This window comes from Elgaria multicarinata, chromosome 1 (genome assembly GCF_023053635.1).
Source record: "Elgaria multicarinata webbii isolate HBS135686 ecotype San Diego chromosome 1, rElgMul1.1.pri, whole genome shotgun sequence".
Classification (NCBI taxonomy): domain Eukaryota; kingdom Metazoa; phylum Chordata; class Lepidosauria; order Squamata; family Anguidae; genus Elgaria; species Elgaria multicarinata.
Window position 1 is genome coordinate 1,125,155 of NC_086171.1, and position 69,228 is coordinate 1,194,382.

The following is a 69,228-nucleotide window of genomic DNA, read 5'->3' on the forward strand; positions in this document are numbered from 1 at the left end:
CTGCTGTGTGCAAGAGAAGCAGCGGGATCAAAACGGTCCACTGAATGGACCACGCACACGTGGTTTACTTCTTATTTCGAAAGAGGAAGTAATGAGGGACAAATGCGCGGATGGAGAAGCGACGGTAAGCAAATGTGATTTCACCTTGTGTGATGACGCCTTAAGAACAGCCAGAGCAGCGCAACAGTTTAGCGCCCGGTTATCTGAAGGGCCAGCTGCATTGAAAAGTGGCGCCTCACACCTTGCTCTCTGGCAGATAGAGTGACCACATGGAAAGGAGGGCCGGGCTCCTATATCTTTGACAGAGAGCTCCGGCTATTGGGCGGTATAGAAATGTAATAAATAAATAAATATTGAAAAGGGAATTTCAGCAGGTGTCAGTTTGTATGCATGCAGCACCTGGTGAAATTCCCTCTTCTTCCCAGAAGTTAAAGCTGCAGGAGCCCTGCCCTCTTTTGTATCTGGTCATGCTAGGCAGGGCTCCTGCAGCTTCAAATGTTGTGATGAAGAGGGAATTTCTCCAGGTGCAGCATGCATACAAACGACACCTGCTGAAATCCCCTTTTCTAAACAACTGTTAAAGATACAGGAACCCGGTCCTCCTTTTCATATAGGCCTTAGCTGGACTGGGCGAAATCCCGGGGTAATCCCCGGGATCGTCCCTGTGCATCCGCATGACACACAGGGGATCCTGGGATCAGGGAGGGATGATCCCTCCCTTGACCCAGGATCTCGCCCTCCTCTTTAGGCCCGGTTTTTCCACGGTCTTCACCCAAGACCAAGACCGTGGGACGTGTGGCCGGGCACCACGGTTTGTCCCAGCTCCTCATGGTTACTCGTGAGGAGCCAGGACCTGCGCATGGGGCACAGAGCTCCTCAGGAGCAATGTGCCCATTGGGATTGGGGTGCGGGGAGTGGGTTTTTTTTTAAAAAAAAACACTTACCTTTTGGGCGCAAGCGCTCGTGCGTTGCTGCCTCTTTAAGAAATTTTTTAAAATAGCGGGCGGGACGCCTCTCCATCTGAGGTCGTCACGCGCCACGTGTAAACAGAGGGGGGAATCTCGCAATAACACCATCGCGAGATCCTCAGCCCCCTATCGCGGACTAACAGGTAGGTCTACCTAAGGCCATAGTCATTCTACTCTGCTTCATCAGTAGAGGTATTTTGCTCGCAAATGACAGGGACAGGGCCTTTTTTTCCTTGTGCCCCACATATCTGCAGTACCCTCCCCAGGGAAATAAGAATGTTCCCCCCCTCCTTGCTGCCCTTCCAGTCAGCCTTTAGATGAATTGTGGTTCTTCAATTGTTTCTCTGCTACTAGTATTTAATTATTTTGATATGCTCTTGCTATTTGTATCTGATTTATCAGCTATTGTGGTGTTTTTCTCCATGTGATCCTATTATGTTTTAAGATTTTAATGTTTTTATGTGATCTTATTATGATTTTTTTTTCACTACTGTAAACTGCTTCAGTGGGCTAATCTGTCCTGAAAGGGGGGTTGAAATCCATTGAATAAGTAAATGGGTGTTCCTTTATTTTATTTTAGATCTAATTTCCTGAGCTGGATTAACATATTTTGGAGCTGAAGTACCGCAAAGCCCACACTATACTACCCCATATATCAATCAATAAAAACGGCCTTTTCAGTAGCCTGAAGTGAACTACACAACCATATATGCATATCATATAGCCACCACAACACAATAATTATAATGTTGCAAATAAAAAAAAGAGAAATATCAATATCATAGAATCATAGAAGAGTAGAGTTGGAAGGGGCCTATAAGGTCATCAACCCCTGCTCAATGGAGGAATCCACCTCAAAGCATCCCTGACAGATGGCTGTCCAGCTGCCTCTTGAAGGCCTCCTGGGTGGGAGAGCCCACCACCTCCCTAGGCAATTGGCTCCATTGTCGTACTGCTCTAACAGTCAGGAAGTTTTTCCTGATGTCCAGCCGGAATCTGGCTTCCTGTCACTTGAGCCTATTAGTTCGTGTCCTGCACTCTGAGATGATTGAGAAGAGATCCTGGCCCTCCTCTGTGCAACAAGTGAAGAGTGCTATCATATCTCCTCTTCCCCAGGCTAAACATGCCCAGTTCTTTCAGTCTCTCCTCATAGGGCTTTGCTTCCAGACTCCTGATCATCCTCATTGCCCTCTTCTAAACACACTCCAGCTTGTCTGTGTCATTCTTGAATTGTGGAGCCCAGAACTGGACGCAATACCCAAGCTGAGGCCTAACCAGGGCCAAATAGAGAGGAACCAGGACCTCAAGTGATTTGGAAGCTATACTTCTATTAATGCAGCCCAAAACAGCATTTGCCTTTCTTGCAGCCACATCGCACTGTTGGCTCATATTCAGCTTGCGATCTACAACAATTCCAAGATCCTTCTCGTTTGTAGTATTGCTGAGCCAAGTATCCCCCATCTTGTAACAGTGCATTTGGTTTCTTTTTCCTAGATGTAGAACTTATCTCTATTAAATTTCTTCCTGTTGTTTTCAGCCCAGCACTCCAGCCTATCAAGATCACTTTAAAGTTTGTTTCTGTCTCCCAGGGTATTAGCTATCCCACCCAATTCTGTGTCGTCTGCAAATTTGATAAGCGTTCCCTGCACCTCCTCATCCGTGCAATATCCAGCTAATGTCTACATGCCATTCATTTTTATTTATTTTTATTTATTGACAAAGCCAAGGGAACTCTTGTTTGACATTCCATTTATTTGTAATGCAATATCTTAAACACCAAGATATTGGAATGAAATTTGGTACATGTGTTCTCAACACAGCCTAGAGCCAAGCACCTTGACTGTGCTCCATACTCATTGGGTTGTTTGGGGATTTGGAGTAGTGTTTTCTTCCCACCCATTAGGTTTCCTCCCTCTTTGGGGGGGGGTCTTTTTTCTGTGCTTCCCCAAACCTGCTGATGCCCCCTTCTTTTGTGTATATCTTGCCAATTCACCTATGTCAGGATCCACAATCAGAAAATACGTTTGCTATTACTATATAGGACATGGGAACATGTGATAATATTTTTACCATATTTGCAGTATTCAAAAGAACAACATAACTTTTACATTTACAAGTGACAGTTTCCAGTATAAATTATCAGTATCTCACAGACAACGTGAAGGCATTTTCTAGAAAATGCCCACCACTTTCTTCTAATGAGTTGAAAGCTGTTGGATGCAAGAGAATTTGAAACTTGCTACTTAGCACTATTAGAGATTACAAATGGAGAAGGAAGTGGGCGGAAGCCGTGGTATGGCCTCTGTCTAGCATTGTACGTCCATCCTGTAGTTCATTAAATGTTTTTCAATGAGTTGAGAGTTGGCTATCATGATGTTGGGCACCTGCACAAAACCAGTCGGATCTCAACAATTAGTGGAGCAATCACTGGACAATGACCATATCAATGCTTAAATGGATAAGCGGATGAAAGAGTCGGGGTGGTGGTGGAAGGGAGTTCTAACAGGGGTCTTCTTGGGGAGTCTGGGAATGGAAAAGCCATTGAATGCTGGAGGGGACTTTGACACGCATTTCTCAAAGGCCTTTCTTCAAATGCCTGCAGACCCTTTCAAGGCTTGTACTGAACTAACAGAAATGACAGCACACAGTGTATCTTTCTCTCTACAGACTCATGAAAGTGTGTGGAACCCATAATTCCATCATCACAAGATATGTTTGCAATGTTTGATAGGGGGTGGAGAACCCAGCTTCCCAAGAACCTCAGGATATATGGGGTCAAAAGAAGAAGAAGAAGAAGAAAGACAGCTTCTTGGCCTTAGGATAGTGGCGTTAGCTATGAAGGTGTGTGAGAAAGCAGAGCAAGGCTTATTGGCGTTTCCAGCATTCATGGGATAGCTGGGATTTCATAGCCCTGCGTGCCTCTTTGCCCACCCTCACAAAGAGCAGGAACAGGAGTGGTTGCTTCTAGGGTATTTGGATTACTCACCTGCCTTTTCCTTCTACAGCAGGGAGATTGATTTACCTTGAGAGTGGTTAGACTTAAAGAATGGCTGTACATGAATCTAGAAATAGTCCCACAATATCCTGTGAAATTGGGGAGCATTTTAATGTGAACTTGCCCAATTTTTCACTTTCAAAACAGAATATGTGAATCAAAACCCAGTTAAGCTTCAAATTTCGGCCATCTCCAGATCATTCAATGGGGTTCTCAATTTTTCTTTTTAAAAAGTAAGGATTAAGATGTGAATTGGGGAAAGGGCACACTAAAAGGTGTATATTAGTGAAAATAACATCCAAAATACATTATGTTAGGCAAATAGTTTGAAAAATGTGTATATTAGAAAAAAATGTTTGTACAAAAATGCATGTATTTTCAATTGTTTTTATATTATGGTTTATATTGTATTTTAAAGGTTTTAATCTTTTGTAAACTGCCCAGAGAGCTTTGGCTATCAGGCAGTATAGAATTTTTAACAACAACGACAGTATTAAGAGAAATGCACACCAGAAATGCATGAATTTTCATGCAAAAATTCTCAAAATTTGGGACAAACAAACTTTGGAAAAATGAGATACCCAGAAAAACTAAAAGCAAGAGATTCATCCATTCTTTTTTGCTGGCTTCCCTGCCATGTTCTTTGGAGACTTTTTGGACTGTAAGTTCTCTAGATTCTCCTTCACCATCTCCTCAATCCGAGTCAGCAGCTCACCAACTTGGACGGCCTTTTCATTTCCTGTTGCTCTGTTGTTGAAAGCACAGCAGCGGTTGTTACAACTTCTGACTAAGTCCTGAAGGGCTCTGTTGCCTGAATGCTGTATATTTGCCTTCAGGCTTTCTGTGCCTAAGTCTTCTTTGTGGGTGAATAAGACAACCATCTTCTTTGTGGCCTCCTTGCCAAAGGTCTTCTCCACTCCCTTTACAGTTGAATGGTCCTCCTTGGTGAAACGGCCCACCTGAGTCACAAATACCAGAGCGTGGGGACCTGTTCCAGACAGTGACAGGCACTTCTGGGTCTCTTGGCAATTCTGCGCTCGCTCAAGGCTGGCGTCAAAAATACCAGGCGTGTCGATGACGACCACTTGCTTCTCATTCCACCTGTCTGCCCGAACCTGCCGGCAACAAGTCTTGGTCACCGGCTTTAACGCAAGCTTGGACTCAAACTTCTCTTCACCCAAAATAGTGTTCCCTGTAGCACTTTTCCCTGCTCCTGTCTTCCCAAGGAGTATAATCCGTAGTTCTTGTTTCTCGGGGAAACTGCGGAAATTGTCTGGCTCTGTTGGGGAGAAATCAGACACATTTACCACTGTTGTCAGTGAAGTTTTCTGGTATAATCCTTAAAATACACTTCAGTTCTAGAGGACGTTCCACTGTACTTGTTGGCATCAAGGCTTCTCCCAGTATTTTAACAGTCTATAAATTAATTTTAACTTTGCTGTTTTAAATTTGTATTTTAAATTTGTATTTTTGCATTGCTGCTGTTTTTATCTTAGTTGTGCTTTTATATTGTATTTTATATTATGGTTTTATACTGTTGTTTTGTTTTGAATTGTCTTGATTTTGTAAACCGCCCAGAGAGCTTTGGCTATTGGGCAGTATAGAAATGTAATAAATAAATAGGCGGCATGGCTCCCAATAATCTTAGTTCAGCTTAATTCATGGTTAAATGTATATTTGTTAGAGGTTGCTCCCCAAAGAAACTGGGCCCCAGGCTTTTTAGGAGTCAAAACAAGTACACTGAAATTTCCCAGCAACAAACTGGAAATCTGAAAAGTTACTTAAGCATAAAATTTCTATACCACCCAATAGCCAAAGCTCTGGTTGATACACAAGTCAAAACCTAAAACATAAAATACAGTAGCATAATAAAACATAATATAAAATATTACAGAATAAGTTTAAAACAGAATAGAACTAGAGTAAATGACTAAAGTAAAAGCTGGCAGCTGTGAAACTTCATTGGCTGCCAGTCCAGGTCTGGGCCTGATTCAAAGTGCTGGTATTGACATTTAAAGCCCTAAACGGTTTGGGGCCAGGTTATCTGAAGGAACGCCTCCTCCCATATGTACCTGCCTGGACCTTAAGATCATCTACAGGAGCCCTTCTCTGTGAGCCCATGCCAAAGGAAGTGAGGCAGGTGGCTACTAGAAGGAGGGTCTTCTCCGCTGTGGCACCCTGGCAGGTGGAATGAGCTCCCCAGAGAGGTCCGCCTGGCGCCTACACTGTACTGCTTTCGTCGCCAGCTGAAGACCTTTTTATTCTCTCAGTATTTTAACACTTAATTTTAACTTAAATTTAAATTTTACTGTTTTAACTCTGTATTTTAATCTTATATCAATTTTGCTGCATGGTTTTATCCTGGTTGTGCTTTTTATACTGTATTTTGTATTTGTGCTTTTAACCTGTTGGTTGTTTTATTGTGGTTTTAATTTTTGTGAACCGCCCAGAGAGCTTCGGCTATTGGGCGGTATAAAAATGTAATAAACAAACAAACAAACAAATAAATAAATAAATAAAGGACCCCAAAACTCACCAACACATATAAAACAAAAAACACCTGAAAAACTAAAAAGCCTGAGAAAATAAAAAGACCTTCACCTGACACAAGTGGGATGAAACGGCCCCCTCCTTAGTGGCCACCCGTCTTACCTCCTTGGTTGAAGGGACCTGGAGTGTCTCTGGACATGGGCTGGCATGTAGAAAAGGAGTCACTCATTCAGATAACCTGGCCCAAGCTATTTAGGGCTTTACAAGACCATACCAGCACTTTAAATTGGGTCCGGAAAGGAAGTAAAAGCAAGTGCAGGTCACAAAGCATTGGTTGAATATGGTCCTATTAGCCAGTCCGTTAATAATCTCACTGCTATATTTAAGACCAGTTGAAGTTTCCAGGCTGTCTTCAAAGTCAGAGCCACATATAAAGCACGACAGTAATCCAACTAGAGCATGGGTGACTGTAGCCGGGCTACCTTAGTCCAAAGAAGGATGCAGTTGGTATATCAGGCTAAGGTGATAAAAGGTGCTCCACACCTGACCAAGGATACACCTCTGCTTCCAAAGCCAGCAGATCCAAGAGCAACCCCAACTGTGAGCCTGATCTTTAGGTGGAGTGCAACCCCACTACTCAGCCAGGAAAATGAACCCCTCCTAACCCTTCCTATGAAGGCCCCAATAATTGGCCTTCATCCAGCCTAGCCTGGATGGTTGTGTTCTACCTCCAGTATCCGAGGCAATAAACCTATATGCACCAGTTGCTGGGGAACATGGGTGGGAGGGTGCTGTTGCACCATGTCCTGCTTTGTTGGTCCCTGGCTGACAGCTGCCTGGCCACTGTGTGAACGGAGTGCTGGGCTGGATGGACCCTTGGTCTGATCCAGCCTCAGGGCTCTTCTGATGTTCTATAACTACACCCAGGCATAGATTCAGAACATCCATTGCCTCACCTGGATTTGATGAAAATGAGAGATAGAGCTGGGTGTCATCTGCATATTGGTGCCACTTCAGTCTTTCCCTCTGTATTGCCTCCCCCTCCCAGTTTCATTGTCAGGGTATCGCTATTCCTACAATTATAACGGACTCCCAAGAGGGTCCCCAAAAATGCAAATTTGCTTGCATTTTTCTCAACTGGATTCATACTCACCTTTATTGGACCAAGCCTGTAATTTGGAAGGTTGCAGCTAACAGTATTCAGTCATCTGCACACGTTTGCTTTCCTTGCTCGCAATCCAGCTAGTTACCCTAGTTTTTCCTCACTGGGGCACTATAGGTTATTCTGTTACTTTGCTTCTCTGAAGGGCTCTGTGGTGGCAGGGAGGTTTGAATTAACTCTCCTCCCATGGTTACTCTTCTGGGGCTAGAACTGCCAGGTTTCAGCATCCCTGGACTGTGCATTTTCCTTCCCCACTAGTCACAAGGCAAGCCTAATGGCTGTAGAATAATTCCTTGTGGCTCGTCGCAGCCGGAACCTACAGCAAAAGGTGTCTCCGTGTTTGTGTGCTCATCCCAACGCCAAGGCAACTCAAAGGGATTGGGGCTACAGTCCTGTCCTTCCCTGCATTCCAGGCAAGCATGAAACTCTAAAGGGTTCTTTGTCACCTTTGACAAGAGTATTGTGTCTAGGGAGTCCCACATCTTCAACCAATGGGGATGGAGAAATCTATTGGGAAAACACCCTGGGTTCAAGACCAGTGGATGTTCCAGATCCCTGCGAGGATATCCCTCTAAGGCTGATCCAGCACAGTTCGGTGCACAATATCTGGTGCAGTATTTCGGTTAACCATGTGCCTTTCCTTCTAAAGCAAGGAGATGGATGTGCCTTCATAGTAGGTAGCCCTGTGGAATGGCTGTATGTAAACCTAGGCATAGACCACAATATCTGCAAATCTTAACAGGATTATACCTCCGATGCACATGGAGTGTTTACCTTCCCCGGATCTCTCTGCTTCTTTAGGATCCTTTACGTTGCTCCCTGAAGGTCCCCCTGGTTTCCTTTCTGCTGCCTTCCTTGTAGGGCTCCATGGACATTTCTTGGTTTGCGGGTTGTCCTGGTTCTCCTTCACCATCCTCACAATCTGAGACAGCAGCTCACCAACTTGGACAATCTTTTCATCTCCTGTTGCCTTGTTGTTGAAAGCACAGCAACGGTTCTTACACTTCCTGACCAAATCCTGAAGGAGGGCGTTGCCTGAGCGCTCCACATGTGAGCTCAGGCTTTCCGTGCCTAAGTCTTCTTTGTGGGTGAATAGGACAATCGTCTTCTGCGTAGCTTCCTTGCCAAAAGTCTTCTCCACCCTCTTCACAACCGAATTGTCCATCTCGGTGAAATGGCCCACCTGAGTCACAAATACCAGGGCGTGGGGACCTGTTCCACACAGTGAGAGGCACTTCTGGGTCTCTTGGCAATTCTGCGCTCGCTCAAGGCTGGCGTCAAAAATACCCGGAGTGTCGATGACCACCACTTGCTTCCCATTCCACCTGATTTCCCGAACTTCTCTGCTACAACTCTTGGTTACTGGCTTTAATGTAAGCTTGGACTCAAACTTCTCTTCACCCAAAATAGTGTTCCCTGTGGCACTTCTTCCTGCTCCCGTCTTCCCAACGAGGACGATCCGTAGTTCTTGTTCCTCAGAGAAACTGCTGACATTCTCTGGCTCTGTTAGGAATAAATCCGACACATCTATCACTCTTGTCACTGAAGGTTTCTCGGTTCAATCCTTTTGGACACATTGCCGTTTGCTCCCTCCAGATAATCACACCTAACAGTTTCATATAAATGTTGAATAGCAGAGGGGATAAAATAGAGCCCTCTGGCACCCTACAGCTTAACTGACAAAGCACAGAGCAATAGCCCTCCAGCACCGGGTTCTGGAATTGGCCATCCAAGAAGGAGTGGAGCCCTTGCGGCACAGCACCTCCAGCGCTGGCCCAGACAGCATCTCCAGAAGGGTAACACGGTTGATTGTACAACAGTGGCCAGAGATGGTCAGCGTTATTCGCTCATTGTACTCAGCTCCACAGTAGTGTGTTCTGGGGTAGTTTTTGCATTGTGTTCAAAGGCAGGCCCAATATATGTGTGTATATATATATATATATATATATATATATGTGTGTGTGTGTGTGTGTGTGTGTGTGTGTGTATATATATATATATATATATATATATATATATATATATGACAGTCAAGATCAGAGGAGTGTACTAGAGCATGCAACTTAGAGGCCAGGTCCTTACTCTCCAGAAAGGGCCTCATCAGCTGAAGCAGAATGAAAGTACTCCCAGCTAAAGAGAGGGATGGGAGAATCACCACCCTCTGAGCTGGTTGAGATTCTCCTACTTTCACCTGTGAACTTGATTTGTCTTGTTCCTGTTCTTGAACATAAGCCATCCCCCGCCCTTTTTGAACAGAAAAAGTGCACATTTATAAAGTTCAGGAACTTGCAAGCTTTTCCAGAAAAGCTTGCAAGTTCCTGTTCCTGTTTGTGGTTGCAAATAGGGCAAAATGAACCCTAACAAAATTCTCCTGCATCCTCACTACAGTCCCCACTTGGAGATCCATAGGGCTGCTTGGTCCAGGAGCGCCCCATAGATGTCTCTTGAAGGAGACCTAGCCATGCCACCTCCATCCTCCTGCATTAGATGCTAGGCAGATAACTGATTATCAAAAACTGTGAATCTATAACAATCACACACACACACACACACACACACACAGAGAGAGAGAGAGAGAGAGAGAGAGAGAGAGAGAGAGAGAGAGAGAGAGAGAGAAGAGAGTATTAGATGAATCAATGGGTGGATTTGCTCCCATACACAGGCTCTTTAATCACCATAATTAGAAAAGAAAAAGATTCCATCACCCACCCAGAGGCCTTGAATGTTTTTTGCCCTAAAACGTGTATCCGAGTTCTGTTGCCTGGACCACCTGCATTTCTCTCTCTGCATGGGACTTAATGGAGTCTGGACAATGTTTTGGGGTTTCTTCTGATGGCTTCAGGTCTGAGGAAAGGTGGACTTCTCTCTCTCAGCAACAGGTTAGACCTTTGGGTCCTTTATGACTCGGAGCATCTCTGAGTTGTGTTTGGTAGTCTTGTCAGCCTGCCTGATTACAGGTGCTGGAGCTCTGCTTTGACCCGAAACACATGCCTTTGCTTTTCTGCTTGGTCCATCTTAAAGGATGGACTCTGTAGCATCCCATCTGTCTTGCTCCTGCTCCCAGCTTGGGACATTCTGTGGCCTGCAAAGATTCTGATACTTGATCCCCCTCTTCCTTCTGGTAGTTGGGAGGTTCTGCCTTGGATTGTACATTTAGGTCCCCCTTGACTCTGCTATTCTGAGATCTCTGAATATGTCATGGCAATATCAAGGCAATGCTAAGGAGGACAACCAAACTGGAGATTTTCGCCATTAGAGTATCCAAAGTCAGGTGGTTTTATGCCTGCACTCTCCTATAACCCTGTGTGCCCCCAAATGTTTCATATGATATGGGGAGCACACTTGACCCAGGGGGATTTGGACATGCCTTTGCTCCCTGAATCAACCATGGATGGGGGAGAAATTGATTTAGTTCACATTTTAATGTGACTTTACCCAATTTCACTCTTCCAAACCACAATGTGAACTGAAGTTATCCTTGGAAATTCACACATGTCTGAATTTTGCAACGGAGTTCTCCACTTGAAAAATGCATTAAAATGCATGTATTTGGGGGGGGGGGACATCCAGAAATACTGCATGTTAAGAAAATTTCTTGCAAAAATGTGTATATTAGGCAAATATGCGTACAAAAATGCTTATGCACAAAACCCTTATGAATTTTCATGCCTACTTAAAAAAAGAAAGAAAAATCCCTCAACATTCAGGATGAATCAAACTTTAGCCTGGAAAATTCAGAAACGGAGAGAAACCAAAATGGACAGCTTCGCCCATCCTTACACCAAATACACACTTCTATACAAGCCAAGGGAGCTGGGATGCATTAGCTGCTGCTTCTTGACTTCATCTGGTGGCCTTCTGGTTGGCCGGCTCTCACTTCCAATGGAGCCGGGTCACCTGTGCCTTTGCCCACTTTTGCTTTCTGCAGCTCTGAAACTGGCAGCGGCCTGCTGCTCTTTTACAGCTGAGACAACTCTGCCTTGTATCTTTCAGCTCGTGCTGTCAGTCTGAAGAAATTGGGATATGGGGGGATGTGGAGGAAGCTTACCTTTTTTGTTGGTGGAGGAACATTTCTTTGTGAAGAAGGCCATTTCACAGTATTTCAACAACTTTCTGAACTTGGAAAAATGGGAAATGGAGTTAGTTACTGTACATACCACCTTACAAATTCAATTCTGTTCTATTTTTAATCATCATCATCATCATAATTTTATTTCTAATCCGTGTAACAGTAAGGTCAATAGAGAAAGTAATATTGAATTAATTACAAAAATATAAGTGAACAATGTAAACACAGAAGAGAGAAAATGATCATTAAATCTAAAGCTAATGAACGTAATCTAAAGATAAAATTTCATAATACTGGATCTTCATAGTCCAAACCTCAGATCCTGTTTGCAACCGAAGGCGCTGTGTCCGAGTGTGTCCGGATTTTGGAGATCTACCAAGTCAGTGGAAAGGCCTTAATGAAGCAAACAGCAGGAATAGTATGTGAGGGTTTATAGCTGCTATTATTATTATTATTATTATTATTATTATTATTATTATTACCCACCTTTCCTCCCAATATTGGGACTATGATGGCTCCATAAAATCAGGGATAGAAAAGGAGAACTGATATCCTTTATTGCACCTGTTGCTCAACAATTTTGAAAGACTCCATGTGCAGTAATTCTATATTTGCTAAAGGGGCCTGAAGAAGAAATGAAAGGAAGTTTTCCAAATGCACAGGAGTATAGCTAAGATATTAAAGGAGATGACAGCAGAAATTGGGAAGCATCACCTGAAGTTACTCAGTTAGGCGAAGTGTGTTTTGCACATGCCCAGAGGCACTTTGCAAGTTCCAGGAATGATTTCTGCCATCAACGCATGCTGAAGGGCTCGTGGCTATTTGATTTATCCCTTTTTAAGCCATTCCCCCTTCCCTGTTGTGTCCTCTGTCCAATGGACTGTATCAGCTGGCCTATTTTGTTTCTTTAGAGGGAAAGGCTGAGCTGAAGGGGTGGGGAGAAGGAGCCGATAATGACCCAGTGAGGAGGGAAAGAGGCTTCAACATGCCCAAGGCCCTGCCGGCAGAAAGAGGTTGCTGCTGTTTTTCAACAGCCTCAGAAGAATGACTTAGCCATCCTATGCTCCATGGGCTATAGGGTTTTTCGGATTCCCCTTTCCTAGGTTGGAGGCAGCACTCTGATCTTAAGAGCATCAGAAGTGCCCGGAGGCTGGATCAGACCAAGGAACCATCTAGTCCAGCACTCTGTTCACACAATGGCCAACCAGCCGTTGGCCAGGGATGAACAAGCAGGACATGGTGCAACAGCACCCTCCCGCCCATGTTCCCCAGCAACTGGTGCACACAGGCTCACTGCCTTGAATACTGGAGGTAGCACACAACCATCAGGGCTAGTAGCCATGGATAGCCTTTGCCTCCAGGAATTTATCCAACCCCCTTTTAAAGCCATCCAGATTGGTGGCCATCTTGGAAGGTGGAATTGAAGATCTGCCCCTCATCCCTCCCTCCTTGCAATCGGCGTGGAAAGAACAATGCTGGCCTGTGGTTGTAAAATCGACCTTGGTGGAGAAGGAAAAGGGGGCGTTCCAGTGGGCAGGGAAGGGAGGAGACCAGAGAGGCCAGGAGACATGTTATCCTGAGCCTCCTCCAGCCTTCTTCCTTCCTCCCCCCTCTGAAGCTCCCTCGCAAGATGGGATAAAAGGCCCATCGAGTGAGACCTTCAGGGTGGGAGGACAGGAGGCAGAGTCCAGCCCTGCCCATTTGCATTGGGTGATGGGTTGCTTCTGAGCTTTGGGGGCTTCCGATCACTAAAAACTTGCAAAGTGAATAGGGCCGCACCCTTAAGCCACTGAGCCTTTTCAAAGTCGTGCCAGGCTCCTGTTGGATGGGGGAGGGGCATTTTGCCTCTCTTCCTCTACAGTTTGTTTTTGGGGGGTTGTGGGGGTGGCAGGGGGGCAGTGATTTCCTTCCCAGTGCTTGCAGAAACAGGGTAATTAATGAGAGCCGCTCCAGGGCTGGTCTAGAGGTTCCCTTGTGTTGGGTACATGGGCCGGATCTACACTACTGCTTTAAAGCGCTTTATAACAGTTATAAAGTGTTTTAACTGCTTTAAAGTGCTATAAAACTGTTATAAAGTGCTTTAAAGCAGTAGTGTAGATCCGGCTATGGTCAAGGACTGGGAGGGCTTTGAATCTGCAAGGCCTCTGCTGGTCTGCTCAGCTCCTCCCAATCCTCCTCTTTTCATTAGAGCTGCAACATCAGAGAGGCAAAGGCCCCTCGAGTGGGGGGGGGGCTGAGTTTGGATCTCCCTCTTTGAGTCAGAGCATCTGTCTCTGCCCTGGGAGGTGGAGGAGGAGGAGGAGGAGGAGGGGATCTAGTCTTCCCTGTGGTCCCTGGAATGTGTTGCTTTCCATAAGTAACACTTAAGGCAAGTAGGCATTCATGCGGGGATGGGGGCTCTCCAGATGCAGCCTGCTGGAGGACCCTGGGGAAGGTCCCCATCCGGGCCCTGCCCGGATCGTCACTCTGAGGTTTCCCCTCCCTCCCAGGCTGCATGTGACGCTTTAAAAAAGCCCCCCCGCTTCTATGAGTGGTATTTGGGGGGGGATTGCTAACCCTAACCCCTCCTCAATGCTACCACAACACACACAGCTGCTGCTGCTGCAAAGAATCACCCCCTCCCTGCTCCATTTAGGATCTAAACGAGCATCCAAAGCTTAATTACAGCATGGGGGCATTTTTAGGGGGTCACTTCTGGGGAGGGAAGTGGTAACCTTGCCACCCCAATGCTGTGACACACACGCCCCCCCCCCCATAACCTTTCTCCTGCTGCAATCAACCCCCAGGTGCGACCCCCTGGGGTGATGTGGCAGCGAGGATGTGAGTGAGCATCTGTGTGTGCGTGTGCGTGAATTGGGTCTGGGCAAACAGGGTAGGGTTACGTGCCAGCCATGTGCGTGGGGGAGGGGGGAGAGGAGATGTGTCCAATTTAGAGTGCGCCCCCCCCCCCCGCCTCCTCCTGCTGTCGTGGCTTGCCCAGAACCAAGCGGGCCCTCGGGCTGAAAAAAGTTTCCCCCTCCCCTGCATGCAAGGCGTTGCCCGAGTGCGCGATAAAGCGCACGGACCCTTGTCCAGGAAGCAAAGAAGAGAGAGACCGTACCTTCCCGCGGGGTCCTGTAGTTTGGCCGCGCCTGGAGAGCGGAGTCGTGGCTGCTGATCTCTCTCTCTCTCTCTCTCTCCCTCTCCCTGCCTGCCTGCCTGCCTGGGCCGGCCCCCAGGGACACTGGGGCGAACCAGGGGAGGGGAGGCAGGATCGCTTTCACTTTTCTCGTTCCTCTTGTGTGTATGCGGGGGTCGGGGTTGGGGGGAGCCTTCGGAGGAGAACAGACAGCGGCTTTCTTGGAAGCGCTTTTGTCTTCCCCTGGAACACAGCTGCCAAGTGGCTCCAAGCCGAGGCCCCCGAAGGCAAATGCCGCCCAGCGCTGCTGCTGCTGCTTCCCCGCCCTGGATCGTGCGCGTGCCCCGAAATGTGTGGGAAGCAGCAGCGTTGAATGTCATGTAAATACAGCTGGGGTGACAAGGCTTGGATTTGCAATAGTGAATTGCGACCAGGTGTGTGAGGGAGGGAGGAAGAAAATTGCAAAAGATTCTAGACTGGCTTTTCGCTAGAGTTGCTGTATACCCGTTATGGGGTGCTTTGGGAAAGTGTGACGCCTCCGAGGAATCCAAAGCCCAGCAGGGCTGAAGAAGTGGAAGGGGAAGGTCTCCGGTTCTTGCTGGTATTCTCCCCCCTCCCCCTCTTAAACTGTTTTCCTACCATTGACATCAGTTGGAGGGAAATGAATTACCCCAACTCCAGGATAGGAATAGTTTCTCCCCCCCCACACACCATTCTGGAGGCATGTTAGAGGCATAATAGAGGTGTTGACCTGGGGGCTGCATCTACACACCAAAAGCCCCAGGGTGGCTGCGCAGTGGTGCTGCATTGATTATACAACACAGCAGCCATTGCAGCGCTTTTCCCGTGAAGCTGCAAAGCAAAAAAGTTGGGGGAGGGGCTATACTCACTGTGATCGAGCCCCTGATTGGCATGCAGAAGGTCTTAGGTTCAAGCCCCGGCTTCTCCAGGCAAGGCAAGGAAAAGAATACCCCCCCCCAAAAAAAACACCTGGAGAGCCATGGCTGCCAGTCAGTGTTGACAATACTGGGCTAGATGGACCAAGAGTGTGACTCAGTATAAGGCATGCTTCCGATGTTCCTAACGGTCTTCAAACAGAGACTGGGCAAACCATCTGTCAGGGACGCTTTAAAATGGACTCCTGCACTGAACAGGGGGTTGGACTCAGTGACCTAACTGGCCTCTTCCAGGTCTACGAGCTCCATCACACCAGTGTTTTATCACACCATCATCCTGCCTTGTTTATCCTTTTGCTTTGCAACACTCACACAAGATCATCCCTGTCCTACAGGTGGCTTGCCTCTTCCCCTCCATTTTCCGTGTTTTTCTAGGGCAGAGAAAGTGCAATATTTTTTCCCATGCAGTATAAAACCACCCTTCTGTGCCCATGCTTTGCTGTCCTCACACTATATTGCAGAACCTCCCTTCTTGGGGGTGTCTGCATTGAAGGGCGGTCTTGCCAAAACCCATCATGCACAAAATGGCAGCCCAACAACAAAATGGTGGATGGAGTGGGGTCCCAGGGGTGCAGGGAGACCTCCGGGAAGGGCCCCAGGGGCCCTAAACCCGTAAAAACCATTTTTCCCCCTTAGGCCCCTAAAAGGGGGGGGCACAAATGTAACCCACTGACCTGTCACTCTCATTTGATGAATAAAAAGTGGTATATTATACTACTTTTAATCTCCCCCTCATGACTGAGCCAAGGGGTAGATGAAAGGTAAGAAGGTATGGCTGGCCAAAGGAGCCATTCCTTCCGAGAACGTCCTCACTGACTGTAAAGTAGTGGTTCCCCATCACTGGCTCAACTCTTTCTCTGCTTGCCGTTTCCCTCCTCTGCGTGGCCTCTCAGCAGCTTTTCATTGTGCAGGGTTTCAAATGGCTGTTTACGAAGGCTAAGCATATCTTCCTCCAGATGCCTTGCAGGGGCGTGTCTGGAGACACGAGGCCTGTCTCTGTCATGTCTGCTCTGTCCTCAGAATGCTTAAGCTCCTGCAGTTAGACCCAGCGCCCTGGATAGTTGTTTATTAAGGAGCGTCTCACGCGTGACTCCAGGGACTGAGAAGGGCCTGTGGTTCGAAAACAAGGTTGAGAACTCAGCGTTTCCCTCCTCGTAACATCTGGTTGTTCCCTCTGCCTGCAATTTAGGATGCTTAGAGAAATACACAACTACTGCCATGGGACTGCACATGTTAGGCGCTGCGGAAAGGGAGTAGTTCTGTTTTAAAAGGACTTGCTGGATATTCGGGCAAGTGTGGAAGGGAAGCAAGGTGCTCATAGAATCCTAGATTCCTAGAAAAGCATCCCTCACAGATGGTTGTCCAGCTGCCTCTTGAAGGCCTCTAGTGTGGGAGAGCCCACAACCTCCCTAGGTAACTGATTCCATTGTCGTACTGCTCTAACAGTCAGGATTTTTTTCCGGATGTCCAGCCGGAAACTTCAGCCCGTTATTCCGTGCCCTGCACTCTGGGAGGATGGAGAAGAGATCCTGGCCCTCCTCTGTGTGACAACCTTTTAAGTCTTTGAAGAGTGCTATCATGTCTCCCCTCAATCTCCTCTTCTCCAGGCTAAACAAGCCCAGTTCTTTCAGTCTCTCTTCATAGGGCTTTGTTTCCAGACTCCTGGTCATCCTGTCAACACTTGAAACCTTGCTAAACCAACAATCTTGTCCCCTTTTCCCAACCTGTCATTAGCCTATATGCAGTCTTGTCTTGTCCATTTCCATGTATGTTTCATACTGCACTTCCCTCCTAGCTGAAACATACAAAGATACTGACAAGGTAAGGCTACACATATTGGACAGCCATTAGTGTGCCACTTGTGCTCCTGTGAAAGACTGGCAATAAATAAAATTATGAACACATCTGTGCAAATTCCTAGGAATGAAATTATGGCCCAATTTGAACCAATGTCTGGTTGTTCCATGAACAACCCAAACTGCGTAGCTTAATCACAGGGTGGGTTGCCGTGGCATGTGAACCCACCAAGAGTCTCCTCTCAATGATCAATCTTGGAAACTGACTCTTCCACTCTGCAGCAGACAAAGCTGTATAGGACTGGTTGGCTGGCTTCCTCTGGAGCTACGTGTGCGTCTCCTTCCGTCGTCCCCTGGGGAATTAAAAAACTTGAATTTCTGTTGTTTTCGTAAAATGAAGTGACAAAAGGGATTGTCACTTGAACTGTCAGACGTGCCGCCTTCCACCTCCCCAAAGAAGAACTGCCAGACTGAAGAAAGGGTTTTGACAACTGTTGGGGCCCAGGACACACTGCATATACAGTTCTCAAAACGTTTTCAAAGTGCTTTAAAGCATTTTAAAAGCAGTAGTGTAGATCTCCCCCAGGAGGCCTGCCAGAACCCCCCCCCCCCGCTGAATCAGGTTTTGATGGGCTGGTTTGGTTTGGAATGCTTCTCTCCAAAGCGCCATGGAAGTGGGGGAAACCTGGGCTCATCCTGTGGGATTAAAACCTCGTTTTTAAGATCCTCCTGTCCATACCTTTTGGATTCCTAAGGCTATCTCCACGGACACAGTTTTACAGCTGTCAAAAAACAAGAGCTAGGAAAGAAGCAGAGTAAACAGCAAAAACCAAATGGACCTGCCTGGTGGGAATTCAAGTGATTAGAAATAACTCTTGGCTTAGTACTGGAAAACATGTTTGTTCCAGCGTGATAAACAGGAGGTAGGATTTGACAGAGGCCACTACCATGACTATTTATGCTCTGCATGGACCGCTTCTATTCAGCCCACCCACCCCCTCCCGCTGAGGTACTGGGTTAGGACCATAAGAGTTAGTCACACTGACTAGCGCTGAAGGGACTTCTAGGCCAAAACATTTGGAGGGCTACAAGTCACCCACTCCTGCTGTAAAACCTGCTTTTTAATGTTATTTGGAGACAGGGAATGCTACAGTTGCTCAGCAGTGAGGGGAAAAACATTCTGCATAGGCTCAGAGGTGCTCTCTTTATTATTCCATCGCTGTTATTTCTGCTCGAGAACTTCATGCCATAGGTTCACTGACTGATTTGGGGCGAGTCACTGGTCGCTGTGTCCTGGTGGCGCTCAGCTACAACACAGGACCAATACCCCCCCCCCCAAATGGTACAAATGCATGGGAAGAGTTTTGCCAGCCAAAGCACTGAAATTCCAAAGTAAAACTCAACGGTGCTCTTAAACAAAGAAAAGTTTATTTATGGAAAGTAGGGGAGGAAACGCACACAGGATGAGGCACGTTTAAAACACACACAAAACATGACAGCAAATCATGATAGCTCCAGTTTATGTCTCACGGACTATAGATAAAGTTTATTTAGCTACCAAGAATAATTAGTCTATTTTACATACAGCTGTGAGAGTGGAGGGGGAGAAGAGGAATGTGCTAAAACTCATGAAAGATAGAGATGTTCTTTATTCGTTTGTTTCCCTTTTTAATATTTTTTTTTCACTTGAGAAATACCTTGAAGTAGATTTCTAGAACATAAGGTGTGGGTGGGGAGGGGTGAGGGAGAGGCCACAGCTGAGAGGGGATTTTGAGCAGAAAAATAGATGATAAAGGGTTAAGCACGTATCGCAACCACTCATTCACTTCCCCTGCAAAAAAAACCCTACCAAAAACCCCAAAAGCAACAATTTGCTCGCAAATGTTGGAATTAAGCAAAAATGAAAAAATCAAGAAAGGTGAACAAGTGAGTTCCCACAATTGGGCACATTCTCTTTTTGACCTCCTGAAACCTGCAAAACATTTGCACTTTCTGGTTGTTGTTCTTTTTTCCTTTGTCCCCGTTTCTCTCACTAAAAAATTGATTCTGTGTCGCCCGCTAATAGGTTGTGGGGTCAAAAACTGCAATGACAGTTTTCCTTTGTTTTGTAGGGAGTAACATATTTTTGCCTCTTATTGGGGTATATACAAGGTCTGTGAACATTCCCCAGACCAACTGGATGTAGGGTGGACCACACCTCGTATCATCTCCCTGTCAGGCCCATTTTCTCAACTTTATAAGAATGCATGTTTTCTGACTTTCTCACTCCCCATAATCCAGATAGATTTCTGTTGTGAACCACCCAGGGAACCATCTATTGGGCAAAATAGAAATGAAAAAAATAAAAGAATAAATTGCCTGTCCTCAAGAGAGGCAGGCCTGCTTTATAAACCAAGCCATAAGCCAGCCTCCGGTCTTGACCAACGTGTTTCCCCCATTCTATGCCACAGCCCCTCTGGGTCTCTGTCCCCAGTGTACGTGAGCCCCCACGTTTCCCCAGCCTGAAAATATGTTCAGATCTACATTCCCCCACTTGGAGTCTACTTTGGCTAGTCCCAAACTCCAATCTCACAACACTTTGACCAGGGGGAGGGACATCTATGGGGGGCATTTCACCCATGTATGTCATGGATCAATACAAATCCTACCTAAAACCTTGCTTACATGGCAAAAGATAAAGTGGGGATTCCAGAATTTTTGTGACTTCATCAAAACAAAACTTTAGAAAATGAGAAAGAAAAAGAAGGAAAGAGTAAAAGGAAAATAAATAAGGAGTCCAGCATGGTTAGAGCAAGCTAGTTTTCAATTTTAAACACATGTGGAGTTACAGTGAACTATTTCCTTGAAACCAAATTTTAAGAAACAACACAATTATAATTACATTAAATACATTAAATGATAGCTATGGAGGTGTTTCAGATGAATTCCCTGGGAAAATGTTCCAGCAGCGATGCACAGTCAATTACTGGGTGGGGTGAGGTGGGGTTGTTAAACTGAAAACTTGTAATGTCCATTCACGTTGTATCAGATCTTAAACTTTCTTGACTGGAGTTTTAGTGGCTAAGGAAGTATTGTAACAAGAGCTATTTCTCCTCTTTTTTAAATCAAATCCCCCAGTCCAATTAACCCAACATCAATATTCCTTGTCAGATTCCCCCCCACACCCCCCCCAATGTATCCATTGGTGTAGTTTTACTGCTTTTAAATTATATATTGTTTTAACTTGGTTTATGGTTTAATTTGTTTTTAGTTGTGTATATTTACTGTTTTATACTGTATGCTTTTATCTGTACGCCGCCCTGAGATCTTATTGATATAGGGCAGGATATAAATGTTTTAAATAAATAAATACATAAATTTCAAGGGTTGGAATCCCAAAAGAGGTAACAACCCTTAACCCTGCAATAACACAGCTGAATACTTAGGGATTCAAAGGCCTAAGCCAAAATCCTCTCTTTGTGTACCACCAAGAGAACTTTGGCCCTTGGGCGGCATAGAAATGAAATAAATAAATAAATAAGTAATTTCAAGAACAAAGCATTCAAAGCCCTGGTTCTTGATGGACAAATCTGGCAGTTTCCCACATTCAGTCTTTCTGTCTCAAATATAAATAAATTTTTAAATGTGGGTTAATTCTTATCAAAAACAAACTGAAACTAAATTCTCACTCATCCTCACATTAGACAAGGGAGCGTGTTCTCCCAGAGTCTTGGGGGGTGACTTTCTTGTTCAGGCACGGCTGCAGACGTCTCCAGATATTTTCCATCTGGCATTTCCCCGCATGTTTACCTGGAAGAATGAGAAGGGCACAATGGAACTCCGTGTCAACAACACCAGTTGCTGAGATCCGCAACTGGGAGGGTGCTGTTGCCCTCATGTGCTATTTGTGGTTTTCCCACAGGGAGCTGAGCGGCCACTGGGTGAACAGAATGCTGGACGAGATGGACCTTGGTCTGATCCAGCACAGCTTTTCTTAGGTTCTTCTTCTGTTTAGATGGAGGCACAAACAAGAAAATTGTATATTGATTGCAGTGAACATCTATCTCACAAAAGCAACATTTGTCATTACAAGCAGAAAGAGAGGCATGTCTTTATAGGCCAAAAGGAGAAAAACAAGATTAGTTGTCACGGTCAGGAATATGGTCATTGTGTGGGGTGAAAAAGAACTGTGAGAGGAGGAGGAAAGAGGAAGGCAGCCTTGCAGGATTTCATTTCTGAGGGAAGTCACGTTTGGTCCCTCAAATCAGAATAGGAATTCAGGTTCATTGGCAAACACATTTCCATCCTTGATTCCAAACCCTTCACTGCTGACATTACATTACAGTACAGCACGACCGGTCCTTTTTTAACAGTTCTTTAGAGTAACATGGCTTTGTACCATTCAGTGTCACCATGTCATCTATTTCTTTGATCAATTCCTTCACCTGATGTATCTTTTCTGCTGCTTCTTCAGCATTATTGTTGAAAGTAATGAATCGGTTTGCAGCCATGTCCATCATATCCTTCAGTTCTCCCTCTGCGCCTGCTAAGAAACCTCTTAGACTTGAACCCTCATGATCTAAATGATCTTTATGGGTGAATAAAAGGATCAGAAAACGTTTACCTTCAATGCTGAAAAGCTTTTTAACCTGCCGAATAGCGTTCTGCTCCTCTTCCGTCATCTTGCCGATTTTGATAACCACGAGAATCGCATGGGGCCCAGGGTGGAGAAGGTCAATGCACTTCTCAAGATCTTTCCAGGTATAAACTTGCTTCCTTTTAGTGTCAAAAAACCCAGGCGTGTCCACAACAATCATCTTTCTTCCCTCGAAGACGGCTTCCTTTCTTTCACAAAATTTGGTGACTGATCCAGCTGCAGCAGAGCTATCAAACTCTTTAGCTCCCAAGATGGTGTTTCCTGTGGAACTCTTCCCAGTTCCGGTTTTGCCGATGAGAAGCATCCTCAGCTCTTGCTCTCTTTGCCCTAAGCAAGATATAATTATACCATCTCAATAAAGTTCACATGGAGTACATTAGAAAAAAATCTGCCCACAAATGATTCATAGACTCTCACTGTAGAGCTTACGTAGGGGCTGAGTGCTCATTGCAGCATGTGTGGAACCAGCAATGGTCACATGAAGTGGCAAAGAAAGACGGAGGAGTGAATGCCAGTGGATCAGGAGGAGTTGGAAGTATAGAGGGCAGAGGGGAGGGGTTTGGGGAACCTGATGTTGTGCACAGGCTGCGCACTGAGGAACTTGGATTTCTGGACTGAGCAGTCTACTTCATGTCATTTAACATGCAAATCATAGAATCATAGAATCATAGAATAGCAGAGTTGGAAGGGGCCTACAAGACCATCGAGTCCAACCCCCTGCTCAATGCAGGAATCCACCCTAAAGCATCCCTGGCAGATGGTTGTCCAGCTGCCTCTTGAAGGCCTCTAGTGTGGGAGAGCCCACAACCTCCCTAAGTAACTGGTTCCAATGTCATACTGCTCTAACAGTCAGGAAGTTTTTCCTGATGTCCAGCTGGAATCTGGCTTCCTTTAACTTGAGCCCGTTATTCCAAATGAATACTCCAAGTCTCTAGTGCTAGAAGCAACGCATGGTTTTAGCCTTTACAGGTCCTCCTTAGTAGTTTTCTAAGGACACAAGGGCAATGGCTGGGAGGGGCAGGCGATTTCCTGGGTGGAGGTCCATTAGGGCACCATCACAGAAAAGGCCCCTAGTGCAGGGATATTGAGACGGAAGGCCATGGGCTGGATAAGGAGTTCAGGCCCGCAGACTTGGCCCTGGAACATATAGCCCACATCTACAAGTGATGGACCACTGATGATCGTAAAGCAGACATCTAGAGGATTCCACTGCATTGATAGAGCTGGAGCAAAAGCAGAGCCCTGCCTGGCTCTCATCCTCAGTAACAACCCTCATATAGAATCATAGAACCATAGAACAGCAGAGTTGGAAGGGCCCTACAAGGCCATTGAGTCCAACCCCCTGCTCAGTGCAGGAATCCACCCGAAAGCATCCCTGACAGAGGGTTGTCCAGCTGCCTCTTGAAGGCCTCTAGTGTGGGAGAGCCCACCACCTCCCTAGGTCACTGATACTTACAAGGCAATGGAGGTGGCTCCCTCTCCAGGGCCGCGTTTTAACAGAAGCAGCCCTTTTGTCGCAGCAACGTTTAGGGGGAACCTGACATCGCATATCTTGGTTCATGGCAGAGCAACAAGGGCAGGAAAGAAGGTTGGAGAAATGCTGATAGTATGGAGGCAGGTGAAAGCCAGGCCATGGGCAAGGGCCTCAAGGGCAGTGAGCAAGCGAGGCGATTCATGGACCAGGAGGGCAGCGAGTGCAGGCTGGGATGGGAGAGAATCAGCATCAGCAGCATATCTTCAGCTTCAGCAGCTCCCATGGGCAAAGGCTCACTAAAGAGACGCTGAGCGCTGCCCCAGGCCCAGGCAGGCTTTGCACATGGGGTCATCACCCACAGCTTACTCAAAGCCTGCATGGCTCAGCGTGCAACATGGCAAACACTAAAGAAGAAGAGGATGGCCTATGAGCATGGAGAGAATTGCTTTCCCCTCACCGATGAATACTTTTGGCCCAATTGGAGTCCCCCAGGAGAAGAGTCTTTAGTGTGGTGGCCCCTTCTCTGTGGAACTCCCTGCCACTGGAGGTCAGGCACTGGAGGTCAGGCAGGTGCCAATGCTAGGCTGCTTCCAGCACCTCCTGAAAACAACTCTGTTTCGAAAAGTCTTCCTCAACTGGCAAGCCACTGTTTCTACTGGTCCTTTGTTTTAAATTGAACAATTTTAATTTGCTTTTTAAAAAATCTTCTTTCTTTTCACTGTTTATCCCTATGTGCACCACTCTGGAATCTATTTTAAATATGGAGCAGTATATAAACATTGTTAATAATAATAATAATAATACCCACGTATTTATTTCTTTATTAAAACATTTGTATCCTGCCCTATATCGTTGGGATCTGAGGGTGGCACACGGATGAAAATCAACCAGTACAAAACAATAATGTACACAGCTAAAAAAATATTAAGCCATGAACAAGCTAAAACCAATATAAAATTTAAAATTTAAATTTTTTAAATTTAAAATTTAAAAACAATTAAAACCATGTGCAGCTTAGCCCTCAAAGGCTTTGATAAAAAGCTGTGTTTTAACTTGGTGCAGAAACAAAACCAGTGGGCAGGTCCTATACCAGCAAAGGTCCTATTCCAGCTGGACATCAGGAAAAACTTCCTGACTGTTAGAGCAGTACGACAATGGAATCAGTTACCTAGGGAGGTTGTGGGCTCTCCCACACCAGAGGCCTTCAAGTGGCAGCTGGACAACCATCTGTCAGGGATGCTTTAAGGTGGATTCCTGCACTGAGCAGGGGTTGGACTCGATGGCCTTGTGGGCCCCTTCCAACTCTACTATTCTATGATTCTATGAACACAGCAACTCTAGGAGCAGTGGGGGATGGCGGATCTGACGTCCAAAGGAGCTCTCCATGGTACTTTAGCGTTCAGCACCTGAAATGTGGAACAGATTCACCTTGGAGCCTCCAGCCTCACTCCCTGGAAGGTACGTCAAGTTCAGGCAAAACTCACCCCAAAGCATCCAGGGTGCTCCCTCCTCATACCAGTCCAGGTTGAACCTGGAAGTTCAGAGTGAGGCAGAACCCAGTGTTTCCTTTTAATAGGCAACCTGGCAGCCATTTTTAGCTTTAGCATGGTACAAAGAGGAGGCCATGGGACCAGGACTATTTTGTGGCCACCTTGAAGCTGGAAGGAACTGAGAGAGAAGTTCAGAGATTCATATTGGTAGTGCTATGACAACTGTCAGGGAACTCACCTTCGGCCATGTCACCCTTCAAGGAAGGATCGGACACAACTCAGGATTCAAGTCCAAGATTCCTGGATTGAAAACACACGTCAACAGTCATTCTGAGGGATACTCAGTTTTGCAGAACCCAGTTTCGCTCAGGAGGGTGTACAACGATTTTATACAATAAAATAATAAAGTACATTAAAAATGGCAAAATGTTAAAGCATTAAAATAAACATTTTGAAAGGCTAAATTGAAAAGATGTGTCTTTATAGCCTTTTTAAAAGCCAAAAGTGTGGGGGCAAATTGGACTTCTTGAAGGAGCACATTCTACAGGTGAGCAACACAGAAGACACATTTTCACCTAAAAGTCCCACCACAAGGCCCAATTCTAAGACTGTAGTATCTACATGGAATTGATAGCCATACTTCCATTAACCCCCACCCCACACCTAAAAATAAAGGAACATTAGGATAGCTGTGCACTCCAAAGAAGAGGAGGAAAGCACAGACTTTGCGAAACAAAAGAAAACGCAGGGAAGAATAGTGTTAACAGAAGGCTAGGTGTCACTGCAGTGAGGGGTGGAAGGGGTTTACCTGCTGCTATTTCTCAGGTTGTTGTTGAGTTTACATGGTTGAGTTTATGTGTCTACCGCATTAGAGGGCGTTGGCAGAGCCTGGCTTCTGGCAGATATGAAAGCCAGATATTTCCCTCCTGTTTAAAGGGTTGTCTCTAAGCCTGCCACCTGTTATTACAGGTTACCGCTTATTTCAAAGCACTTTGTACATTAGAATAATGAATTAGCCACAGGAAATTAAGAAAAGCAAAATAATAGGCATGGCTAAATGGAACAAAAACTGTGGACATGAATATTTGCCCCAGAGGTCTTTGAAGTATTTATTTATTTAGGTAGCCCCACCCATATACATTCACTGTACAGAATAAAACAATAAAACAGTGAATCGCTGCCAGAAAGGTGCACATTCTAAGTTGCTTAAGCATCTTGCACCTGCCTAACAAAATATTCATCCTGACTTTGTTCTCTGCATCTGCATGTGATGTAACTGCATGAAGCTGACATGAAATGTTTTGAGTAATGAATAGAATTGAAAGCACTTTAGGCTTAAGCCAGCCCAAAGACGGCAAGAAAGAAAATTCAGGTGTGACATAGCATCAAGGATCCTACTTTGGGAACTTACAGGTAAATCTCTTGTGCAGAAGAGCTGGCAAAGAAATGAAATGAAATATATTACTCATAGCTGGGAATTTAGGTAAAAATAATAATTCATTGTTAAAGAGTGCTGAGCTGGAGCTCCTTTCCTTGTTAAGTGTCACATAACCAGCTCATAGGAACTCATAAGAGCAGTAGAGAGATTTCAAGATAAGAACACCTGTCCTCATTTAGACTTTTGGGTCAGCTTAGAAAAGGTGTATAGGTAAGATATCCTGAAACAGTACTTAGACATCATGAAACAATTCTTTAAAATGTTTTTGCTTGTTCAAATTACAACCGTTTTGTATTTTTGTGCGTGTTCTGTGCCCTCATGCTATATTTTGTTTCCATGTTTGAGATTCTGAAGTAAATGTTGTAAGGAAAAACCAGAACTCAAAATCCTGTAAAATAATTTTTGTGTGTCTATATCAGGACAGGGACCCACATCTCCAAAATGAGACTTTGCACTAGGAAATCTAGTTGGTCTATGACCAACTGCATACCGAAATCACATCTCAGAATCCCTAGTCAAAGGCAAAAGTGTCATGCAGGGGAAATCCAGAGAAATGTATCCCTTCTCCCATTAAAATCAGGGGGATTTATAGACAGGTAAGCACGTCATTTCCATTTATTTGTGTGGGAATTACTGAAGAATACCTTTCTTTTGATTATGCCCAGTGTTTCTCCTTCACTTCGTCAGAGGAAAACAGGAATACTGTGCTAACTTTGCACTCCACCCCCACCCGGCCCCTCCAAATCCAAAAGGAGAAAGTGCATAATGGTGGCTGATTCTTGCCCACCCCCTCCATGACTCCCACCACCACACCCCTTCCGTCCCGCTCTGTTTCATCCAATCTCTGCAAAATATTTCGTTCTAAACCTTCTGCAAAGCGCCCCAGTACCTTGTGTGCTGCTTGGTTGTTTTCTCAGCCTGGGGAATTTCTGGCCTGACTGTTCTTTCTCTCTGCAGCTCCAGGCAGCCTCCTGCTTCAACCTGTCTCTCCCAGATGACTGAGTCTGAAGCAGCTTCTAATTGCATATTAAGAGCTACACCTTTCAGCAGTGGAAACTAAACGTCTGCGTTCACCCCAATCCTTCTCCGTTGCTTTGTTCAGTCATCTTTCAGTGCGATGGGACCACCAGAATAATCTTTGGTTTAAGAAAGCTAGAAAAACATCATGAGGAAGGAATGGGCAAATCTAAAACTTGAACCATATGGCAAATTCTGACCCAGGAAGCAAGAACAGCTACAGCCGTTCAACAGTTTGGGACCAGGCTCTCTGGAGGATTACCTTGAATTCACATGTTCCCACCTGAGAATTGGCCCTTTAGGCAGACTGAAAGGAGCTTTTTTATTCCAGGTAGCAGTGGGATAATTTGTGGCGCTGCAACTGTTTCTATGCTGCCACCGTTTTAATTGTCCTTTTAAATTGGCTGTTGTATACATTAGCCCAACGTCACATAGAGCAACATTTGCAATCGCAAGCAGAAGCAGGTGTCTTCTTCGTGAAATAAAAGAAGCTGTTTACACAGCAGAAAAAGAAGCTTCTCTTGTCCATATTCAGGGAGCTGGCGATGGTGCAAGACGCAAAGGGCTGTGGGAAGAGGTTGAGGTGGAATGATGAGGTTAGCCTTGCAGAGTTTCAGTTCCGAGGGAAGTCTGAACTTTTCAGAATAAGAATGGAAACTAGGGATCATGGGCAAACATTTTGTGAACCGCCCAGAGAGCTCCGGCTATTGGTACAGAATACCAATAGCGGTACAATAGCAGTACAGAAATGCAATAAATAAATAAATAAATAAATATTTCCATCCTTGACTCTGCAGCCTTTTCTAGGTACACTACAGCGTGAGGCAGCTCCCAGTCGTCTTATGGCATAGAACCATGGGTTGCATTTTTTGAACAATTCTTCAGTGTAACATGGTTGCCCAGTGCCATTACTTGCCAACAGAGCATTCAGCTCCCTGACTTGTTATTATTATTATTATCATTATTTTTTATTTATATAGCACCATCAATGTACATGGTGCTGTACAGAGTAAAACAGTAAATAGCAAGACTCTGCCGCATAGGCTTACATTCTAATAAAACCATGATAAAACAATAAGGAGGGGAAGAGAAAGCAAACAGGCACAGGGTAGTGTAAACAGGCACTGGGTAGGGTAAAACTAACAGTATAAAGTCAGAACAAAATCAAGTTTTAAAAGCTTTAGGAAAAAGAAAACTTTTTAGCTGAGCTTTAAAAGCTGCGGTTGAACTTGTAGTTCTCAAATGTTCTGGAAGAGCGTTCCAGGCATAAGGGGCAGCAGAAGAAAATGGACGAAGCCGAGCAAGGGAAGTAGAGACCCTTGGGCAGGCGAGAAACATGGCATCAGAGGAGCGAAGAGCACGAGCGGGGCAATAGTGTGAGATGAGAGAGGAGAGATAGGAAGGAGCTAGACAGTGAAAAGCTTTGTAGGTCAACAGGAGAAGTTTATATTGGATTCTGAAGTGAATTGGAAGCCAATGAAGAGATTTCAGAAGTGGAGTTACATGGTCAGAGCGGCGAGCCAAGAAAATGATCTTAGCAGCAAAGTGGTGAACAGAAACCAACGGACTGATGTGAGAAGAAGGAAGGCCAGTGAGAAGAAGGTTGCAGTAGTCCAACCGAGAAATAACCAATGCATGAACAAGAGTCTTGGCAGAAGAGACAGACAAAAATGATCGAATCCTGGCAATATTATACAGGAAAAAATGACAGGATTTAGCTACTGCCTCAATATGAGGAATAAAGGAGAGCGAGGAATCAAATATAAAGCCAAGACTATGAGCTTCCTTGACTGGAGTAAGCGTAACATCATTGACAGTAAGAGAGAATGAGAGATGAGGAGAAGGTTTAGGAGGAAAAAACAAGCAATTCAGTCTTTGCCATATTAAGTTTCAAACGACGATGAAGCAACCAAGCTGAGATATCTGAAAGACATGCCGAGATACGATCGTGAACATCAGGAGAAAGATCCGGAGATGAAAGATATAATTGTGTATCATCGGCATACAGATGATATTGGAGGCCATGAGATTGAATAAGATTATCCAAGGGCAACATGTATAAAGAAAACAACAACGGACCAAGCACCGAGCCTTGGGGAACACCTACTGAAAGGGGAAAAGAAGAAGATGAGCTGCCATTAGCCAACATGCTGAAAGAGCGACCCGCTAGATAGGAGGCAAACCAGTTATAGACAAAGCCACAAAATCCAAGGTCATGAAGGGAATCTAAAAGAAGATCATGATCAACCGTGTCAAAGGCTGCAGTTAGATCAAGGAGAATAAGAATGGAATAATGGCCTTTAGACTTGGCAGTAAGAAGATCATTGGTAATCTTAGTAAGGGCTGTTTCAGTGGAATGCAAAGGACGGAATCCAGATTGAAAAGGATCCAGAGCAGAGTTACTAGAAAGAAAATCAAGACAACGAGAGTAGACCGCACGCTCCAGGATCTTTGAAACAAACAGCAACAAAGAGACAGGTCGGTAGTTAGACAGAGATAGCCTATCAAGAGTAGGTTTCTTGAGAATGGGAGAGACTGTAGCATGTTTAAAAGCAGAAGGAAATGAACCAGAGGACAGAGAAAAATTAATAATATGAAGCAAGGAAGGGAGGATAGCAGGGATAAGATTAATAAAGACGCGAGAAGGAATCGGATCACGAGAACAAGTGGAAGGCTTCGAAGAGCGCAGTACTGTAGACAGTTCATCCGCTGAGACCGAAGGAAACGCAGAGAAATTTGCAAGAGGAACTGACAGATGAGGAACAGGAACTGGAAGAGGAGCAGAGCTGGCCAGATCAGAGTGAATAGTTTGGATTTTAGCATTGAAAAAAGAGGCAAAGTTATTAGCAGACAGAGAGGCGGGGAGAGATGGTGGATTAGGCTTCAGAAGAGAATTGAAGGACGCAAAGAGCCGCTGAGGATGCCTAGCATTTGACTGGATCAACATTGAGTAATACTGCTGTTTGGCCAATGAAACGGCAGAAGAGAAAGAGGAGAGAACAAATTTGTAATGGACAAAGTCCGCCCAGTCCCTGGTCCTGCACCAAAGGCGTTCAGCTGCCCGGGAACAAGAGCGAAGGTAGCGGAGGGAAGAGGTGAGCCACGGTTGGGGTTGAGAAGGGCGAACTATCCGAGTTGTAGATGGAGCAAGATTATCAAGAGTTGAAGATAAGGAGGAATTAAAGAAGGAGACAGCTGAGTCCAAGGAGACAGCCGAAGAGACAGAAGGAAGAGAGGAGGCTAGAGACTGAGAAAAAGCCTCATAATTGATAGATTGCAAGTCATAACAAGAGCGAGAAGCGGGACGTGAAGGAGGAGGATTATGAGTAATCATGAAAGAAACTAGATGATGATCTGACAAAGGAAAGTCAGCAGTAGAAAAGTCCAAAACAGAGCAATTCCGAGTGAGAACAAGATCCAGACAGTGTCCAAGGGAATGTGTGGGTACATCAGACCAAAGCTTAAGATCATAAGAGGAAGATAATGAGTGAAATCGTAGAGCTGCAGCGTCTTGAGGGTCATCCACATGAATATTGAAGTCACCCAAAATAAGAGTAGGACAGTTATCAGAGAGGAAAAAGGACAGCCACGAATTAAAATCAGAGATAAATTTTGAGGACGAGCCTGGGGGGGGGGGGCGATACAGAACTGCAATCCGCAGTCGCAATGCATCCTATTTCAGGCATATCAGTTGGCGGTTTCAAGTCTCCGCCAGCTGTCTCTAGGAATTGTTCTAGAGTTAAGCCCTCCTCATTGAAAGCAGAGCTGTGCACAGACCCAGATTCACCTTGGAGACGGTTTTGGAGCTTCCAAAATGCCCCCAATTTGACTCAGGGGGCTTCGGGACTTGCCTGCCTCACTTTGGAACTGAAGCTGACGCGAGTTTTGGCCCCACCAAAGTGGGTCAGCCTTGTGGGAAAGCTGGCGTGGGAAAGCCAGGCACAAGCAGGGCCGGTGCTACCATAGAGGCCACTCAGGTGGCCTCCTAGAGCGCCAAGCTAAGAAGGGCGCCAGGCACAGCGCAGCACTCACGCGCGTTGGTTGTGAGCCGGCCAGGCCTGAGGATTCAGCTGGGCCTGGGCGGGCGAGATGGCGCTCCATGCCCGCCCATCTGAAGCGAAGCCAGGGACGCTGGGGTGGGGGTGGGGTGGCTCCATATTCGGACTTCCGGAACGCGCCCGGAAGAGAGAGAGAGAGAGAATGTATGGGTGAATGGGTTGCATGGCATCTTTGAGTGAATGCATGTGTTCATGTGTGTGTTTGGAGTGAGTGATGCTGAGTGTGTGTGTGTGTGTGTGAGTTGGGGGGATGATTTGGAGGTGATATCCCTATTAAATAATGCATTTTAGACCTATAGACATTCCTTTCCAATTTGTTTGCTATACTTGGCATAACGTATTTCTTGCACTTTAAAATAAATGTAACAGTTTCAAGTTTTGTGCTTCTTATTTTTTCCAGGAAACATATGTTCTTAAAAATCAAAGTTGGGATTTTTTTTTGTGTGTGGGGGGGGGAAGTAGCTCACCTTGCCTAGGGCGCAAAAGAGTCTGGCCCTGGCCCTGAGCACAAGGCCAACTGGGAGTGCATTGGACTCCCCACTCTCTCCCCCATCGCTCGTTCCCTCCTCCCCAAACCCATGGCTGCCACCACCGGGACCACATGGCCTCCATCCTGAGAGCCAAGCCACGATTTAAAAGCAAGATCACCGGGGCTCTCTTTTTAATAGATTATGGTCGCAAACTAGGGGAAATGGCTGTGGACAGGGTGGGGTGGGGGAATAGGTTAGGGTTAGGGTTAGGGTTTGCTCCCCTTCTGCAGCATTATCTCTGTGGCCCTGAGATGAGGACGTGGAGGGCGATGCATCAGCAAACCCCTGAAACCAGGCATGCTGGAACCAAGTGCTGTGACATGGAAGTAAAACGCTTTCCATTTATTTAGTTCAATTAGAAATAATTCTAGATAGATTAATTAATAATGTACAACCTGCAGTTTGGGGATGGAAAAACCCGTCTCCAATCTGGCAGCAAATCAAATTAAAAACAAAAGCACCCGATATCAAAATAAACCTCTTTTAAAGAGGAAGTCCCTGTGGCCTTTGCTCTCTGACAAGTGCCAGCAAATGTTGGCTCCAAGCCACCTCTGGTAGAAGAAGGCTTCTAGCTAGTCACCACATTTCCCAGAAAGGCTCCTTTCACTTTCACGTCCCCTCACCCCACTCCACAGACACACACACATTTCTTGGCTCCCATCCCAACTGGGCTTCAAACTGTAAATACCTGAGAGGGTTTCTTGAGGCCTCTTCAGCTTGTATTTGTTTGGTGTGTTTCTAGTAGGGGTGTGCTCCACTCTGTTATGGATCCCCAGACCCTAACCTAAGAACATCAGAAGAGCCCTGAGGCTGGACCAGACCAAGGGTCCATCTAGTCCAGCACTCTGTTCACACAGGGGCCAGGCAGCCATCGGCCAGGGACCAGCAAAGCAGGACATGGTGCAACAGCACCCTCCCACCCATGTTCCCCAGCAAGTGGTGCACACAGGCTTACTGTCTCGAATACTGGAGATAGCACACCACCATCAGGGCCAATAGCCATGGATAGCCTTTGCCTCCAGGAATTCATCCAACCCCCTTTTAAAGCCATCCAAATTGGTGGCCATCACTACATCTGGTGGCAGCGAGTTCCATAATTTAACTATGTGCTGTGTGAAGAAGTCCTTCCTTTTATTTGTCCTGGATCTCCCACCCATCAGCTTCATGGGAAGACCCCAAGTTCTAGAATTTTGAGAGAGGGAGGAAAATGTCTCCCGATCCACATTCACCTCTATCATGTCTCCCTTTAGCCTCCGTTTTTCCATCAATTTGTATAAGGGCAGTGCAATACTGGCTGTTTTATTCTCAATTCCTTTTCTTATCATGCCTAACACGGAGTTTGCCTTCTTTACAGCGGCCGCACACTGGGTGGACCTTTTCATCGCGCTGTCCACCACAATCCCAAGATCTCTTTCTTGTTCTGTCATCGCCAGCTCAGATCCCACTAGGTTATACTTGAAGATGGGATTTTTTGCCCCAACGTGCTGCCTCACCTTCCACTTGCTGACCATGAACCGCATCTGCCCTTTGGACGCCCTCTCGCCCAGCTTGGAGAGATGCCTTTGGAGCTCTTCCCAATCCCCTGGTGTTTTAGCCACCTTAAATAATTTCGTGTCGTCACGAAACCTGGCTGACTTTGGGGGCTGGGGGGGAGGGGTGGGGGGGCTACGTGGGCAGGCTCCACTTCTGCAGCATTATCTCTGTGGCCCTAAGATGAGGATGTGGGTGGCGGTGCATCAGCAAACCCCTGAAACCAGGCATGCTGTGACACTGAAGTAAAACGCTTTCCGTTCATTTAGTTCAGTTACAAAGAATTCTAGATAGATTAATTAATAATGTACAACCTGCAGTTTGGGGATGGAAAACCCGTCTCCAATCTGGCAGCAAATCAAATTAAAAACAAAAGCACCCGATATCAAAATAAACCTCTTTTAAAGAGGAAGTCCCTGTGGCCTTTGCTCTCTGACAAGTGCCAGCAAATGTTGGCTCCAAGCCACCCCTGGTAGAAGAAGGCTTCTAGCTAGTCACCACATTTCCCAGAAAGGCTCCTTTCACTTTCACGTCCCCTCACCCCACTCCACAGACACACACACATTTCTTGGCTCCCATCCCAACTGGGCTTCAAACTGTAAATACCTGAGAGGGTTTCTTGAGGCCTCTTCAGCTTGTATTTGTTTGGTGTGTTTCTAGTAGGGGTGTGCTCCACTCTGTTATGGATCCCCGGACCCTAACCTAAGAACATCAGAAGAGCCCTGAGGCTGGACCAGACCAAGGGTCCATCTAGTCCAGCACTCTGTTCACACAGGGGCCAGGCAGCCATCGGCCAGGGACCAGCAAAGCAGGACATGGTGCAACAGCACCCTCCCGCCCATGTTCCCCAGCAAGTGGTGCACACAGGCTTACTGTCTCGAATACTGGAGATAGCACACCACCATCAGGGCCAATAGCCATGGATAGCCTTTGCCTCCAGGAATTCATCCAACCCCCTTTTAAAGCCATCCAAATTGGTGGCCATCACTACATCTGGTGGCAGCAAGTTCCATAATTTAACTATGTGCTGTGTGAAGAAGTCCTTCCTTTTATTTGTCCTGGATCTCCCACCCATCAGCTTCATGGGAAGACCCCAAGTTCTAGAATTTTGAGAGAGGGAGGAAAATGTCTCCCGATCCACATTCACCTCTATCATGTCTCCCTTTAGCCTCCGTTTTTCCATCAATTTGTATAAGGGCAGTGCAATACTGGCCGTTTTATTCTCAATTCCTTTTCTTATCATGCCTAACACGGAGTTTGCCTTCTTTACAGCGGCCACACACTGGGTGGACCTTTTCATCGCGCTGTCCACCACAATCCCAAGATCTCTTTCTTGTTCTGTCATCGCCAGCTCAGATCCCACTAGGTTATACTTGAAGATGGGATTTTTTGCCCCAACGTGCTGCCTCACCTTCCACTTGCTGACCATGAACCGCATCTGCCCTTTGGACGCCCTCTCGCCCAGCTTGGAGAGATGCCTTTGGAGCTCTTCCCAATCCCCTGGTGTTTTAGCCACCTTAAATAATTTCGTGTCGTCACCAAACTTGGCTGACTTTGGGGGCTGGGGGGGAGGGGTGGGGGGGCTACGTGGGCAGGCTCCACTTCTGCAGCATTATCTCTGTGGCCCTGAGATGAGGATGTGGGTGGCGGTGCATCAGCAAACCCCTGAAACCAGACATGCTGTGACACTGAAGTAAAACGCTTTCCGTTCATTTAGTTCAGTTACAAAGAATTCTAGATAGATTTATTAATAATGTACAACCTGCAGTTTGGGGATGGAAAAACCCGTCTCCAATCTGGCAGCAAATCAAATTAAAAACAAAAGCAACTGATATCAAAATAAACATCTTTTAAAGAGGAAGTCCCTGTGGCCTTTGCTCTCTGACAAGTGCCAGCAAATGTTGGCTCCAAGCCACCCCTGGTAGAAGAAGGCTTCTAGCTAGTCACCACATTTCCCAGAAAGGCTCCTTTCACTTTCACGTCCCCTCACCCCACTCCACAGACACACGCACATTTCTTGGCTCCCATCCCAACTGGGCTTCAAACTGTAAATACCTGAGAGGGTTTCTTGAGGCCTCTTCAGCTTGTATTTGTTTGGTTAAGGATCACAGTGGCCCCGTTCAGAAGACACCTTAAACCATGGCTTTAACAGTGGTGAATAAGGTTTACTGGCTTAACTACCATTGTTAAAGCCATGGTTTAAGGCAGAGCTTCCTAAACTTTTCATATTGGTGACACACTTTTTAGACATGCATCGTTTCACGACACAGTAATTCAGTTTTACTAAACTAACCCCTTATAAGAGATACGGACACATACATAAATTGTAATACGGTCGTGCGACACACCTACACACTGCAGCCGACACACTAACGTGTTGCGACACAGTTTGGAAAGCTCTGGTTTAAGGTGTCTTCCGAATGGGGCCACTGTTTCTGTTAGTGTGGATTAATCAGGCATAAATCGGGGGGGGGGGGGGACGGACGGGGGGGACAGGCGTGTCCCTACTAACTTCTTCTCTGGAATGGCCATCTTTTGTTCATTCGATCAATATGGCTGTTCTTACATCAAGAAAGGCTCAGGCCATTACAACTCTTTATGCGAAATCCAGACGGCAAAGTTGTCCACCCTTGCATGGCCATTTATTAAAGAGTTGCCCTCCCATATTTCTCTAGGAGCAACTTGTGATGATCTTTTAGCTCTGAATAAAGATCCACATTTTAATTTGCTGTAAATCTTTTCAGGTCCATATTCTCTCAGTGGTCAATCATTGCAAGTGGGGTGGGGGTAGAGATGGAGGCAGTGTATTATTATTATTATTATTATTATTATTATTATTATTTATTTATATAGCACCATCAATGTACATGGTGCTGTACAGAGTAAAACAGTAAATAGCAAGACTCTGCCGCATAGGCTTACAATCTAATAAAATCATAGTAAAACAATAAGGAGGGGAAGAGAATGCCAACAGGTACAGGGAAGGGTAAGCAGGCACAGGGTAGGGAAAAACTAACAGTAGAAAGTAACAGTAGAAGTGAATGCAAAGAGCAGCTGCTAATCAATGAGCAAATAGTCAGGCTCAAAGGGAGCTCAGTTCACCAAGCGGGTGGGAAAGGCCCAGCAAATTATTAACCTAAGAACATCAGAAGAGCCCTGAGGCTGGACCAGACCAAGGGTCCATCTAGGCCAGCACTCTGTTCACACAGGGGCCAGGCAGCCATCGGCCAGGGATGAACAAGCAGGACATGGTGCAACAGCACCCTCCCACCCATGTTCCCCAGCAAGTGGTGCACACAGGCTTACTGTCTCGAATACTGGAGATAGCACACCACCATCAGGGCCAATAGCCATGGATAGCCTTTGCCTCCAGGAATTCATCCAACCCCCTTTTAAAGCCATCCAAATTGGTGGCCATCACTACATCTGGTGGCAGCGAGTTCCATAATTTAACTATGTGCTGTGTGAAGAAGTCCTTCCTTTTATTTGTCCTGGATCTCCCACCCATCAGCTTCATGGGAAGACCCCAAGTTCTAGAATTTTGAGAGAGGGAGGAAAATGTCTCCCGATCCACATTCACCTCTATCATGTCTCCCATTAGCCTCCGTTTTTCCATCAATTTGTATAAGGGCAGTGCAATACTGGCCGTTTTATTCTCAATTCCTTTTCTTATCATGCCTAACACGGAGTTTGCCTTCTTTACAGCGGCCGCACACTGGGTGGACCTTTTCATCGCGCTGTCCACCACAATCCCAAGATCTCTTTCTTGTTCTGTCATCGCCAGCTCAGATCCCACTAGGTTATACTTGAAGATGGGATTTTTTGCCCCAACGTGCTGCCTCACCTTCCACTTGCTGACCATGAACCGCATCTGCCCTTTGGACGCCCTCTCGCCCAGCTTGGAGAGATGCCTTTGGAGCTCTTCCCAATCCCCTGGTGTTTTAGCCACCTTAAATAATTTCGTGTCGTCACCAAACTTGGCTGACTTTGGGGGCTGGGGGGGAGGGGTGGGGGGGCTACGTGGGCAGGCTCCACTTCTGCAGCATTATCTCTGTGGCCCTGAGATGAGGATGTGGGTGGCGGTGCATCAGCAAACCCCTGAAACCAGACATGCTGTGACACTGAAGTAAAACGCTTTCCGTTCATTTAGTTCAGTTACAAAGAATTCTAGATAGATTTATTAATAATGTACAACCTGCAGTTTGGGGATGGAAAAACCCGTCTCCAATCTGGCAGCAAATCAAATTAAAAACAAAAGCAACTGATATCAAAATAAACCTCTTTTAAAGAGGAAGTCCCTGTGGCCTTTGCTCTCTGACAAGTGCCAGCAAATGTTGGCTCCAAGCCACCCCTGGTAGAAGAAGGCTTCTAGCTAGTCACCACATTTCCCAGAAAGGCTCCTTTCACTTTCACGTCCCCTCACCCCACTCCACAGACACACGCACATTTCTTGGCTCCCATCCCAACTGGGCTTGAAACTGTAAATACCTCAGAGGGTTTCTTGCGGCCACTTCAACTTGTATTTGTTTGGTGTGTTTCTAGTAGGGGTGTGCTCCACTCTGCTATGGATCCTTGGATCCAAAGTGGAGCGGGCCGATCCGGTCCTCCGAAGCCTGGTTCCGGAGCGGAGCGGGGGAGGACCGGATCAGTGGTTCGGAATGGTCCAAAGCGATTCAGACCCTTCCGAAGCTTCGGAGCCAGTTAAGTGGGGAAGGGGCGGTTACCCGGCTCTGCCGCTGCTGCCGTCCGTTCAGCAGCGGACGGCGGAGCCAGGTAAGGGGAGAGGGGGGTTATTCAGCCCCCCATTTTGCCCCCCTTCCCACTTACCTGCTTCCGCCGCCCGCCACGGAAGCAAGTAAGTGGGGAAGGGGGGGAAAATGGGGGCCGAATATTGATCCAGACCTCCGGATCTCGCTCCGGATTTGGTTCCGGAACAGATTGGGGGAGGTCCAGATTGACCTGAACCGGTTCGGGCCCCGGATCAGGATCCGAAGCGGTTCAGGAAAGGGGTGCACAGCCCTAGTGTCTAGGGTATTGTAAACCTTGTGGAGCCATGAAGTCTCTTTCACAAGTTATATGGAGCAGGCATAGGGTGGTGGGGCCTGGGGGTGCAATCATTTCTCCCGTTTACATGTGTTCGTCCTATCCCAGTGCGACGTCCGCACAGCCTTCCTGGCACGCTCCCTTGTTAATTCAAGAATGGTTTAGTCATTCTAAAAGCTCGCAATGCAGCCAGGGCAAAAACAGAGATGTTGCTGCAACAGAAATGATCAGCACTGGTTTTTGAATGTCTCTCAGCTGACCTTTGAGAGTGGGGGAGGGCTGGGGGGGGGATAGGTGGGCTGGCTCAACGTCTGCAGCATTATCTCTGCGGCCCTGAGATGAGGATGTGGGTGGCGTCTGAAGGCTATTTCGGGACCAGTGATTTCATTTAACTAGGAATGTTCATGTATTTATCTAACTGTTAATTTGTTAGCCTATTGAATGTCTGGAAGCAATATTCAATTCAATTCAATCAAGTTTATTACAGTAAATAACCAGCATATCTGGAAGCAAGATGGTTAATGGGATTTTTTAAAAGGAGAAATAAGACAGGTGAAGAAATGACAAATCTTATAGAACAGCCAGAATACAAATGCAGGGAACTGCCATAAGAGCCAGGACACAGCTGCACAAAACCTACGCGGGGCTGAGAAGACGGCTGCGAGGAGCGCACGGAAGAGGGACGACGCCACGGCAGGAAACTTACTCAGGCGGGAGAAGACGGATGCGGGGAGCCAAACAAACCCAAATAGATCTGCAAGAAGCATAGAGAAGAGCAAGAACACAACTGCAGGAAACTGAAGGATTGCCAACATGGTCCTATAAATTAAGCCCCCAGAGGCCCTTTTCACGGCCCTACTGTTTTTTGCCATGTGATATCTGAGGAGCCTACTAGTTAGGTTAGGCTCTAAGTACAGCTCATGGACGTAATGCCCCCCTCCGTTCTCCAGAACCATTGACTGGACCATCTCCATCAGCTCAGTGACCTGCCCGTCCCGTTCTGCTCCGCCTGCCCTGTTATTGAAAGCGCAGGTGCGCCCCCCGCATGCCTGAATCAAGCCCAGGAGAGCCTTGTTATCGGACTGGGTCACATACTCCTGCAAGGACAAGCCCTCTCCTAAATCTTCTTTGCGGGTGAACAAGACGATCATGTGCTTGGGGGCCTCCGTTCCAAACACTGCCTGCACGTGCTTCCCCGCCGCTTCGTCTTCTGCAGTGAAGCGGCCCACCTGGGTCACCAGCACCAGGCCGTGAGGGCCGGGCCTGGAGAGTTCGATACAGCGCTTGATCTCCATCGCTGATTCGTCACTGCAGGCTTCTGAGTCAAAAATATCGGCTGTGTCAATCACTGCAACAGCCCTGCCATTCCAGCTCCCGTGACCTCTTTGGCAGACCACAGTCGTCGTCTGGGCCTGAAGCCAGGAATGAAACACCTCCCGGCCCAGGATGGTGTTTCCCGTGGCACTTTTCCCAGCTCCTGTCTTGCCAACCAGAATGATCCTCAGTTCTTTATCTGCCTCTGTGAGTTGTGGAGAACCTATTAGAGAAACAGCAGAACAACCACTGCTAGAATTCAACTTATGGGTGTGGGGGGCGGGGGGGGGAATAAGATATTAATACACCATATAAAATAAACGAAGCACCCTCTTATGTGTCTACTCGGAACTAAGCACTATTTAATTCAATGGGGCTTACTCTCAGATAAGTGAGTACAGCATTCCAGCCCAAGAAACACGCTAAAGCAGATTGCTTTTCAGTATGGAAGTGCCTCTCTCCAGCCTCCAACCCTCCTGCAAGGTCTCTCTCCCCACCCCAAAACTTGTATTTTTTTTCAATTATGTCAAACAGCAGCTAAGGGGGTGATCTGGATTAGGACCGCTGCCCTGGAGAGGGCTGCCAACCTGTTTTCCTGGGTCATTTTCACTTAGGAGAAAGGAACCCACCCACCCCTTCAACGCTGCATTTTCCCTATTAGGGACAATCTACGTGTGGGTGTCTAGTCTGGCCTATATGGTCTGAGGTGTGGATCCCTGTTACAGGGGGTAGGAGGGCCCTTTCTTATGGGGCGCTCCCTTTAGACAGCGTTTTCCCAGACCCATTTGCTTTTCATTCATAAGAGATGATGATTTCTGCATTGAGCAGGGGGTTGGACGCGATGGCCTTGTAGGCCCCTTCCAACTCTGCTATTCTATGATTCTATGATTCTATGACTAGTTAAAAGTCTCCTACTTGGGGAACTGTGGTTTTTATTCTAGCGTTAAGTGATGTTTTAAAAACTTTTTGTGGCAAATCCTGATATTGTAAAGTAGCTCAACAGTGACCACCGAAAGCACTTGGTAAGTTGTCCCCATGCAGGAAACACTCCAAACAGGCTTATCTTGTCCCACTCTTTCGCAAAACGCATCCAACACTCAGGCTGCAATCTTGGCATGCTTAGACAGAAGAGGTCCTGCCGTTCCCAGCTGGGGCGTGCCAGAAGTTCTAGGGTTCTTCTGTCTAAACATTCATAGCATTGCAACCTTCAGTTCTTCTGGCCGGCTGGCCGGCTCCTTTATAGTTCAGGGTTAGGGTCATTAGGAAGGTGGGTCCAGCCACTGAGAAATTATTGGATTTGCTTGCTAATGACATCAGAAACGGTGGGGCTAACATGACTGGATGAAACAGCAGTCTGTGCTAAAAGGCCGGATTTTTCTGACCTCAGATTCCCATAGAAGGAAGAGTTTGCTCACTCTTCTGTGTGCCTCCTCAATAACATCACATTGGAGGCCAAGGTGCTCTCTCTCAGACCATCTTCTCTGCAATGAAATCTGCACATGGTCTGGAACCCACAACTCTATTCTGGTAGGTAACATGTAGCTAGCTGACTTAGACTGATTTTTATTTTACTTTATTTAGAAAACTTTCATTACCTGTTTTTTGTCTTAACTTGTTTCCCCTTTCTACAAATAAAACCTTTTTTTATATATTTGGACATGGTTTTCAAAGGCAATTTCTCATTCAAAAGGTTTCTCCATGTGACGAATCATAGAATAGAGTTGGAAGGGGCCTCTAAGGTAGGGTGACCCTATGAAAAGGCGGACAGGGCTCCTGTATCTCTAACAGTTGCATAGAAAAGTGAATTTCAGCAGGTGTCATTGTATATATGGGGAACCTGGTGAAATTCCCTCTTCATCACCACAGTTAAAGCTGCAGGAGCTATACTAGAGTGACCAGATTTAAAAGAGGGCAGGGCTCCTGCAGCTTTAACTGTTGTGATGAAGAGGAACCCACCCTAAAGCATCCCTGACAGATGGTTGTCCAGCTGCCTCTTGAAGGCCTCTAGGGTGGGAGAGCCCACCACCTTCCTAGGTCACTGGTTCCATTGTTGTACTGCTCTTAGTCAGGATTTTTTTACAGATGTCCAACCAGAATCTGTCCAGAATCTCCCACCAATCCGCTTCATTGGGCTCTAGTATTATGGGAGAGGGGGCAAATGTCTCCCTATCCACATTCTCCACTCCGTGCATAATGTCGTTCACCTCTGGGGCTGTTTTCAAGATTAGATGATGCAGGCGCAGGTTCGCAGTCATCCATTTTGAAAAAGTCAGGATTTACCCCAATTTTTTCAAAGGGAGCCCTTCCACCATGTGACGTTACTCCACAGCCAGTCCGGGGCCAACCCAGGTGCCTGTTGGAAAGTGACTAGTGCTTTACGGTGGATTCCTGCATTGAGCAGGGGTTTGGACCCGATGGCCTTGTAGGCCCCTTCCAATCATAGAATCAATGATTCTATGATTGGTTGCCTTCCACCAGGAAGAGGGCAGGGGCAGCTCTGGGATCTGAATGGCTGTCCAGAAATCCTGTGTTCCCTCCTCAGCGTTGGGATTACCCAACATCGCTCCGAGAGAGGGAAAGCACAGGGTTGAGGACAGAGGCAGCACCAACCCGGCACCATGAAGAATCACAGAATCATAGAATAGTGGAGTTGGAAGGGGTCCACAAGGCCATCGAGTCCAACCCCCTGCTCAGTGCAGGAATCCACCCTAAAGCATCCCTGACAGAGGGTTGTCCAGCTGCCTCTTGAAGGCCTCTAGTGTGGGAGAGCCCACAACCTCCCTAGGTCACTGGTTCCATTGTCGTACTGCTCTAACAGTCAGGTTTTCCTGATGTCCAGCCGGAATCTGGCTTCCTTTAACCTGAGCCCGTTATTCCGTGTCCTGCACTCTGGGAGGATCGAGAAGAGATCCTGGCCCCCCTCTGTGTGACAACCTTTTAAGTATTTGAAGAGTGCTATCCTGTCTCCCCTCAGCCTTCTCTTCTCCAGGTTAAACATGCCCAGTTCTTTCAGTCTCTCTTCATAAGGCTTTGACAGCCCCTCTATCACGCCCCTCCTTAGCCTCCCTTTTGCCAAGCTGAACAATCCCAACTGTTTTAACCTTCCCTCATAGGGGAGATGCTCCAGCCCTTCACATTTCTCACACCAGTGTTCTCAAGGGAAATATTGCTTCCCAAACAAACAAGGAGCTGGATCTGTTCACTATCTTCCATCTTGCATATTGTTGTTTGCTCTTGCTTTTCCGAACAGGGGGAAATGGTCTCTCCTCCGCCATGTTTGCTACCACGAGGGAGGAGACAAATAGCCAAGGGGAACTCCATAGCAGTGCTGGCCGCTTCCCTATGGAATGAGTGGTGGGGCTGGGGGGGCTGGAAAGACTGAGCGGGGGGTCACTGCCCTACCTGCCCCCTACAGAGAATCACCTCTGCAAACTGCTCGTTGCCTCATTTGCTTCATCTCTTTCTGCCCCTGATTCAGGAAGGTCTTTCTGCAATTGCAGCTGGTGACAGTTTTACCTCCTTTGGTTCCAGCCATGTTCAGGTCAGTCACAGGAAGGAGAAGAAGAAGAAGAAACGCAATTCAGGATTCCAGGCACTCCAAATTCCTGCGTAAAAACACCAAAGGGAAAGCCATGCTGAAAAGGGAAATGCCACCATTGATGCTTTAGTGTCACATACACAGCTGCACGCCTCGCTCTCCACACTGGTTAGCTGGGAGGGATTAATAGCAATTCTTACATTTAATGTAATTCAAGTTCTAGCTTGAGATTGGCGGGACTAGATAGCCTACAAGGCATCTTCCGGTTCTATCCTCCTATCAATTCATTATCTTATAGGTTCTTGCGCAAGACAGATGGAGGGCTGAGGGAAGCTGGCACAGCTGTGGCGAGGGATGGGAGGACCAAGGCTGCTCCAACACGCGGACACGCTCCACACTTTACCTCAACGCTTGCACCTGTTCTTGTTTGCAACCTGGTTTTCCCGGGTTACTTCGAATGGAGAAAGTCCACGTTTTTCAGAAGTTGCACATTTTGCAAACATGAATGCAAATTCAGGAATTTGTGAGGAGTTTAGGAGAACCTCTGTTCCTGTTTGCACTCATGTTTGGGGTTGTGAACAGGGCATTTCTGAATTATTTGCGAGAGGAAATGAAATGCTCACACATCCCTAGGGGTGGCCCTTCCTTTCCCCACTCAGCACTGCGCTTATCAACAAAGACGGGGCCTGCGTGGAGGATAAGAAGAGACACACACACACACGCCGGGCCATGTTGCCCCCTCAGCTACAACGCGTAGCTGCCCAAATGCTTCCTACTGCCCTGCTTTGGCTGCAGGCTCCTGGCTTCCAGAAGCAGCCCAGGGCCCTGGAACGGTGTTGCTCAGAATGAGGGTGACCCTATGGAAAAGAGGACTGGGCTTCTGTGTCTTTGACAGTTGCATAGAAAAGGGAATTTCAGCAGGTGTCAATTTGTATGCATGCAACATCTGGTGAAATTCCCTCTTCATCCCAACAGTTAAAGCTGCAGGAACTATGCTAGAGTGGCTACATACAAAAGAGGGCAGGGCTCCTGCAGCTTTAACTGTGGCAATGAAGAGGGGAATTCCACCAGGTGCTGCATGCATACAAACAACACCTGCTGAAATTCCCTTTTCTATACAACTGTCAAACATACAGGAGCCCAGTCCTCCTTTCCATAGGGTCACCCTACTCAGAATGAGCACCATTTGAACACCTACTGATGGTAGCCAGGCCCTTTTTAAAGGAGAGAGGTCAATGGGGGCCAGTGTTTCATGGTTGGAAAGAATCTGATCCTTTACCTTCCAAAGAGGTAAGCTTGGCCAGTGAACTCTGGGACCAGGAGTAATTCCAATGCTTTTTGGTTTGCTCCATATTCCAACTACTGGGCCTTTGGCTTCTGCTGAAGGCTTTGCTCTTATTGTCCTGTTTGCTTTTAATTTGTTTTAAGGATCTCTTTTGAAAAACCTAATGACTGCTTAAGTTAGGGTGACCATATGAAAAGGTGGACAAACTGTTCCTATATCCTTAACAGTTGCATAGAAAAGGGGATTTCAACAGGTCTCATTTGTATATATGGAGAACCTGGTGAAATTGCCTCTTCATCACAACAGTTAAAGTGCAGGAGCTTTACTAGAATGACTATATTTAAAAGAGGGCAGGGCTCCCGCAGCTTTCACTGTGGTGATGAAGAGGAAATTTCATCAGGTTCCCCATATATACAAATGACACCTGCTGAAATTCCCTTTTCCATACAACTGTTAAAGATACAGGAGCCCTACTTAAGTGAGTCGGATCTTCTCCTTTTCTACCCACAGTAGTTATGCCACACTGACTAGCATGGATAGAACATAGATGTATACGCAAGAAAAATATATATAATACTCTCCAATCATGTGAAAAGTCTGTTGTAATTTCGCTCGTATCTTACAGCACAAGAGCAATGGTTGTGCTGTAAGCTACAAGCGAAGGCGACTGTCTGGATGCAGCCATAACTTAGAAGCAGATTTTCACAAAGACACAAGAAGAAGCCTCCACAGTCTGGCCTTCAAAAGAAAAGGCTACCTGGCTGGAACTTTGCCCTGTCCTAAGGAAAGGAGGCAGTTAGGGTAGCCACTAAGTACTTGCTCTGTGCCGGAGGAGTTAGAAGGAAACCGCTCCTCCTGTTCTGAGATGGATCTTTCGGGACCAGGCTTCAGCTCTACACATTCTTTTTGAAATGCTGCAAAAACGTGAAGGAGAAGCCTCTGCTACTTACCCAGGCTGTTGCTTTCTTAGCTTTAGAAATGACCGACCATCCTGAACTGCCTTCAGCTTGGAGTTTGAATGGCATCGCTCTGCAAACTTCTACACAGCAGCTTCGGTATTTGGACAGTGCAGTGAAGACAGGGAGGCACCATTTTACAGAAAGCACGTGACTGACTTTAAAACTGAAACCAAAAAGCCCGTGTATTTATTAATTTCAGTGCAGTTCGCAGTCTGGAAAAGAGAGAGAGATTACAGGGAAGCTGCAAAGCCAGAAGGCACACTGGTAAGAAGATTTTTTGCTTCATGCTCTTAAACTTTGCTGCAGCTCTAAGGGAAAGAATGGCAGTCTGTTGAGTAGATTTGCATATTGTGTAAGTTGCTGCGGGAGGCAGACCAAACTGTTCCAAGGCACTGTCAGATATTATGTCTGGAAATCCTCCTCTTCCAATTCCAAGCCAGGCTGGCTCTACTTATGATGCAGAGTTAGTAAAGAAGTAACCATTTCTAGGAGGGAAGGGAGCTCTGTTAGTCTGTTGCAGCAAAACCAACAAGGCATTGGGGCAGTGCACAGCACACACAAACGCAGACCCATTCGACTCGAAAGCCAATTTGGAACTTCTGAAAGGCCCCTTCCAACTCTGCTGTTCTATGGTTCTATGAAATGTGTGCATCACCCAAGCCTTACTCTAGCACACTAATCCCTACATCACATGACTCATTCATATATGTCAGGTCTGTCAGACATAAATGGGTTTGCAGAGCATGTGATCATTTGTTTCAATATTGGTTGTTTTTCAAGGTTATAAATTATCACAAAGTTAAAAATAACATATTTTTAAAAGATTTGGAAACATAGTTGTACACAAGTACCTTCTATTCACAACTGCATAATTTCTTAGTGAAACATTAAGTTATCAAACAGCTTGCTGTGTGCAAGGCATAATTTCCTTTCATTTCAATCTCTTTGCTAATTCTAGGAAAGAACAAACCATGAGTGGGAAAATCTGGAACCTATGTCCTTTCCCTTCCAGAAATGTCGGTAAGAACTTCCTCAAAAGTTCAACAGAACCTAGGAACAGATTTATTTATTACATTTAAATACCACCCCACAGCTGAAGCTCTCTGGGCGGTTCACAAAAGTTAAAACAGTAAACATTTTAAAAGTATACAAAATTTAAGAACCATCAGAAACATAAAAACAACAGTATAAAAACAACAGTATCCATTTAAAAAACAACAGTTCTGGGGTCTGTTAGAAAACAAACTTAGCGTTGTTAAATGCTGTTAAATGCTGGAGATGAGCCCACTTGCTTGCCTATACAGAGTCAACTCACGGGCACAGAGCCTCTCCATTTTCCATGGAATCCTAGTGCTGGAAGGATGCAAAAAGGTCCTTTAGCTCAACCCCCTGGTCAGCAAGCCATCCCTCTCCTCTACAAAACACACCGTACCAGATCAGCCCCCGGGGTGTTGATAAGTTGGACCTGTTTAACGTCAGAACCTATAGCAATTGGGTTCTCGACACCCCAGCGGTATCCAAGCTAAGTCCAAACAGACAAACATCACCACAGGCTAAAAAGTAATTTAAAATATATGAAATGCTTTATTTCATAAAAATACAAAAATTAAGAAAATGACGGCATGGTAGTTATATGTGCATAAGAAACATTTTCAGAGCTTACATTATTGGCAATGAATGAGAATGTAGCCTAAATATAAGTTTAACTAAAAGAATTGCAATTGACAAACTCTGTACGCCACCCTGAAATCTAAATGATATAGGGCGGAATACAAATGTTTTAAATAAATAAATAAAGCTGGCACTAAAAATGTTGAGAGTGAGCTAACAAATTGAGCTTCTAACATTATTGTTATGACTCTTCCTCAACACACTGCTGCATCTTATATGTTATTATTATTATTATTATTATTATTTATTTATATATATATAGCACCATCAATGTACATGGTGCTGTACAGAGTAAAACAGTAAATAGCAGGACCCTGCCGCATAGGCTTACATTCTAATAAAATCATAATAAAACAATAAGGAGGGGAAGAGAATGCAAACAGGCACAGGGTAGGGTAAAACTAACAGTATAACAGTATAACTAACAGTCTAAAGTCCGAACAACATCAAGTTTTAAAAGCTTTAGGAAAAAGAAAAGTTTTTAGATGAGCTTTAAAAGCTGCGATTGAACTTGTAGATCTCAAATGTTCTGGGAGAGCGTTCCAGGCATAAGGGGCAGCAGAAGAGAGTGGACGAAGCCGAGCAAGGGAAGTAGAGACCCTTGGGCAGGCGAGAAACATGGCATCCGAGGAGCGAAGAGCACGAGTGGGGCAATAGTGTGAGATGAGAGAGGAAAGATAGGGCGGAGCTAGACCGTGAAAAGCTTTGAAGGTCAACAGGAGAAGTTTATATTGGATTCTGAAGTGAATTGGAAGCCAATGAAGAGATTTCAGAAGTGGAGTAACATGGTCAGAGCGGCGAGCCAAGAAGATGATCTTAGCGGCAGAGTGGTGGACAGAAACCAACGGACTGATGTGAGAAGAAGGAAGGCCAGTGAGAAGAAGGTTGCAGTAGTCCAGCCGAGAAATAACCAGTGCGTGAACAAGCATCTTGGCAGAAGAGACAGACAGAAATGATCGAATCTTGGCAATATTATACAGGAAAAAGCGACAGGATTTATCTACTGCCTCAATATGAGGAATAAAGGAGAGCGAGGAATCAAATATAAAGCCAAGACTACGAGCTTCCTTGACCGGAGTAAGCGTAACATCATTGACAGTAAGAGAGAATGAGAGATGAGGAGAAGGTTTAGGAGGAAAAACATGTGTTGCAAAAGGAATAATTTAGAAGCGGTTTACTCCTTTTTACTTATTTCTACACATTATTTGAAAATAAAAAGCTAAGCTAAAGCATTACTAAGTTCCTCTAGGCATGTGAAGAATTCAACTTATTTAAATGTAGACTCTAGAGTGAAAGAAAGAAAGAAATGACTTTGCAATGATTCTAACTTCCACCTCCAAAAATAAAATAAAGTCTCAAGCTCAAAAAATATTCTAAGACCTAACTTCAGAAAGTAAAGGGTAAAAATTGTGGGTTTGTTGCTCTTGTTGTTAATTTCATTTATGTACCACCCAGTAGCTGAAGCTCTCTGGGCAGTTTACAACAATTCACACAAAATTTACAAACTCCAACACTGAAAGCATTATACAACATAACATGATGCAATAGAACAGATGTTGACGTAGTGTCTGGTAAGTTCATGTCGGGGGAGGCGGCGTGCCATTATGTGTAGCCATACACGTACTCTGGATTTTAGGAAAGCTGATTTTAATAAACTCAGAACTATGATAAGCAAGGTCCCTAATGAGAAAATGAGTGCAGGATAGGTGGGAGTATTTTAAAAAGGAAATTTTAAAGGCACAGTTACAAACAATTCCAGCAAGGAGAAAAGATAGAATACAACAGAGGAAACCAATGAGGCTCCACAAAAAGCTTAGAGATGACCTGAAAACAAAAGGAAGTGGAAGGAAGGCCAGGCTACAAAAGAAGAGTACAGACAGGTGGCACAGAAGTGCTGAAATGGCGTCAGGAAGGCTAAAGCTGAGAATGAGCTGAGATTAGCGAGGGATGCTAAAAGCAATAAAAAGGCTTTCTTCAGATATGTGAGTAGTAAAAGACAGAGGAAAGAAATAGTGGTTCAGGGGCTTAATGAGGATGGCAAATTGGTTACAGATGACAAAGGAAAGGCTGAAGTGCTCAGTTTTTTACTTTGGCTCAGTCTTCTCCCAAAAGCAAGTCTATGACACCCCTGGAAAAACTGAAGCAGAAGTTGAGGGGGCAGGATTGCAGTTTGAGTTTAATAAACAAATGGTCAAGGAACACCTAATTTCTTTGAATTAATTCAAATCTCCAGGGCCCGATGAACTGCATCCTAGAGTAATGAAGGAGCTAGCGGAAGAACTCTCAGAACCTTTGTCTATTGTCTTTGCAAACTTTGTAAACATAAAAAAAGTATACAAAATTTAAAAACCATCAGAACATAAAAACAACAGTATAAAACCAACACTATCCATTTTAAAACCAAGAGAGAGCAGCAGCACTCCTGCAGCTTTAACTGTTGTAATGAAGAGGAATGTCACCAGGTCAGGATCTGCACTCCTGCTTTATAATGGTTTATAATGGTATTGACAACTGTTGGGACCCAGGACACATTCCATATCCCATTTTCAAACCGCTTTCAAAGTGTTATATCCTGCTGGGTGAAGATCTGGCCCAGTTGCTGAATGCGTTCAAATTAAACCTGCTGAAATTCCCTTTTCCATACAATTGTTAAAGGTACAGGAGCCCGGTCCGCCTTTCCATAGGGTCACTCTACTCCCACCCATTCTAAACTACTAGTAACACATTTCCTGCCCCTTTATGTGTGGCCTAGCATGGTGCCTGGAGCAAGGCCCTCCCTTTCCTTCATCCTGGGGGCGGCCTTGTTGATTCGCACTCCAGGCACATTCTACGCACCGCCAGCTGCACACCCTAACACCTGACTTGTTCTCCACAGCTCCGGAGCCTGAGACCCAGAGCCTGAAGGACCCAGAGATTCGGATTGTGCTGGTTGGGAAAACGGGAGCTGGGAAAAGTGCCACCGGAAACACGATTCTCGGCATGGGGGCATTTGAGGCGGGCATCCAAACCGAGTCCTGTCACTTGGGAATCAGGGAATGGAAAGGGAGGCGGGCTGTCCTTATTGATACTCCAGCTTTTTTTGACCTTGAGAACGACACGGCCAAGAATTCCCCTGAGGCCCAGCACTGCCTCTGTCTTTCCAGACCAGGCCCTCATGTGCTGGTACTGGTGGTCCGCTCGGATCATCACACAAAGGAAGACGAGAAGGCAATAGAGTGGGTCCGGAAGATATTCGGCAGCGAAGCCATGAAGTACACCATTATTGTATTCACTAGACGAGATTTAAATAGTCGACCATTGAAAGAGTGCCTGTCAGACCCAGATTACACCGTCCTTCAGAGCATGACCAATCACTGCAATGGCCGGTGGTGCTCCTTCAACAATGAAGAGGCAGGAGGAAGCCAGGTGGAGGAGCTGCTCTCAAAGGTTGAAGAGATGGTGCAGGAGAACCAGTACGGTTTCCTCAGCACCTCTAGAACGGCCCAACTTCCCAGGGTTCCTCCAAGGAAAACTCAGGACGAGACAGAGGTGGAAGAAGAAGAACAAACGGAGATGCTTGTGGCCGTGCAGGAGGCAGCAGACCTGGGAGGAGACGGCTGCCTGGCTCAAGGTAAGAGCTCACCGCCAGCTTGGCCGGGGGTTCTGCTCCAGTTAGGTTTTCACTCATCTACACCATCGTCACGTCTTTGTTTCTACAACGCTTCCCGACCGTTGTGCAACCGTCTAAAAGTAACAAATCAGAAAACACTCAAAATGGCACAAACGCACTGAATCATTTTTTACAGACCGAGAAGGAACCCTTCACATCCACAGGGCACGATGCGTATAGGCAGGGGGGTGAGTCCCGCTCTGCTAAATGTGCCAGGTCGTTTACAGGAAGCTTCCATCTCAGTGTAGGGCAGGTGTGAAGGCCGATTTGAAACAGCCGCGCCCCAATTCCCAAATGAAAAGAGAACTATAGGCTGAAAACATTAGGGCCCCAGGTTCTCCTTTCTGTTCCTGAACCTGGGACTGATCAGCTGATCAGCGGGCGGGCAGGCTGGCAGGCAAGGGAGGTTGCTTCCTGGTCCCACCCAATTTCCTTCTGACCTTTCCCCTTTGGCTCTCTCTGTCAGGCAACGTCCTCCCTCCAGTCTCGCCCTTGCTCTCCTCCCAAGCCCTTTCCTGGCGATTTCTCTCCATCCCCGGCTTTACTCTTTCTCTCCCACTCACCCACCTACGTCCTTGTCATGCCTCACCTCGAGGAAGATTCCCCTGATGAGAAAGAGGCAGCAGAGAGCCAGTCCAATGTGCTGCAGCCAACGCTCGCACATCCGCGTCTGGCTCTGGCTCTGGCTGCAGCACTCTGGGCTGGCTCTCTGTCGCCTCTTCCTCAACGGAGGAATCTTCCTCGAGGTGAGGCATGACCATCTTGCTGTTCCCCCCTCCTAGCCCCATTCTTTCCTTGCTATCTACCTCCTGCAATTTCCCCTCCACCCCAGCCTATAGCCTCGCTCTTTCTCTCTGCCCGACCCCCACCTCTTTGGCCTATGCAAGCCCCACAGCACCCGTTATATGACTCACCACATCCTCTGTGGCAGCCATTTTGTGGTGGCGCCCACAGCCGTTTCTCAAATTCCCAAATGTGCCCATGGGTCCAGAATGGTTGGGGGCCCTTGGCCTACGTGCTCCCTGGCTGCCGGTCAAGCTGGCAAGTGGGGGCAACGGTGAGGAGGAGGAGGAGGAAGCAATGGTGGTGAGGTGGTTGACTCACTGAGGGAGGGGGGCCACTCACTGAGGGAGGGGGGGCACTGGCAATGCCCAAGGACCCCCCAAACCCCAGAACTAACACTGGGCACTGTGTGTTTGTGAGGGACCAGTTGGGAGTTAACTGTTTTGTTGCAGATTGTGTATCGCCTATTCTTACAGGTGCGCTTGTTCCGCTTTAACTTGCTGTGCCCAAGCTTACAGGTAACCTTGTTTTTATTCCCTGTCTCCTGGCTGGAGAGTTCAAGGGTATGTCTGCAACCCAGAAAGGAGTGGGGAAAGGCAGGCAGGGATGGAGAGGGGGAAGTTCAGAATGAAATCTTATGAAGCCCACCCACCCCCATCAGGACTAGTTTCATAGAATCAAAGAATCATAGAATAGCAGAGTTGGAAGGGGCCTACAAGGCCATCGAGTCCAACCCCCTGCTCAATGCAGGAATCCACCCTAAAGCATCCCTGACAGAGGGTTGTCCAGCTTCCTCTTGAAGGCCTCTAGTGTGGGAGAGCCCACAACCTCCCTAGGTCACTGATCAGGCCACAATCCAAAGCTTAAGTATATATCTATACAGGACGTTATTGGATCTCCAAACTCTGTTCTTTTCTTTGCAGCAACAACAAATTCACAAGTGACCTCTGAGGAAACTGAGTTGCGCATCGTCCTCGTGGGGAAGACAGGAGGTGGGAAAAGTGCCACCGGAAACACCATCCTTGGGAAAAAGTGGTTTGACACCAGCTTCAAGTTAACCCCAGTAACAAAGTGTTGCCAGTTGGGAATCAGAGAATGGAAGGAGAAGCGGATTGTCGTTATCGACACCCCGTCTATTTCTGAACCCCAGTATTCTACCGAGATCCAGCGCAGTGTCCGTCTCTCCAGCCCGCGCCTCCATGCTCTGGTGCTGGTTATCCAGGTGGGCCGTTTCACAGAGGAAGACCGCCAGGTGGTGGAGCAGGTAAAGAAGCTATTTAGCGACGAGGTCCAAAACTGCTTGTTTGTACTCTTCACCCACCTAGAAAAGTTGCGCAATGAGAGCTTGGACGATTATATTCAGCGCTCAGATAACGCACACTTTCAGAAGCTGATCTGCGACTGCAGCAAGCGATATTGTGGTTTCAGCAACAAGGAAACCGGAGAAAAGCAGGCCGCCCAGGTGGAGGAGCTGCTCTCTCAGATTGAGACGATGCTGCCAGAGGATCAAGACGAGTCCTTCTCTCACATAGAAGAAAGTGAAGTTGCCGAGGCAGAATCTGAAGGAAGCGGACAGGGAGAGGAAGACGGGGATCCACAGATACCTGCTGACAAAACCACAAATTCACCCCCAGGTTCCATTGTTTGAACTTTCAGTTTGAAACGGTGGGGGATGATAACAGCACCCCCACCCCATTCTCACGATCAGGGCTCCAAACTTGGGTGCACCTGGCATAAGAAAGCTATTACTCTTTAATCTGCCACACACACACACACACACACACACACAAAAAGCACTCAGAAAGTTCTTTCAAATTAACTTTTGGGCACAAAGTTTTGGGCCCTTCCTTACCCTTGGTGAAAGCAGGTCCCTTTATTTACCTTTTTAAAAGAAAACAGTATTCTTTCTGCTGCTTTTGATAGTAGCAGCAGCAGAACTATTCCGGGCAGCTGGGAGCCCCTACATCATAATGCCCTTCCCCCGCTCCGGGAGCCCCTACGTCATGACGTAGGAGATTCCAGAGGAAAAATATTTCTCCAGATAACCCCTCTTGAAATAATGCTGCATTCAGTCAACAGGACACCCTACCCTGAGGAAACCGCACCACCTTCAGATAACACGATAATGCACGGATCAACAACAACCCACAGTGGGCAATTTAGCATGTCATGTGAGCCCAGTCATTTTCTTGAGTGCCCCTAGAATAAGGATGCTTTGTGGCTCAGGACTCATGTTGGTTCCAGAAGATCACCTTTGCCTATAACTGGCCCGGGATACAGGCACCACGTGTTCGTTCTTTCCATCCAGGTAGCTCGTTCGCTCGTGGGTTTCAGCTAAGCCCTATGAATTACATGGAGGTTCGCTTGTTCCTCCTCGTAACTCTTTGCTGCTGGGATTCTAAGGGCCGGAGGTTCCTGCTTCTTCCTCACACCACCAGCTACTTTACCCAGAGAGAACTGCTGCCTTTCTCCACCTCTTTTTCCTGAATACCACATGACTTTCACACTTGGATCCCCACAGCATCCTGGATTCTCTACTGGGCCTTTTTTTTTCTTGGTAAACCCATTTCCTAAAAAACTGATTGTGTACAATTTCTATGCCTAAAACCTTCTGCAGAGTAGAAACCCTTCCTAGCCCTGATATTGCATTCAGTTCTGGGCACCACACTTCAGAGAGCTTTGGCTATGGGACGCTATATACATAAATGTAATAAATAAGAAGGACGCAGACAAGCTGGAGCGTGTTCAGAGGAGGGCAACGAGGATGATCAGGGGTCTGGAAACAAAGCCCTATGAAGAGAGACTGGAAGAACTGGGCAGGTTTAGCCTGGAGAAGAGGAGATGGAGGGGAGACGTGATAGGACTTTTCAAGGACTTGAAAGGTCGTCACAAGAGATGTGAAGGCCCGGAAAAAAAATGAAATTTTTTTTGGGAAAACGGTTTTTTCCCGTTTTTTTCTGAAGCCTTTTTTGGTTTTTTTCCGAAAAATTGAAAAAAAAATGAAGAAAAAACAGATTACGGGATGTTTTATTTTAGCATGATGAATAAAACGTTTAAGACAAGGTGTTCAGATACTTACTTCTCCAAATGATTTCTAAAAACTGTACAGTATCAGATTATTACAATGTTTGTGCACCAAGGACAAGCAAGTCCTAGGTTGCAAACTGAGATTACAACTTTCAAATGCAAGAGCAAGATGCATTTCTGCCTCTAGGGGGCACTTCCATGGAAGCAGAGACTGAAACTAATACTGATAGCTATAGGTCAGAAAATGAGTCTGATTAAATTTCAGGCATATTAATTGAGTCTTGGTTTCTCCCCCCCCCCCCATTTTTCTCAGTTCTTTTTATGGGAATGGGGGCTTTATGTCTTGACACTGGAGGACTAGCGGAGACATAAATAATTTTCTTTGTTACTAATGTTGGTGGTCTCTTCAGTTGTTGTTGTTTTAATTGTTTTTCGCCTGCTCCTCATAAACTGGCAGAACCAAAGAGGTTCCTAACAGTTCAGGAACTTGTAGCTCCATTTGTTACCAAAAAAAAGTTTAAAAAAAAGTAAATTAAATTTGTAATAATTGTTTGAATACACTAGTTTTAATATACCAAATGCAATAATTTTATGCCAAACCAACTTGGACATAATTACGTTTTATGTTCCTAATGTAACAAAGTGACTTTCAATCTGTAAAAAATGCTAATATTGCAGTATTTCAATTTTTCCAAAAATTTCTGTTTTTCCCTGGGGAAAAAAAGGGGGGGGAATGGGTTTTTTTCCATGGCTTCAAAATTTCTGGAAATTTTACATCTCTAGTCATCACACAGAGGAGGGCCAGGATCTCTTCATCATCATCCCAGAGGGCAGGACACAGAATAATGGGTTCAAGTTACAGGAAGCCAGATTCCGGCTGAACATAAGGAAAAACTTCCTGACTGTTAGAGCAGTATGACAGTAGAACCAGTTACCTAGGGAGGTTGTGGGCTCTCCCACACTAGAGGCATTCAAGAGGCAGCTGTACAACCATCTGTCAGGTGTGCTTAAAGGTGGATTCCTGCATTAAGCAGGGGGTTGGACTCAATGGCCTTGTAGGCCCCTTCCAACTCTACTATTCTATGATTCTATGAGGCTGCCTTGAGTGCCAGCAGCTGTCTGTGCTGGGGAACATGGGCAGGAGGGTGCTATTGCACTCATGTCTTGCTTGTGGATTTTCCATGGTTTGCTGGTTGATCCAGCATGGCTCTTCTTACGTTTTTTGTTCTTGATGACTTATTAATAGTCCAGGATGGCTTTCTGGCTGGTCGGCAAACTTTCATTGCATTGAATGCTGCTCTGATTTGATTCCTCCCAAAATATCTTGCCTCACCTTTTCAAACACATTAGAATTAAGCAGCCTTTTTTGACCAGCTGAGAAAAAAGAGAGAATTGGTCTTTGCCCACCCAGGCCAGCCCAATTTAAAATTCAACTCCATACATACATCACATGCATGGAACTATGAGGGAAGCCCACCGCCACCCTTTAACTGACCTGATTGGATGAACAAAAAAGGACAACCTTAGGCATATGGTAAACCACACCGCGCTTCAGCTCTGTACCATTTCCTTCCAGTTGTCTTTTTGAGATTGGTGTCACTTAAAATATGCATCGATCAGTGTGAGAAATGGAGAAATGTGATTCTTTTTAACTGGCTCAGCGTTTTACTAAGGCCATAGTTAGACCTAAGGTTTATCCCTGGATTGTCCTGGGGTCAAACCTGTTCTAGGTGACACACAGGGCATCCAGCGCTCAGGCAGGGATGGATGATCCCAGGATAAACCTTAGGTCTAGCTGTGGCCTAAGTCTACATCACAGCTTGGGTCTGGATGATGGGATTTCAGGATGCCATATGTGTGTTTGTATCTTGAAAGAGCTGTGTCGGATTCCGCTGTGTGCAGCTCTTCAAAGGCCTCTCTGCTTTTGGTGCCCTCTTGTATAAACATTGAAAAGGTTATTGGAGATTATCCACGTGGCCACTGCAGTGTGAGCGTGGGAATTGCACCACTCTCAAGCTGTTTAAAAACTCTTTTTCTAATTGGTGTTATTACCTGTATTTCTTCGATTCTAAGACACCATCGATTGTAAGACGCACACTAATTTCAGTACCACCAACAGAAAAAAAGCTTTGATTCTAAGAAATAATAAACGCACCTGCGATTGTAAGACGCACCCTGTTTTTAGAGATGTTTATATGGGGGGGGGGGGGAAGTGCGTCTTAGAATCGAAGAAATACAGTATATCAAGGAATTTGTGAACTGTAATACTAAAAGAGTAATTTAGGTAAAGTATTCCTTACTTGATTATTTTAGCAACTGAACATTACCACAGGTAACTCTGTGTATTTTTGCTTTGAAGATTCCATTTTAGAAATTTAATCTTTTGACTTGATTGTTGAGCTAGGGGCTATTTTTCCCCCACTGATGAAGACCTGTCAGGTCAAACCGAGTTTGGGTTTTGGCTATTTTGTATCAGTATAGCCTTTTTGGAAACCAGTAACGTCGCCATGTTTGTATATAAAACGTTGGACTGTTAATTCGTTGCACTTTTATAATTTCATGTGATATATTAGTTATTTTAAAAAACAACTTTTAAAACTTTGCTTGTTATATGAGCCGTTGCATTAAAAATTTGATTTATCGCAGTTACATTTTCGATTCTTAAAAGCTTCCTTATATCTATTTTGCTTCTCTGTTAAGTTTGGTTAAGGACAGAAGCAGTATTGGTATTTGTTCCGATTCACGCCTACACCGAGTGTAGATATTTCTATTAAACAGATTTCCTTCTGTACATTTTTTTTGCATCGGATCCGTGTTGTACAAATTCCTTCCCCTAAAGTTGAAGACGGGGAAGGCGAAACTTCCTCCTTGCTGCCTGAATCCTGAGCGCAAGCGCAAGGCGGGGTTCGCAGCTCAGCCCCCCTCTCGCCCCCCCCCCCCCGTCTCTCTCTGTCTTCTTGGAAGTTCACTTTTCGCTGAACCTTCTCCTCGTTTCACTTTCGGAGGCAGCCGGTCAGGCGCTTTCTGCCCAGCGCGGCCCCGTCCCGGTCTTTCCATCGGAGCAGCAGCGCGGTCCCGGCGGAGGCAGCGGGCGATGCTCCAGCGCTTCCGAAGCGGAGGGATCCGCCGCCCAGGTGGGCAGCGCGTGCTTCTCCTGAAAGGCTCTTCTTGGGACCGGGAGGCAGGGCGAGGCAGGAAACCCCCCCCCCCCTCGCTTGAGGTGTTACAGGGCTGCTTCTGGAAGCCAGGAGGCGCCCCGGGAGCCGAAGGCCAGCAGGACGGGAGGGACGGGAGGGAGGGAGGTGGGGGACAGCGCAGGAGCTGCTGCCGCTTCTAGGACCAAAAAGGGGGTCCCCACCCCTCCCCACCGCAGGCTCGGCGCGCGCTCCCCCCTGCAGAGCGGCGTCTTTGCCATCTTCCTCGAACGCTGCCTCTGGCGCTGGAAACCATAAGACCCCCAGAGCAAGAAATGGTGCGGAAGTTATGTTAGGCAAATATTCAGCTAGAAGCTAAACAATTGATGCAGCCAGTCTGTAATGCTGCAGCACCCACCCAGCCCTCGCCAGCTGTTCGAGCGGGAAGCCGGAGCTCTTTCCGCCCAAGGTCTGCCTTCTCTTTCGGAGATGCGCTTAAGGCCCATATTCCAGTGGGGTGGGGGTGGGGGGACCAAACGCAACAGTGACAGGACCCCAAATGCCCCAGCAGAGTTGAACGTGAAGCTCCTACTTCCTGCAGCTCAGCCTGGGGAGGGGGGGATTTCAATCTTTCAGAATGTGCGGGGGGGTGGGGTGGGGAGGACTGCACAAAGTTCAGGAAACCACCCAATGTTGTGTGGTCAAGGGGAGACGGGGAAGGAGCCGGAGCCATCTGGGGAGCCCTGGAATGCCGGGCTGAGTCTCCAGGTGGGACGGGTCTGGTCCCAGGGCCTGAGATTCTGCACCTTGCAGGAACTTAAAAAGTCTTGGTAAATCGACACTGCAGAAATGCGCAGTTTCAGGGGGGAAAGCCCGATCCGGCTGCACGTTGGCGGCTGCTTCATATAAATAACGCAGCACCAATGACTGCGCATTCAGAATGGGCTACCCAGGATGTATAGATGAGCCCCAAGTCTGTGTTTGGTCCAGAAGGTGTGAACTGGGTAGATCTTGATCAAAAACAAACTGAAATGAATTTCTCATGCATTCCTGCAACATATATCCCAGGAATGTGTTTTTTTTAACAAGCTCCCAGCTATTTCATATTATTAGGCCTTAACTCCCCCCCCCCCCATTTTAATCCCATATTGGATTTGAGCAATAGCTTTTCCATAGAACACTTGAATGCTTTTTATTTATTTATTTATTTATTTATTTATTTATTTATTACATTTCTATACTGCCCAATAGCCGGAGCTCTCTGGGCGGTTCACAAAAATTAAAAACATTCAAAGTATAAAACAACAGTAGAAAACCATAATATAAAGTACAATGTAAAAGCTCAACCAGATAAAAACAGCTGGGACCACCAACCTCCCAAACCTCCAACCCCCGTGGGCAAAAGAATTTCAGAACAGTCCAATAGAAATGTTGAAAGGCCCCTGAGGAGGGGGCTGTGGCCCTCTTCCCTCAAATAATGGCAACATAGCTGGGATATCAAGATGTGGATGGAGTGAGGCAGGCGCGTGGGATCGGGCCCAGCGGCCCTGCCTCAAGGGAGACACATTGATCCAAGAGAGGCAGACGCTGTCCGTGCTCTGAAGGTGTCCTCTGGGCCCTCTGACAAAGGCTGCATGCAAGACAGAGCCTGCATGAGTGCAAGTGGGCGGCGCTCATGGGCTTAGGGGTCTTTGCAAGGCCTTGGATCTCTGCATAGAAGGAGGAGGGGGGCACAGTGTCACTCCCCAACACTCCACGGCCCCAGATATGTCACATGAGCACGGCTTTTGGTTCAGGGAGAAACAAACAAACACACGCTTTATATTTTGTCAATTCTTGTCACCGCCCCATGCTTTTAAGATCTCTGTCAGCTATAATTTAAACCAGTAAATTACACCTATCATTTGCAGTGACAGATCCCTAGAGGGTGATTGTTTGGCGGCAGCAAGAAATGACGTATCAGTCAAACTCGAAAACTTTGTGGGTAGGTATTTGCGTGGGCAGCAGCACCTGGCTGGGTGCAGAGGGCAAAGGGGAGAGGACAAATGAGACCCACGGACAGAGCTGGGAGGGTCAACTGGCCACAGATGGATAGACTTCCACTTGAATAGGCTTGACAACTTCATGGATCCTGTCATTGGCCAGCCTGCGTGCTGTCCCATCCCCCCTCCAGGAGCGCTGGGGGTGGGTGGCAGGGCCAGGGGCACCACGCCGGGTGGACCGCTTAGGTGGAACCCAGATGTGGCCAGCTCACAGCCCCCATGCTGGTCGGGGTCTTGGTGCCACATCCCCATGATCCCTTATGGGGATCCCCACCTCCCAGTCCTGCTCCCCCTCACCAGTGGATCCAGCTCAAGGCCTATCAGGCCTACATAAATGTTACAAAATGAATCATCCTCCAAGCCTTTACTGATAGTTCACCACTGAATGTTGGCTCCTCCACAGGCCACTTCAGACCCTGGTTTGGTGAGTGGGAGGGAGAAAGCCACCACCCCCACCCACAAGCTAACATGGTTGCATTTATAACTTATTCCAGCTAAACTGGGGGGGGGGATTGAGAACACCCCCAAACTACAAAGGTTTCTTTATTCATAGTTACAGATCTGGTGCTCACCTTCCTAATTATAGCAACTAAATAATTACAAAAAAGAATGAAGTTCCTTATTTCTGTCTTCAGAAGAGATGACTTCATATAGTTCCTTCATTGCAGAATTGATAGGCTCATTCTGGGTGCAGATAGGATGGTCCTGCTCTTAGGCAGAGGGAGACAAGGTCCCTCCCAAGGGGGGTGGATTCTTCTCCATTAAGAGAGGAAGTGGGTGGTGCTACCTTGAGAGAAGGCGGGGGCAGTGGAGGTGAGGAGGTGAGTGGGACTTATCTGAGGCCCCTGTATGCGCTGGTGACCACCTGGCCTCCTCTCTGGGCTGTCGTAGATTTAGTGTTGTAAATTACGGCAGCTAGAAATGGCTGTAATTTACAACAGTAGATCACCTGCAGGCCAGAGAGGAGCCGGGCAGCCAGCTGGGGTGCACAGGGGCCTCAGGTAATTCCCATGGGCGAGCGGGCGGTGGGCAGCAGCTGGCCATTGGGACAAATTTGTCTGAAGCAGTTCAGTCCCGAACTAGATTCAGGCCAAGACAGGCCAAATTAGCCCGCTTTGACTTGAATTTGGAATTTGGGACAGAGGCAAAGCATAGCCCTATTTCTAAGTGCTGTTCCGTTTTTAAGCTTTTCCATATGAGGCTGTTCATCGGCTGTTAATGTGCTTTATGTACTTTTAGTTTTCATAGAATCATAGAATAGCAGAGTTGGAAGGGTCCTACAAGGCCATCGAGTCCAACCCCCTGCTCAATGCAGGGATCCACCCTAAAGCATCCCTGGCAGATGGTTGTCCAGCTGCCTCTTGAAGGCCTCTAGTGTGGGAGAGTCCACAACCTCCCTAGGTCACTGGTTCCATTGTCGTACTGCTCTAACAGTCAGGAAGTTTTTCCTGATGTCCAGCTGGAATCTGGCTTCCTTTAACTTGAGCCCGTTATTCCGTGTCCTGCACTCTGGGAGGATCGAGAAGAGGTCCTGGCCCTCCTCTGTGTGACAACCTTTTAAGTATTTGAAGAGTGCTCTCATGTCTTGTTGCAGAACTGAGACCTGAGCACTACGTGAAGAGCTTTTTCTTTTCTGTTACATAACCTCTAGGTGGCACTGTGGTTTAGTAGAATAGCTCAAATATAGAAGTGAAAAAGTGGCTTCTTCTGTTTTCTTAGATAAATGCTTGATTTTCCCTGCTTTAAAAAATGTTGCCCATTAGACACAGAAGCAAAACTGGTGGGGGGGGGGTCACATCATTGTCTAAAGAGCTCATAAAAAAACATAAGGATGAGCACACAATAAATGCCTCATGTAGAAAAGTCCTTTGTCTTTTCTCTGCGCAACATTCTGAAATTTTTCCTCAAAATTAGGCATCCCAAAGTCTAGCTGCCAAATTTCCAAATTACAGCTTTCTCTGTATGGACTTGATATATTGACGGTTAATTGTATCTAACACATTGTTCTCTTGCAAACCTTTCAGGAACCAATGGACAGGATCAGTCCCGGTAAGGAATAAGACCAAACGTCACGTTCCGGGGGCAACTCTGCCCTGCTGCTTGGCTTGTATCTCAAAAACAGGGTGGGGCGCACCATCCCCCATGCGTGATTTCCTCCTCTTCCCCCGTTTCACAATTTTCTTCTCTCCCCCCCCCCGTTGCAATTTCCTTCTTCCCACTTCTCACAATTTCCTCCTCCCTCCTGCTCGTGATTTCCTTCTCTCCCCGCCTCCACTGCTCATGACCCCCTTCTCCTGCCCCCCTCCTGCTGCTTCTGCTGCACCCACTTTGCCTCCTGATCTGCACTGCAAGGGCAGAGATCAGCAGCAGTGGGAAGGAGGGAGCTTGTGGCTGCGACGGTTGAGGGGGGAACATTGCCGCCCCCTGTTGTGTTGGGATGAGATTTTGGGGGGGGGGGCTGGGATTTTCCGTCCACTTTTAACCAGACCTCATCTGCTAGTGATGTAAAATCCGGTGTGTGTCCAGTGAGTGAGAGAAAGAGAAACGCTCAGCCAATCGATTGCTGAAAGCAGCATTTTTCTCTTACCTTTACCTAAATGCCAACATATGCATAGCTGTCTGTCTGTCTGTCTGTTTGTCTGTTTTGAGAAAGATGGGCTGCATTGGTGAGGGTTGAGACTTCAGGGTCCAAACCTTGCTGGGGAGAATTCAGAGCATAAGAAGGGTCCTGCTGGATCAGACTCAGCACAGACCAATCTCTCAGTCCCGGTTTCGCTCAGTTTCTCGGTGTAACCAGCTCTAACGGCAGCTAAATGGAACCTGCCTGTTCAGAGGCAGCAGATGAGGGGGGAAGGGGCCCAGTGGTTAACTGGTGATGGGTGGTGCCCCCCGATTGTTTTGGACTACAGCTCCCATCAGCCTCAGCTGGTCAGGGAGGATGGGGGTGGCAGACCAAAACATCTAGAGGGCCCCACGCTGGGGAAGGCTGGGCTGGGCATTAGGGCCTGGTGAGCGGAGGAACTGGGCAGACCATGAGGGGCCCTTGGCGTGGCTGGGGGGCTCCAGCAGGAGGAGAGAGCATCAGGGGCTCTTGTGGGGCAATCATCTGAGTACAGGGTTAGGTCCCACACATCCCACACTACTACACCGGGACGGACGGACACTTTTTTGACCAGGGGCTGAATTTCAATTTGGGAAGGACCTCCCAGTGTGGTGGGGCCAGGGACAGAGTAGGTCGGGCCAAAGCGAGAAGGAGGAAACAAAAGGTGGAGAAGCATCTAAACCAGGTCAGAAAAAAAGGAGAAACAGGCTCTCAGGATTCAGATAATTCGTTTTTATGAAGCCAGGTGGAATCCTGACCATTTGGGACGTTTCCCCATCAAGCAGATAAAGCCCTGCTGAATTCTGTGCATGTCTACTCAGGTGTAAGCCCCAGTGCAACAGGCATGCCAAACACACCTCAATTCTATGCTACGGTGGAAGGACAACAGAAGGGGCTTCTGGGACTGTAGGTGTCAGAAATGGTCGTTTCGTTGGCTTCCGTTGTAGAATCCTGGCACTGCCGCTCAGCCTTTCTCTAACACGTTCTTCGAAACTAACAGGGGGAGAATCCGAACTCAGGATCATCCTCGTCGGTAAGACGGGAGGCGGGAAGAGTGCCACAGGGAACACCATCCTCGGCCGGAAGGAGTTTGAGTCCGTACTGGAGGCAAAGACAACAACCCTTAGGTGCCAGAAAGGTCAGGGCAGCTGGAACGGCCGGGAGGTTTCCGTGATTGACACGCCAGACATTTTTGCTTTTGGAGCCTCCAATGAGATATTGTGCCGTGAGATCAGGCACTGCATTGACCTCTCCAGGCCCGGCCCTCATGCGCTGGTGTTCGTGACCCAGGTGGGCCGCTTCACTGCGGAAGACGAGGCGGCGGTGAAGGACGTCCAGGATGTGTTTGGAACGGAGGCCCCCAAGCACATGATCGTCTTGTTCACCCGCAAAGAAGATTTAGGAGAGGGCTTGTCCTTGCAGGAGTATGTGACCCAGTCAGATAACAAGGCTCTCCTGGGCTTGATTCAGGAATGCGGGGGCCGCATGTGCGCTTTCAATAACAGGGCAGGCGGAGCAGAACGGGACGGGCAGGTCTCTGAGCTGATGGAGATGGTCCAGTCAATGGTTCAGCAGAATGGAGGGGGGCATTACCTTAATGAGCTGTTCTCGAAGCCTGACTTAAGGGATGCACAAATTAAATGTTATGTGGCAAAGAACAGAAACGCCAGGAGAGAGGCAGAGGGGGCTTGGTCTTTGAAGACGAAATTGTTATTTGGGGCGATCATTCTCGGTGTCATTTCCATTGTTGTGATTGTGCTAATTGTGGTTCACTATAAAGGATGAACATCTCTATTGGCGTCTATCTATTGCAGTCTGACTTTATGACGATTCTAGCTGTCTCCTGCCCTGTTCTGGGCAGAAGATAAAGCACAAATAGAAATCAAAATTGATTTTGCATTTTGTTAAGTGTTATTGCTTGAAATGAATAAAGTGTTTAACAATGACTGGTTTAATTATTATTATTATTATTTTTAAAAAAGCAAAGCGTCTAGAGGCACTTTAACCTGCAAATGTATTACAACATAAGATTTTATGGACCAGAGTTCATTGCCATGTGGTCACAATGCAGCAATTCTGGTACAGTGAGAGCTCAGAAATTAAGGTGCTTTGAATGCAGCTTCTCCCAGCAACCACCGACTCCCACTCCATTGCAGCGCTGCCTCTGTCTCTGCCAGCTTTGGTTTTGCTTTTTTAAGCCTGTCTCTGATCTAGAAGCAAAGCATGGCAAGAAGGACGCAGACAAGTTGGAGCGTGTTCAGAGGGGGGCAACCAGGATGATCAGGGGTTTGGAAACAAAGCCCTATGAAGAGAGACTGAAAGAACTGGGCAGGTTTAGCCTGGAGAAGAGAAGGTTGAGGGGAGACATGAGAGCACTCTTCAAAGACTTAAAAGGTTGTCACACAGAGGAGGGCCAGGATCTCTTTTCGATCCTCCCAGAGTGCAGGACACGGAATAACAGGCTCAAGTTAAAGGAAGCCAGATTCCGGCTGGACATCAGGAAAAACTTCCTGACTGTTAGAGCAGTACCACAATGGAACCAGTTACCTAGGGAGGTTGTGGGCTCTCCCACAATAGAGGCCTTCGAGAGGCAGCTGGACAGCCCTCTGGCTTGCTTTAGGGTGTATCCCTGCGTTGAGCAGGGGGTTGGACTCGATGGCCTTGTAGGTCCCTGCCAACGCTGCGATTCTATGATTAATGGCAAGAAAAAAAGAAGCCATGAATTCAGACTAAAGACAAACCAGAGAACAGGAGATTGATTTGTATTTTCGTGTTATGAATCTGTTATTTTCTGATTTGTTGTATTTAATCTGAACTGAAGAGAGAAAGGAGCTAGACAATGTGGCTTATACTGATAAACAACTGAAGGGAAAGGAATTTGCTGTGCCCCATTTCCGAGAATTCATGCTACCTGAAATAACTTTCCAGCTCACACGAAAAAGGCACAAGGAAGTGGCTGAGCTAAGGTCAACACTTGTGGCACAGAGCAGGGAATTTTGCCGCAGAGGCATTCAATGTGATACCACCTCACACGCCTATAAGAAGCCAAGTGGTGGTGGTGGGGAACGGAGGCAGGGCCATGTGGCTACGAGACAAATGCTGCTGCAAAACCAGGAAAATGGGCCCTTGTGGCTAGGAGAAGGCGCTCTCTTGCTGTTCAACCTGTCCTGCCAATCAACTGGCAAGGATCAGCCCACCGACGGATTCCTCTTGCAATACAGTTAGGCTCAGATGCTTTAAGGCAATAAGGACCAGGACAGTGCCGGAGGGGGGGGGGCATCTTAGCTGGTCCCAGGCACTCCATCCTCCCTATCTGGATTTGGGCCTGAAAGACCAAGGCAAAGTGTGGGTACATGGAGGGTAAGTTGTAAGCAAGCACAATCTGTGACATTGGACAACAGCATTACTGATCATGGGGCATGTCTGTTAAGGCGTCCGCCTCAGCGTTTCTGATTCACCCACATCTGGCTCAGCGGACGGTCGCCAAGCCACCCACCCGCCCACGGTGCCACGTGAGTTTCTTCGAGGTTCGCTGAGCATCTGACAAAGTTGTGAGCCGTCCGCCTTCATCCGGAGCCTCTGTTATGAGGCTCTAGAAATTACGTATCTCCCATGTTGCACAAATAACGTCTGTAAAGACCCCATTTATGCAAAATTAAAGGAGTGGACAGATTGGGAAGCAGCCCAGAGTGGGTCGTAAAGGGCTCAAAGCACTCCGGATCGCTTCAGCTTGATCCTGGACGATGCCATGCCTGCCACTGTCGCTGCCTGCCCACAGGACTTACCGGGCTGGTCTGCTTGAGCCCAGCAGCTGTCTATCCTCCATGGCAGCTGCCAGTTTTAAGGAAGATGGGGGTTCTTTCCATTCCTTGATTTAATGTTGCAAACTATGGTGGCCATAAAGGGCCATTTCTGGACAGCTCCACGTATTGATGAGAACCCTCAGTTTCCCCTGTCTAACCGGCCCCGCACATGGAACACATAGCATTTCAGAAAAAGCCACCTTGGTGGTCCTGGATTTCAGCCTCCTCTCTAGCAGCCTAAAATTGGTTTCTAGGACCTCATGACTACATTTCCTCACAGCTTTGGTACTAATATGGACTGTGACAACTGATCCCACTCCAGTGCTATCCTCTAGGCTATCTAGATGGTGTGTGATATCCACAACCTTTGCATCATGCAGGCAACTTACCATACAGGCTACACATCCATCAAAAAACTCCGCTGTCTATGTGTCTAATGATCGAATCTCCCACCACCAGCAGCCCCCCTTCCCCCCTGGAGGCACATCCTCAGTTCAAGAGTCACTCTTCACTGTCACTCTGGTCAATACAGAGTTATGTATTGCTTTTATTGTCCCCCTTTTAAGCTTGGGATTAAATATTTGTCTGGGGTTCTCTTTAACCACCTCGCAACGTGTTTGAACAAGGCTGCGAGAGGGGATTTAGCTCCCAACTGTAAGTTTGCAGTTACCTGAACATTTTTGTAACTAACTTAGGAAATTAACGGAGCCGGCAGTGACCTCCTTCAGAAGAGAAAGCCCAAGTAAGCCCCTGCACCCATTGAAACACTCCTCACTGCTCACAGAAGTGGGATCTGTAAGGATATATTTGTGCACAATCCTATTTACTGGGAAGTTAGTCCCTCAGGTGTGATGGGACGTAGTGGGCCAGTCCACACAATCCCCACAGCACACCATGGCTTACCTAAGACGTGCTGTCAGGGCGAGTGGCCATTTTGAATATTCAACCCCCTGCAGAAGGGTTGCCATGGTTTGTCGTGTCATCTGAAACCAGGTGGCAAGGATTGTTTGAAGGTTAAACAACCCTCAAGTAGCCCTACCAGAGGCCAGGGGTTATTTAAAAGTGTACATATCAAAAAGCTTGATTTACAGATGCCTGGACAACTTTTTAGGCTTAGATTTAATTAGCAAATTTTGAATAAGAAGTTATTTCCTCAAAGATGTGATTCAGAATTGATGGGATCTAGCTTGAAGGGGCTTGGGTTGTTGCAGTATATTAGATACGACCAATTCTGAATCACACCTTTGAGAAAATAACTTCTTATTCAAAGTTTGCTAATTAAATCTAAGCCTAAAAAGTTGTCCAGGCATCTGTAAATCAAGCTTTTTGATATGTACACTTTTGACCTGGAATAATACAGTCTCACATCTGTTCATTACTCAAACAAATCTTTGGCCCAAGTGATAGGGCTTTAACTAGGGATGGTGAAGGAATCGGCCCAGGGGGGTCAAGTCTGCCTAACTTTTGATGATGTGGTCTCCAGGAGGGGATCTACACACTGTACTGAAGGCGCATGCAAGCGCCTTCAGTGCGACCCGAAAGCGCGTGTGTAGATCCTGCCCTGGAAGAGGCGGAGGAAGAGGCGGAGGAGGAGGAGGCTGGGGAATCCAGCCGCGTCCTTGCTGCCGCTGCCGCCGCCCACCTCCCCGCCGGCCTCCTGATCAGCCCGGAGGACGTGCTGGGGCTGGGGCTGGCCTGAGCAGGAAAGGAGTAGCCTGGTCCGTGGCGGGAGGGGGTCTCGCCCCCCACCCCCATGGCTGGGACGAGGCCGGAGGGGAGGTGGGTGGTGGCGGCGGCAAGGACGCGGCCGGATTCCCCAGCCTCCTCCTCCTCCGCCTCTTCCTCCGCCTCTTCCAGCAGGATCTACACACGTGCTTTCGGGTCGCACTGAAGGCGCTTGCGTGCACCTTCAGTACGGTGTGTAGATCCCCTTTTAGACCACAGGAGTTTGCCTAATTTGCACAAATTACCTCCATTATTTGTGCAAATTTATGCACAGAAAGGAAGAAAAAAACCTCTAATGAGTTCTTGGATTTTGGGGAAAGCCTCATAAATGCAATATGTGATTTATCTTGAAAGAGTTATGTCTGATCCAGGTGTGCACAGCTCTTCAAAGGCCTCTCTTATATAAATGATGAAAAGATTATTGGAAATGATCCATGTGGTCACTCCAGTGTGAGCGTGGGAATTGCACCACTCTCAAACTGATTAAAAACTCTTTTTCTAATTGGATATTATATCAAGGAATTAATGAACTACAATACTAAAGGAGCCCTTTATCTGTCAAAGGTCCATATAATCTGGTATATGTTAGCATGACCCCTAGAGCTGTTTAAATAAGTGAACATAAAAGTTACATCTGCTCCAGAAGACTCCAGGCTCCTTAGGTAAAGTATTCCTTATTTGCTTACTTTTGCAAGTAAATATTACCACAGGTAACTCTGTGTTAATTGTTCTGATTCATGCCTACACCCTGTGTAAACACTTGCTTTGCAGGTTCCGTTTTTGAAATATAATATTTTGACTTGATTGTTGAGCTAAGGGCTATAATTAGATATGATTTCTATTTTCCCCCACTGATGAAGACCTGTCTGGTCAAACTGCATTTGGGTTTGGCTATTTTGTATCAGTATAGCCTTTTCCGAAACCAG

General features: G+C 46.7%; 5 protein-coding genes across 9 annotated transcripts in view; 2 read left to right on the plus strand and 3 right to left on the minus strand.

Annotated features, from left to right (window-relative positions):
• Window positions 1-4,378: 4,378 nt before the first annotated feature.
• LOC134397736 (GTPase IMAP family member 8-like) lies at window positions 4,379-12,078 on the minus strand. The gene is made up of 4 exons (XM_063125074.1): window positions 11,999-12,078; window positions 11,664-11,728; window positions 8,390-9,118; window positions 4,379-5,242 (listed from the first exon to the last, which is right to left on the minus strand). Exons 2-4 carry the CDS (start codon window positions 11,704-11,706, stop codon window positions 4,569-4,571), a joined length of 1,446 nt encoding a protein of 481 aa, XP_062981144.1. The 5' UTR covers window positions 11,707-11,728; window positions 11,999-12,078; the 3' UTR covers window positions 4,379-4,568.
• Window positions 12,079-21,233: 9,155 nt separating this feature from the next.
• On the minus strand, window positions 21,234-25,417 carry LOC134413382 (GTPase IMAP family member 9-like). The gene is made up of 3 exons (XM_063147564.1): window positions 25,393-25,417; window positions 21,933-22,517; window positions 21,234-21,343 (listed from the first exon to the last, which is right to left on the minus strand). The coding sequence occupies exons 1-3, from the start codon at window positions 25,400-25,402 to the stop codon at window positions 21,234-21,236; spliced, it is 705 nt and encodes a 234-aa protein (XP_063003634.1). The 5' UTR covers window positions 25,403-25,417.
• A 13,810-nt stretch (window positions 25,418-39,227) lies between these two features.
• LOC134395683 (GTPase IMAP family member 5-like) overlaps window positions 39,228-69,228 on the minus strand; it is a 195,036-nt gene continuing 165,035 nt past the window's right edge. The window contains exons 1-3 of one of the 4 annotated variants that reach the window (XM_063121852.1): window positions 45,858-46,022; window positions 43,601-43,689; window positions 39,228-40,307 (exon numbers count right to left, since the gene is read on the minus strand). In XM_063121852.1, the coding sequence (XP_062977922.1) occupies window positions 39,289-40,307; window positions 43,601-43,619 (1,038 nt within the window). In that variant the 5' untranslated portion in view covers window positions 43,620-43,689; window positions 45,858-46,022 and the 3' untranslated portion in view covers window positions 39,228-39,288. Of the gene's footprint in view, window positions 40,308-43,507; window positions 43,571-43,600; window positions 43,690-45,857; window positions 46,023-69,228 lie in introns of those variants that run through there. The other 3 variants (XM_063121868.1, XM_063121860.1, XM_063121846.1) reach the window with 3 other exon arrangements.
• Window positions 46,064-55,270, plus strand: LOC134395672 (GTPase IMAP family member 8-like). The gene is made up of 4 exons (XM_063121837.1): window positions 46,064-46,130; window positions 46,825-46,886; window positions 50,413-51,147; window positions 52,893-55,270. Exons 2-4 carry the CDS (start codon window positions 46,838-46,840, stop codon window positions 53,615-53,617), a joined length of 1,509 nt encoding a protein of 502 aa, XP_062977907.1. The 5' UTR covers window positions 46,064-46,130; window positions 46,825-46,837; the 3' UTR covers window positions 53,618-55,270.
• Window positions 58,007-64,720, plus strand: LOC134395723 (GTPase IMAP family member 2-like). Of its 2 annotated transcripts, XM_063121888.1 has the most exons (4): window positions 58,008-58,130; window positions 60,041-60,114; window positions 62,197-62,221; window positions 63,775-64,720. In XM_063121888.1, exons 2-4 carry the CDS (start codon window positions 60,082-60,084, stop codon window positions 64,557-64,559), a joined length of 843 nt encoding a protein of 280 aa, XP_062977958.1. In that variant the 5' UTR covers window positions 58,008-58,130; window positions 60,041-60,081; the 3' UTR covers window positions 64,560-64,720. The 2 variants fall into 2 exon arrangements, with proteins under 2 accessions (XP_062977966.1, XP_062977958.1); XM_063121896.1 differs by lacking the exon at window positions 60,041-60,114 and having other exon boundaries at window positions 58,007-58,130.

Bases quoted from the DNA above. Each gene is read 5' to 3' on its own strand.
- LOC134397736 (XM_063125074.1), bottom strand. From the start codon at position 11,706: ATGGCCTTCTTCACAAAGAAATGTTCCTCCACCAACAAAAAAG. The intron at 9,119-11,663 runs GTAAGCTTCCTC...TATTCCTAACAG, and splicing joins TTCCTCCACCAACAAAAAAG to AGCCAGAGAATGTCAGCAGT. The intron at 5,243-8,389 runs GTAAACACTCCA...TCTCCCCAACAG, and splicing joins AGCAGAGAGATCCGGGGAAG to AGCCAGACAATTTCCGCAGT.
- LOC134413382 (XM_063147564.1), bottom strand. The intron at 21,344-21,932 runs GTACAAAGCCAT...TCATTCTTCCAG, and splicing joins TGACATGGTGACACTGAATG to GTAAACATGCGGGGAAATGC.
- LOC134395672 (XM_063121837.1), top strand. From the start codon at position 46,838: ATGAGTGGGAAAATCTGGAACCTATGTCCTTTCCCTTCCAGAAATGTC. The intron at 46,887-50,412 runs GTAAGAACTTCC...TGTTCTCCACAG, and splicing joins TTTCCCTTCCAGAAATGTCG to CTCCGGAGCCTGAGACCCAG. The intron at 51,148-52,892 runs GTAAGAGCTCAC...TTTTCTTTGCAG, and splicing joins AGACGGCTGCCTGGCTCAAG to CAACAACAAATTCACAAGTG.
- LOC134395723 (XM_063121888.1), top strand. From the start codon at position 60,082: ATGACGTATCAGTCAAACTCGAAAACTTTGTGG. The intron at 60,115-62,196 runs GTAGGTATTTGC...CAAACCTTTCAG, and splicing joins CAAACTCGAAAACTTTGTGG to GAACCAATGGACAGGATCAG. The intron at 62,222-63,774 runs GTAAGGAATAAG...CGAAACTAACAG, and splicing joins AATGGACAGGATCAGTCCCG to GGGGAGAATCCGAACTCAGG.